Genomic DNA, 71,316 nt, shown 5'->3' on the forward strand with positions numbered 1-71,316 from the left:
GCTTTATAGTTTCCAAAATATTTTAATTTATCCTGTTTGATCCTTGCACCATTTTAAGGATGAAGAAGCAAGAGTCCAGAGATTTAAAACTAACTTGATTCATGTCAATGCATGGCAAAACCACTACAATATTGTAAAGTAATTAGCCTCCAATTAAAATAAATGAATTTATATTAAAAAAACTAACTCCTCAAGGAAACTTAGGAGGTAAAAGATGGAGTTGGCAAATAAACCTCACAACAGAGCTCTGTCCTCCACATGGAAAACAAAGAATTTTGAAAATAAAGCATAAACTAACATAAATATTCCTCTCTAAATGATTTTCAATATCACCTCCCTACAAGTTTTCAGGAAGTAAAGAAAGTTCTGGGATTATAACTCACTTTAAGTCAGACCTAGGTGTATAATCAATTTGATAATGTCACTATTTTTATTACTACATAGATAAAATAGCACATAAAATGAAATACATAGATAAAATGTTATTTTAACTCTCACTGGTAGTACAGTAGGTAAGAGCATAAACTCTGGAGACAGACCTCTGAGGTTCTAATCCCAGCTCTGTTGTTAATTAGTTGTATGACCTTGGGCAAGTTACTTAAACTCTCATCTCAGCATCCTTATTTATGAAAGAATATATAAAAACAAGGAGAAGGGGATGACAGAGGATGAGATGGTTGGATGCAATCACTGACTCGATGGACATGAGTTTGAGCAACTCCAGGAGTTGGAGATGCACCGGGGGACCTGGCATGCTGCATGGGGTTGCAAAGAGTTAGCATGACTGAGCGACTGAACTGAACTAAGAACAAGTACTTAATCAGAAAGTTTTTATGAGAACTAAATGAGTCAACAGATGTAACATGTTTAGAAGGGTGGCTGGCACACACAGTAGGCAGTATACATATATATGTGTGTGTAGATATATCACATATTATATCATTGTTATTACTAACGCCCTGAAGCCATTCAGCCTTCGGGCCAGGGACAGGTAGGACCTACAGGGGGCCTTGATTCAGATCAGGACTCCTAGGTGTCAAGGCTCAGTTTTCTGACTCAGAATTCTCAAAAACAAAATAGAATCCCTCCATCAATAAGACCAGTGAGGAGGCGACCTCAGAAAAGAATGTCAGGGAAGGGTTCGCAGAGCTCCAGGGACCCAGCCCTGGCCACGGAGGCAGGGAAAGCCACAGCCCCAGGTGGTGGCAGTGGGGTGCAGCAGGCCCCTGCCAGCCAGGAGGAGCAGGGGGTGGGAAGCGCTGGGGGTCCTGCGTGGCTGAGTCCCCAGATGGCTGGCATCACGCCCCTCCTGGATCTGTATACAAGGCCGCTCACCCATGTGGGGCTAAGTTACAGTGCCCTTCCAAGAAGCTGACACTGCAAACTAGACATCCAGTGACTACACAACACTGCGTCCAGGGACTGTACAACATTGCGTCCAGTGACTGCACAACACCACGTCCAGGGACTGTACAACACCGCTTCCAGGGACTGCACAACACCGTGACCAGTGACTGTACAGCACCGCATCCAGTGACTACACAACACCATGTCCAGGGACTACACAACACCGTGTCCAGTGAATAGACAACACCACATCCAGTGACTGTACAACACTGCATCCAGTGACTACACAACACTGCATCCAGGGACTGTACAACACCGCATCCAGTGACAGTATAACACCACGTCCAGTGACTACACAGTGCCATGTCCAGGGACTACACAATGCCGCATCCAGGGACTGCACAACACCACGTCCAGTGACTACAGTGCCCAGTCCAGTGAATAGAGTACCACACCCTGGCCTACCCCAAGGGCATCCCCGGGTCTGGGGCTGTGTGTGTGGTGGCCGTGGGGTGGGGATCGGGGGTGGGGGGAGGTAGGTTATTAATTCCAGGTGCTGGACTTCGGGAAGTTGCTTCCCAGGGTGGTTTGAACCCTGTGCACTCCCTCTGTCTGGGCTGTTTTTCTCAGTGTCGGTACTTGACTGACAAATCCTTGCTGTGGTCAGAGGCCCTCCTGCACAGCTTTCTTGCGTGTGGCTTTGCTAATGGTTGTGTGTGCTGCCCCCCTCAGTAAGCCCATGGACGTTCTGTTGTGGAATTAGGGACACAGTTCACCAAACAGTTCCTGGCCTCTGAGGCCTGATTCCCTCTTAGGAAGGGGTCCTCAGGGCAGGCGAGAATGATTCGATAAGAGTACCAGGAGGGAGACCTGCTGACCAGCACGATAAGATTTTCCCTAAAGAGTCTAATGACCATTGAGATTTTTGTGGGATCTAGAGGACCGATGTTCATGCCCAGTGTCTACAGAGCGCCCGGGACACTCACACACTTTGTATATGAAGGGTCAGCTCTAGTGCAGCCTCCTCTCACGAGAATGTTTAGACAACTGGTGGTGAAAACATGAAATCTATGTTCTTGTGGAATAATAAGCATTACTATTTATACAGGTTAATTTGTAAAGGAAATTCTATTTACACTCAGGCTGAATTTATAAAATCTCTCTCACTGAAACTGACTCAAAACATATGCAAAATGTAGCTGGATTTTAATTTGCGTTTTATGTAATAAAGTATCCTGTCAGCGGCAGTCCAATTATACTTTCAAGTTGTGAAAATCCCGCTATAATGCCATAATTGCTAAGGCAAAAGTATAAAACCTGATCACACTCAATTCCACAGAATACTGACTCACTGGGGAAAATAAATATATTCCTATCTAATACCATATGAATTGAAATAAATACATGCTGCCTTTTTGCACAATGATAATTTTAGAAAAATTAAACTGCCATTCATATTTAACATCCCAGTGAGCATTTTACAGGTCACTGAGTGAGATAAAATGGAAGCGATACTAAGAACAGAAATTTGGTAAAATGATATTTTTATATAATAAGATTTTCCTAGAAGAGCTTGGATTATTATTAAAATAATAAATCCTTTGACTTTTTAAAAATAGCCTTGAGTTCAGTCATGTCCTACTGTTTGCAACCCCATGGACTTGCCCACCAGGTTCCCCTGTCCACGGGATTTTCCAGACAAAAATACTGGAGTGGGCTGCCATTTCTTACTGCAGGGGATCTTTCTGACCCAGGGCTCGCACCTGTGTCTCTTGTGTCTCCTGCATTGGTAGCCAGATTCTGCACCATCTGGAACATCCCCCAGATAGCCTTATTGATACCCAATATGAATACACACCAAAAAATTTACATCCTGTAAAGTCCACCCATTTTTATAATGGAGTTTTAGTGAATGTATACAGTTGTATAACTATGACCACAATCTAATCTTAGAAATGCTTCCATCAACTAATTAAAGAAAAAATTTTCTGTTCACAATCCTTCCCCATTGCCAGCCCCTGCTCTAAGTAAGCATCATCTACTTTTTGCCTCCATACTGTTGTCATTTGGGGATGGTTCTTATAAATGGAAAAACAATATGTGTTCCTTTGTGACTGGCTTCTTTCACCGACCATCACGTTTCTGCAGGTCATGAGGCAGCGAACCAGCTCCCCTGCTACCTGCTCCTGGGTCCACCCTCTGGCAGCTCAGCCTCCCTGGCCCAGTGCCGGCTTGGGGCTCTCCCAACCTCCTGGCCACGCTGAATCCCTGCCGTCCTGCGTTTTCTTCTCCGACTCTGTCACATTCACCGTATGAATGTGTTTCTCAGTCTGGGTGTATACTTTCACTGATGCCACCTTTGGGAAAACACCTTTGGGCTTCCTTGGTGGCTCAGATGGTAGTCTCCTTGCATATGGGAGACCCGGGTTCCATCCCTGGGTCAGCAAGATCCCCTGGAGAAGGGAATGGCAACCCACTCCAGTATTCTTGCCTGGAGAATCCCATGGACAGAGGAGCCTGGAGGGCCACAGTCTGTGGGGTCACAGAGAGTTGGACACTTGGGAAAACAGGTGTCCCCCTCCGCGGTAGCCCCGCAAGCAGGCAAAGCTCCCATGGGAGCCCCCTGGCCACACCTGGGGAGTCAGCAAGAGGCGAGAGCCTGGCCTAGTCAAGTCTGGGGCGCGGCGCACCCCCTGCTGTAACTTGGCAGCCGCCTCTCCCCGGCTTGAGAGAGCAAGTGAGCTGGAGGCCAACTAGCAAAGGAGTAACTTCAAATCCATTCTAATCTGCAAACAATAAAGTCAGTGGCAACGTTTATGACTTACACTATTGCTAGTGTACAACACTCACCTACACCAGTGGATCCTGACATGATGGCTGAGTGTGAAAGGGGATACTAGAAGTTGTGAAAGGCCACCAGTCACAGCCTATAAAGGACAAAGGACACAGCAGAAATGTAGGGCGAGGGAGGGGGCTTCCCCGGGGGTACAGCGATAAAGAATCCGCCTGCCAGTGCAGGAGACACGGGTTCCATCTCTGGTCTGGGTGGATCCCACATGCCTCAGGGCAGTTCTTCTACTCATTAATTCTCATTATTCTGTTGCACTCCCTCATAGTGATCATTTAAAGATGCAATTATAATTACACATGGACCTGTTGTATGATGTCTGATTCTTACTGTGAGATTCATGTGAAAGTGAAAGTGAAGTTGCCCAGTTGTGTCTGACTCTTCGAAACCCCATGGACTGCAGCCCACCAGGCTCCTCCGTCCATGGGATTTTCCAGGCAAGAGTACTGGAGTGTGTTGCCATTGCCTTCTCCGGCCTGAGGTTAATCATGTTTTTATCACAAAATACAAATGGCGGCAATGGAGAGAGATTCAATTGCATGTCTAATTCATGAGGGGAAAAAAGTACTTGCAAAAATTTTTTCTATAGTTAGGTAGTTTTTGGTTTTTTATGGAGAATAAAAATTCAAATAAATGAAAAGTGTACACAGAGAATTTAAATAACTAACAAGCTTGATCTAAATTGATACATTCATATACACAACTTTATATCCATTAAAAAAAACCTGGCATACTATAGAATAAAATGAAAATATCTTGGTAGATCTTGATTTAAAGAGGAAATGAAATATACAATTTCAAAGTATTTAGATATGAGTGCATTACATGTTACCAAAACATTTGACCACGACAGTCATAAAAACCCATCAATCACGCACAGAAAGTTAAAGAAGTGATTAAGACTGGGGGTTCTAGTTCCTTGTGAACTTCCTGTTTTAGAGGCAGCAAGGTCAACCCAAGGTTATACATGTTTGATCGTTTAAGAATCCTTTGACAATTCTTATGATGAATATGGGCTTCCCAAGTGGCACTAGTGGTAAAGAACTCGCCTGCCAATTCAGGAGACCCAGGCTCTATCCCTGGGTCAGGAAGATGCCCTGGAGAAGAGAATGGCTACCCACTCCAATATTCTTGCCTGGAGAATCTCATAGACAGAGGAGCCTGGTGGACTATAGTCCATGGGGTCACAAGAGTAGGACACGACTGAGCAACTGAGTATGCGTGATGATTATACAGAATGTCACTTGCAATTATAGAGTCCATAACATGGTAATTAACACAAAAGTTTGGAGACCCAGCTATTACCCCTTTACAGACACTGAGCTTCCCTGTGATTTTTTTCATAAATAGTTTATAGACATTTCGTGCTTCTAATTCAGCAGGCATGCTACTGAGCACAGCAATTTGTTTCAACAAAAGATGCTAACCTCAGAGAGTTTCCCAAGTGGTTTAGAAAGATTCCTCCTAAAATTGTGACTCAGCATCTGTGGTCTCTGGTTAAGGACTGTCAGCTCCAAGAGAGCAGAGATGAGGGAAACATCTAGAAGACATGAAATCCTGCAGCAGAGCTCCTGCAGTTTATTCAGAGACCCCCATCTGAAAAGGCTTAGGTGTGTGCTTCATAGCCCACAACAAATTCTTAATGTGCATTAAGGAAATGCAGGTCCGAGGCTGGCCTCTCTGCAGGACGCAGGGACCAAGGCTCTCAGCCTTGAAGGTGCTGACATTGTAGAAGGTGGGATGTGCCAACGTCTACTTAAACGTATTAGGAGACAGAGAAAAATAAATGGCACAGAACAAGCATACAAGAAATGACAGGATCTGAAGAAGGGAGAAACTCACCCACTTGGGCGAAGGGAGGGTTCCGTGAGGACAGGGTGCTGGACTGGATTCCAGGCAGAGGGCAGGATGTGAATGGGCAGACACAGAAAACACAAGGAAGATAGGAGCAAATCATGGTTTGGCTGCTTGGCAGAGGAGGGTGAAGAGGGTTAAAGCTGTAAAGATGTTTGGTTTCAATTGACAGACAGATAAGAATATCCACATCAAGATGTCCCTGGTAGTCCAGTGCTTAAACATGCTGAGCTTCCACTGCAGGGGCATGGGTTTGATCCCCAGTTGGGGAACTAAGATCCCACATGCCTCATGGTGCAGCCTAAAGATAGAGAAATAAATAAATATACTCTTAAAATGGAAGGAAAAAGAAAGAAAATCTGCTTAAGAGTCATCCAAAGACAGGAAATGAAGCCCTGCAGGCCCCAGGGGACTGGAGTTGTCTTTATTCTGGGCAGCTATGTGCTCAGCTTTATTTTCTTGGGCTCCCAAATCACTGAAGATGATGACTGCAACTATGAAATTAAAAGACGCTTGCTCCTTGGAAGAAAAGCTATGACAAACCGAGACAGCATATTAAAAAGCAGAGACATTACTTTGTCAACAAAGGTCTGTCTAGTCAAAGCTATGGTTTTTCCAGTAGTCAGGTATGGATGTGAGAATTGGACTACAAAGAAAGCTGAATGCCGAAGAATTGATGCTTTTGAACTGTGGTGTTGGAGAAGACTCTTGAGAGTCCCTTGGACTACAAGGAGATCAAACCAGTCAATCCTACAGGAAACCAGCCCTGGAATATTCATTGGAAGGACTGATGCTGAAGCTCCAATACTTTGGTCACCCAATGCAAAGAGCCAGTTCATTGGAAAATACCTTGATGCTGAGAAAAATTGAGGGCAGGAGGAGAAGAGGATGACAGAGGATGAGATGGTTGGATGGCATCACTGACTCAATGGACAGGAGTTTGAGCAAGCTCTGGGAGAGAGTGAAGGACAGGGAAGCCTGGTGTGCTGCAGTCCATGGGGTCGAAAAGAGTTGGACGTGACTGAGCAACTGAACAACAACAAATGTGCTCAGCTAAAACCTGGGAGAGGATAATGGATATCCAATTAGTTTTTCTGCCTCAAGTACCCTCTGACACCCAGCAAATCTCCAGGTTGACCGCAAACTCTCATGGCGGATGGACCGTTCTGCTGTAGGTCCTGCCTTGGTCCAGTGAGCTGAGAACTGGAGAGGGTCTGGAGGATGGACGTTTGGACTATGAGGCTCCCCTCTCAGGGGTCATGTCCAGGAGCCAAGATGGAAAAAGGGGTCTGGGCAGAACAGACAAATTGACCAGCGTGTCGACTACAAAAGGCTAATGGGTCATCGCAGAGGGTGAGAAACCCTGCAGTGGAAACTCACAGTCCATTTCAGCAGGCAGGCCGTGCAAAATCACCAGCAGTGTCTCCAGCAAGGCACTGGTGTGAGCAGAGCTTTTTACTAAAACAAGATTACCCTGGCAGCAGTGTGTGGGCTGACTTGGAATAAGGTGGGATGGAGCAGCCCCTGCATAAGGCCAGACGAGATTGAACTTGACCTTGAGCAGAACTTTCAGTTCAGTCCAGTTCAGTCGCTCAGTCGTGTCCAACTCTTTGCGACCCAATGAATTGCAGCACGCCAGGCCTCCCTGTCCATCACCATCTCCCAGAGTTCACTCAGACTCACGTCCATCGAGTCCATGATGCCATCCAGCCATCTCATCCTCGGTCATCCCCTTCTCCTCCTGGGATTTCTTTGGAAGGAATGATGCTAAAGCTGAAGCTCCAGTACTTTGGCCACCTCATGCGAAGAGCTGACTCATTGGAAAAGACTCTGATGCTGGGAGGGATTGGGGGCAGGAGGAGGAGCAGAACTTTAGGAACTATTAAAGATGCAAAGGCACGTAGAGCAACAGCGGGTAGCTGGCAATATAATGGCAAGAGAGGAGTAAGAAAATCTATAAAAAGAAGAATCTCAAATTCAAAATCATGCCAGTTTGGGCATGCAGTGGCATTGATTATGATGGGAGTGTCATATATACCACCATATGGAGATGTGTAGTCATAGCAAGACTGCCTTTCTTTTTCATTATTATTTTAACCTTTTTGTTTTGTATGAGGGTATAGCTGATTAACAACGTTGTGACAGTTTCAGGTAGACAGTGAAGGGACTCAACCACACACAGACATGTATCCATTCTCCCACAAACTCCCTTCCCATCCAGGCTGCCACACAACATTAAGCAGAGTTCTCTGTGCTATACAGAAGGTCCTTGTTGGTCATCCATTTCAAATACAGCACTGTGTACATGTCCATCCCAAACTCCTTAACTATCCCTTCCCCCGGCAGCCATAAGTTCATTCCCTAAATCTTCAAGTCTCTTTTTTGTACATTCATTTGTATCAGTTCTTTTTAGATTCCACATATAAGAGATGTCATACAATATTTCTCCTTTTCTGACTTCACTCTGTATGACCGTCTCTAGGCCCAACCATGTTGCTGCAAATGGCATGATTTCATCCTTTTTTAATGGCTGAGGATACTCCCATTCTTGAACGCAATATTCATTATACCATGTGTCAGAAAGCAGTAAAGTCTGTAATAGATTCTATAAAACACTTTCAGTCAAAGTGTTAAGAAGTTTTGTGTTCACTTGAGAGGTACGCTTAGGTATCTGAAAGATAAACATCTCTTATACAAAGAATTTCATTCCCAAATAATAATTAAATGAGTCCTCACCAAACCTGAAATCATTATGCTGTCAAATACATGCATTTATTGTTGTTGCTCAGTTGCTTAGTCGTGTCTGACTCTTTGCAGCCTCATGGACTGCAGCATGCCTGCCTTCCCTGTCCTTCACCATCTCCTGGAGCTTGCTCAAACTCATGTCCATTGAGTCAGTGATGCCATCCAACCATTCTCATCTTCTCATCCCTTCTCTTCCTGCCTTCTATCTTTCCCAGCATCAGGGTCTTTTCCAATGAATCAGCTCTTTGCATCAAGTGGCCAAAGTATCGGAGCTTCAGCTTCAGAATCAGTCCTTCCAATGCATATTCCAGGGTTGATTTCCTTTAGAATTAACTGGTTTGGTCTCCTTGCAGTCCAAGGGACTCTCATGAGTCTTCTCCAGCACCACAGTTTGAAAGCATCAGTTCTTCAGTGCTCTGCCTTCTTTCTGGTCCAACTCTCGCATAAGTATACAACTACTGGAAAAACCATAGCTTTGACAATATGCACCTTTGTTGGCAAAATGATGTCTCTGCTTTTTAATATGCTGTCTAGTTTGGTCATAGCTTTTCTTCCAAGGAGCAAGTGTCTTTTAATTTCATGGCTGCATTTATAGGACAGCAGTTGGATGTACAGGTTACATTTACCCTGCTGAACATACAATAGAAACCATGGCTCTGTAGACCCAAGCTAAGCATTTTAAAACTCCAGCTAAATAAATGTATGAAACCCATTCCAAAGGAGTCAAGCCTCTTACATATGGTAGAAATGCAGCTAAATAATACACAAGGCCTTTGTGTGATACAGGACATTCAACATCAGCTCTGGGTAATCATACCTATTGAATGGTGTGGGTTTCCCATTGAGAAGCTAGAGTTTACATGACTCTCCTTTGAAAGACTAATTTCCACATTTCCATCCTTGAATAGAAAACTTGGACTAACAGAATGACGGGAACATAGAGCGCAAGTACAGAAATCTGTGGCCATCTCTTTTGCTCACACAGAGATACAATGAACAACACCATGCTCTAAATTTAAAGAAATACACATATGAAAAGATAAGGGGAGGCGTCTTTGGTAATTTTGAATAAAAACTGAGAAAACTATCCTAGAATGGCTGAAAGCAAAATACAAAGAAGCTTCTAGAAATCTGAGCCTCTGTATCTGACTGCCAAAGTAGTCCCCCATTTCCAAAAGAGATTTTTTTTTTAAACATCCCTTGCAGATTATTTTTGACTCAGCCAAGCAGGGAGTCTATTTTAAAGCTCCCGATTTGAAAGTCATGGAAGCTTTATAGAGTTCTCCACCTGCATCTCTTTTTAGGAACAGGCCTTTATCCTCTAAAAGGATGAAAACCTCTAGCATATAAAAACTTTGTTAAGCTGTCACTATCAATAGGATAAAAAAAAAATTAACGGTTGACAAAGAAGAAACAACTTGCATCTTCGAATCAGTTTTCTTAAAGCTGTTGTTAAAAGCTATAACCTCCAACGTTAACTAAATTTAAACCCCCTCTGACCTTCGTGGTGGCCCTTACCCTTTTCTTTCTTCTGCTTCCTGTGGTCGCTGCAGAAAACTGGCCCAGGCCTTGGAAAAGCGTTCTCTGCAACACACAAAGGCCCAGCTTTCCTGTTCCCCCCCCAGGAGGCCCCGGATCAACCAAGGGGTCAGCACCTGTGCGGAGAAGCAGGTGACAGTAGCCTAGAGCAAGCTGTAAGAGTGTCTGCCCTTCATAGATCACGCTGCAGCTTCAGGCATTCAAGCCACTGAAGTTCAGGTTTTCTTTGTGAACACAGACTTTAAACAAATTCATCTATTGCTGTTCAACTGACTGTAAAATTGGTAGTTTTACTGTTGCAAAAAAAAGAAAGAAAAGAAGAAAAACGGAGAGCTTTCATTTCCACTTTGCTAAGGTCATGGATACATCCCAGGCTGCCAGCAAACCACCCTTTAAAATCTTGGCAACTGAACAACTTGCAGGGGAGAAAGCAGCCGATGACAGAAACGTACAGTGGGACTGTGCGTGCTCCTCCCCACACAGTGAACAGATCAAACTCCACAGCCGAGGACTCTCCAAGATGGAATGATCCATTTTTAATTCCGTGTCCCTCAAAGATGGGAAGTGGCGGGAGCACAAGTTTGTTTCACCACTAACATTATATTTGCTGTTAGCCCTGACTTCCTTAAGCAGCCTTGTAACTAGAAGATCTCATGAGGGTGTTTAAACACATTAGTGGGTTTTATTACAGAGAATACTCATGACTTGGTCCTGCTTTAGGCTGACTTCACAGTACAAGACAACACACGTTTCCTAAGGTTTCCTGCACCAGCTCTTTGTGTTTCTACATGACGTCTCATTATGGTAACAGAAATTATTTTTATCAAGTGTTTCAAAATGACCAAAGTTAACTGACTCACTCCTGAATGGAACATCTTTGAAATGGAAGCATATGGCCCTGTTGTTTCTCCAAAGGAGAATTTTGAACCGATTTTCTGCTTTATTTGGTTGCATAATAGCCTTTCTCACAGACAATAAAAGGACCTTTCATATATAAACATGTTTTTACTTAGCAGACCTGTTGTTCAGTCTGACTCTGTTGTTCAGCAGACCTGTTCAGTCATGTCCGACTCTGCGACCCCATGGACTGCAGCACGCCAGGCTTCCCTGTCCTTCACCATCTTCTGGAGCTTGCTCAAACTCATGTCCATTGAGTCCGTAATGCCATCCAACCATCTCATCCATGTCTTGGCAGACATGACAACTTTTTTAAAAAAAAATTCATCACAATTTCATTCGACAACTTTGTTTTGGTCATTCCCAACCACTGTCATGTTTTAATTATTGGTGTTATCACTTTTTTTCCTTGGCCACATCACACAGCTTGTGGAATCTTAGTTCCTGGACCAGGGATTGAACCAGTGCCCTCTGCAGTGAAAGTGCAGAGTCTTAGTCACTGGATCACCAGGGAAGTCTGGTGCCATCACCTTTGGTAAGAGAAACGATTAATCTGGAATCTAATGTTATGGGAAACTTTTCACATGGTAAAGAAATTTATTCTGAATCTAATAATAGTGTGAGAGTATGTGAAGGGTTTTGACACAGACGTGGTCACCAGATGGTGCACCTCTTCTGAGGAACTAGCAGAAGTAGCTGCCGGATGGATTTAGGTTCGTAAAGGAGGAGTCCCTCAGCCCCTTAAACCACTGAGATGAGCTCCTGATGGAGGGCTGGGTCTCCTTGTCTGGGTTTTGGTGCTTTGTTTTAAGTGTCTAGCTGATTAAATGTTCAGAATGGATTCATCGCAGTCCTGCCTGGGGATAATGGTAGAGATGTCGTAAGAAGGCTTCCAGCTTTCAGGTGTTAAGGGCTGAGGTTTTGAAGTCACCCTCCATCAGTCAAAGTCCCGAGCACGCTGTGCTTTCTCTGCCCCTTTCCACAAGTTTGTAAACACGTGCTCAGAAGAGCAGAGCATGGCTCTTCTCCGTTACTAAATGGCTCCGAGATGAGAAAGCGGCTGACATTCAAGCCAACACTCCCTGGACTCAGTTGGCACGACACAGGCTCTTGCACGTAATAGACTCCCGTCCTTTCGCTTTAGCAAAACGGTCCTGATGGGAGTTTACAGTCTAATGGACGGTGGGAAGAGGGTATATAAACTACCTATAATCCATGAATAGCTACTTGTTGAAGAATAGGCTGAGTATTTGACCTCAGACAGGCTTTGCCACATCCACATAACTTCAAACTAAACACAGGACTATTATCAGATTAGCTTCTTAATTTGTTGCAGTCACTGGGGCATCATGAAGATACAGCCTAGAGTTAACAACTTTTGAAGAAATCACAGAGTAGACTCCTGAACCTCAAAGACCGGGGCTAAGCAACTGTCTCCCATGCCTCCCTCTGCACCACGGGGAAGAGAGGGGACTCTGAAAGCTAACAGGCAAGGAGAGGGACAGAACTGTTTCCTTTAACCCTTCCTCAGGGCAAAAACACCAATATCTGCACTGCGTGAGGAAATGTGCCATTCAGGGACTAACCAGGAAATAACCTGGAAATTACGCTGTGGTGGAAAATGTAGGAATTTTAGTCACCAGGATGTGAGTCATATTATGGAGTTTCAATTTTACATTCTGGGCTTTGCAGGGTTTTGTGTTTTTTGTTTTGTTTTGTTTTTTTTTTTTTGGTGAATTATAGGTAGAGACAATAACAACTGGGAAAGCTCTCTATACTGAGAATCCTCTTCCATGCACATATCAAATCAGACAGCTTCCAAGGGCTTTGTGGCGCAGTCACATAACATGCCCAAACCAAGGAGGGAGCCTTAGCAGGCAGAGGCCATAAATACAGGGAGGGGTCCTGAAAAAGCCAGCTGCCCGCTCTGCTTTCGTTAGTCAAGGGTCTTTAAAGTCAGCCCCCAGTGGGGCTGAGCCCAAAACTCTCAATGGTTCTTTGAAAGCTGTCTGGTCCCATTTCAGCTGAGGTCAAAGCAGAGTTCAGAAGAGATAAAAAGAGCCTGCTTCTCTCTGAGTGCACGTCTGTGACACCCACCCTTTCTGCTCATCTCCTTCCAGGAGCACTAACGTCTGTCTCTTGGAGTTGAGACACCTGATGCCAGCAGTCTAGGAAACTCCTCAAAGCATCCACTCTGCTACGCGTACTTCAGAGGGGCTGCGAAAGGGGCACTGACAGGAAGCTCCAGTTACTGATGATAGCTTGGTCATAATCTCACCAAACTGTTAAGTCCTGAGTTTGGGTATTAAACTCTTCATTCGGTTCCACACATTTCACTTAGTATCTTCACAGACTTGAACCCCACTGCTTCACTCTTTTCATAAGAGACATTCAGCATTGAGAAAACCAACTCTCACACTGGGCTGCCTGGGTGGATTTTTTTTTTTTAATTGAGTCTACTTGCTGCCAGACTTTGGGCAAACCATTAATACTTACCTTCTTCAGGCTTCGTTCCACCATCTGTGAAATGAGGTAATCAGCTTTTCCTGAGGATTAGACGACTTGATAGAAGGAAAGCGTGGAGCACAGTGGTCAGCACCCACTATTTCCCAAGTTTTGTGCTGGTCACTCTATTCCCAGACTTACACTAAGTAACCACGTTGTTATTAAAGAATATTCCTGGCAAAATGAAACTGAAACTTTAACTCTTCTTATTTAACTTCAAAAAGGTCAACATGCAAATACTAACCATCAGCCTTTGAGGCAGACAGTTTTTTCTGGGTTTACCACTTCATTGTTCATATTCAGCTTCTGGGCCGGACCCCGTGGATTTGATGAATAAACAAAAAATTGGCTCATTACTCTCAAGGAGCTATTTAAGACTGATCTAGTTTCCTCATCTGTGATCAAAGAGGTAACGCCTGAGGAGCTATTTAATGAGAATAAAGGGATGCGTCCTGCTGGATTGCAAGTACCCTGCAGGAGTCACAGGCTCTGAAATAAACCAGAGGATTCTCTACCTAGGTGGGCTCAGAGAGCCCCAGCCGGAGATTCCCACTGCCACTGAGGACTTTCCTATGGAGAAGAGGCCAGTGGGGCAGGCCTGGCCAAGCGGGCTGCAGATTTGCTGACCCCCAAAGCCAGCGAGGGAAGAGACCAGGTGCATGACCCCTCCAGGCTAGAGCTGTTCCTGGAGCCAGCACATGCCGTGCACCTGCCATGCGCGTGTCCCCTTGGTTGCACGCTGACCACTCTGAGCTCTCCTGGGTGGCAGGCCATGTGGGCCTTCCCCACCTGGCCCGGTGCTCTTGCAGGCAGCTAGCACCCCTAACCTGGGAACCAAGGGGAGCCTCTACTTCCTAACTCCTCTTGTCCACCTGAACTTTGAGGCAGGGCTCCCAAATGTACAGTAAGTATAAAGATGTTTACAAAATAGCTTGTTACCATCCTGCCACTGTCACTGACTGCAGCTATGAAATTAAAAGATGCTTGCTCCTTGGAAGAAAAGCTATGACCAACCTAAGTTTAGTTCAGCTCAGTCGCTCAGTCATGTCCGACTCTTTGCAACCCTATGAACCGCAGCACGCCAGGCCTCCCTCTCCATTACCAACTCCCAGAGTCCACCCAAACCCATGTACATTGAGTTGGTGATGCCATCCAACCATCTCATCCTGTTGTCCCCTTCTCTTCCCACCCTCAATTTTTCCCAGCTTCAGGGTCTTTTCAAATGAGTCAGCTCTTTGCATCAGGTGGCCAAAGTATTGGAGTTTCAGCTTCAAAATCAGTCCTATCAATGAACACCCAGGACTGATCTCCTTTAGGATGGACTGGTTGGATCTCCTTGCAGTACAAGGAACTCTCAAGAGTCTTCTCCAACACCATAGTTCAAAAGCATCAATTCTTCAGCACTCAGCTTTCTTTATAGTCCAGCTCTCACATCCATACATGACCACTGGAAAAACGATAGCCTTGACTAGATGGACCTTTGTTGCCAAAGTAATGTCTCTACTTTTTAATATGTTGTCTAGGTTGTTCATAACTTTTCTTCCAAGGAGTAAGCATCTTTTAATTTCATTGGCTGCAATCACCATCTGCAGTGATTTTGGAGTCCAGAGAAAGAAAGTCAGCCATTGTTTCCTCATCTATTTGCCATGAAGTGATGGGACCAGATGCCATGATCTTAGTTTTCTTAATGTTGAGCTTTAAGCCAACTTTTTTACTCTCCTCTTTCACTTTCATCAAGAGGCTCTTTAGTTCTTCTTCACTTTCTGCCATAAGGGTGGTGTCATCTGCCTATCTAAGGTTATTGATATTTCTCCGGGCAATATTGATTCCAGCTTGTGCTTCCTCCAGCCCAGCGTTTCTCATGATGTATTCTGCATATAACTTAAATAAGCAGTGACAACCTAGACAGCATATTAAAAAGCAGAGACATTATTTTGCCAACAAAGGTCTGTCTAGTCAAAGCTATGGTTTTTCTAGTAGTCATGTACGGATGTGAGAGCTGGTCTCTAAAGAAAGCTGAGCGCTGATGCTTTTGAACTGTGGTGTTGGAGAAGACTCTTGAGGGTCCCTTGGACAGCAAGGAGATCCAACCAGTCCATCCTAAAGGAAAGCAGTCCTGAATGTTCATTGGAAGGACTGAGTCGGAAGCTGAAACTCCAATACTTTGGCCACCTGATGAGAACTGACTCACTGGAAAAGACCGTGATGCTGGGAAAGATAGAAGGCAGAAGTGGATGACAGAGGATGAGATGGTTGGATGGTATCACCGAGTGGATGGACATGAGTTTGAGTAAACTCTGGGAGTTGGTGATGGACAGCGAGGCCTGGTGTGTTGCAGTCCATGGAGTCGCAAAGAGTAGGACACGACTGAACAACTGGACTGAACTGATTAACCATCTTATCAAAGTAATATTTTATTAAATAAGAAAGACGTATGCAAGCTGTAAGCCCACTGGGCACGCAACTACACTGAGGTCGGCGAAAACGTAAGGGATGGAAGGGTAGCGAGCCTCCGATCGCCGCACCACCTACGGCGGCTGGAGCCGGAGGAGCAGCAACGACGCGCCCTTTTCTGTCGGAGGACTTGAAGTCGCCAGCCGGAAACTCTCTCCTCCTAACGTCGCCTTCCCTTTAAAGCCGGGAGTCGACGCCCCGCCCACTACGGAGGGCGAAGAGGGTCTCACTCGGGAGCCCGCTTGCGGGCTGCTGCCGCCAAACCTCATCAATCGGCGGCTCGGTACAGGTAAAGCCAAAGTGGGTCGCTGCGCGAGTGAGGGGACCTGCGGCGGGAAGACGGGGTCGTAGGGGCAGGCCTGCGGCCTAGCGCTCAGCCGTGTCGTTGTCCTTGGAAGGCCAATGTCGCCCACCTGCTGGCGGACTGCAGACGCTGCCGCGCGGGCGGAGCACGGCCGGGGTGTAAAGTTGTCTTAGAGCCCGGGCTAGGCCGGGCGTCCGTCCTTCCGGCCCCTACCTCTTCCGTCCTGCCATCATGGCGCATGTACGGGGACACACGCAGGCCGGACGTCGTTACGCTCGGCTCCCGCCCGGGCGCGGCCATCGCAAGCGCACCTGATTGGTCCGTTCGGCGCGCGTAGCCCCGCCCCTCGACCCCTGGCTCAGCGCCTGGCAGGTGAGACAGCGCCGACACCTTGGTGTCTGCGGCCGCCCAGGGAGGTGTGCTGGAGGAAAGTCGCCGAGCCATCTGGGATTTCTTTTTCTTTTTTTACCCCCGTTCATCATTTACTGGGCTCCCCGGCATAAGGCTCCTTGAAAGAAGTAAAAACATTTTCTTACTGAATAGCCGCAGTTCCGAGCGCAAGCTGTGAGGTTTTACTGTGCCAGACGCGGTTCCGGGAAGGGTATGCCACGTGTGTTCCTTGCTTCACAGAACTCACCGTCTAGTGAAGCAGAGAATCAGTAATAGTCACAAAATTATAATCGTGGAAAGAGAGGCTATACTGTGGAAATACTTGACCGTTGACCTCGATAAACAAATACGGGGGGGTGGGGGCGCTTTCAGGGGAGATCTGGCTTAGTCTTGGACGTGATCAGAGGAATGCCCTGAGAAAGGCAGCGCTCGGCAGGAAAGGAGTTCCCTAAACCAAGGGGGAAGAGCATTCATGATCAGCAAGGCAGTGTGGTTTAGGCATAAAGGAAGTTTGGTGTGGAATGAGGCCGGAAGGGCCTTTTGGCTTCCTGAAAGCTATGGGTCTTTAGTCTGCAGGCAGTTTTAAGGTGGGCGGGCACTGCGTGGGGAGCCAGCACCTGCAGTGCAGAGGGGAGGAATTCAAGGTGCAAGAGCCTAGTTAGGAGACTGACGGTGGGAGGTGTCCCCAGGAGGGTGGTGGCGATGGACATGGAGAGAAGTAGGTGGATTTGATTGGTGTTTGGAAGTAACATTGTGAAGCCTTGGTGTTGGATTAGATGTGGGAGTGCGGGAGAGCAGACCTGGAAAAGATGCTGGTCTCTGAGATGGGGGTTCTGGAAGGTGAGATGACAGATTAGAGGAATAATATACAGGATTAAGTACATATTTTAGGATTGAGTCTTGAGCTCAGGATTTAAAAGCTTTTCTAAAAATGTTTTCTGGATGCTTATTTCAATAAAATAACTAAAAAATAAATTTAAATTCTTATGCCTAAAGAAATGTGGTTAAATAATTAGCCAAGATACTATGTTGGCTTTTTCCAGTGTTTTTAGTTACTATTCTAGCTCTTAAACAGCCCATCTTGGTATGGAGAATACTTCGTGCAAAACCAGAGCCAGCAGACAGCAATGTGCAGGCCTGGGGTCTGCAGTGCTCAGCCCCTACCAGAGCGGGCACATGGGACAGGGGGCAGGCCTGCAGGCAGAAGGACTTAGTGAAACTCCTTTGGAAGGCATGACAGAGGCTACTTAAAAGTCATCAGAATTGGAAAAATTAATTTCATAAATATTTTAGTCCACTAGAATCCATGTAACTTTTGTTCCAATCTCCCAGGAAATAATAGATATCAATATATAATATCAGCTATGTAGGAAAGAAAAACAGTGAGTGAACAAGTAAATAGAGGTTATCTTCATCTTGTCAGTTGATAGGAGTTTGGTTACAGAGGTGTTGTCAAATTATAAGCTTAAGACTTGTACATGTCATTGTTTGTAAATTTTGTCTCAAAATGAAAAGAGTTGTAAACGAATACTGAACTCTAGGTAATGATGTGCATGCTGAAGTATTGTATGCTGAAATGTAGCAGTGTCTGCAGCTTACTTTGAAATGTGGCAAAACATAATAAAATGGATGGAAAGAGAAATAAATATACATACACCAAGGAGAGCAACAGTGGAATCTAGGTGAATGAATATTGGGGTGTTGACTGTATATTTTAACTTTCCTGAATATTTAAGCATTTTCTTAATGAAAGTTGGGGAAAGTTGTCTTATAATAGGGAAGCACCTCTGTATTCCAGTTAATCATTAAAGAGATGTTGCCTGTAAGCTTAAATTACACAGTGGTCCGTCTTTAGAAACCCTACCTCCCAGGTGAAGCTCAAATACCTTTGTTCAGGTCGCAGAAAACACCTTGTCCAGTCCGACCTCTGAATGGCTGCAAGGAGGAAGAAATTAACATATCCCCTCTGGAGTCTGGCTGGAACCTGGACTTTACCCCTTTCCCTTTTCATATAAAAGAAGTCAGAATTCTAACTCAGGGAAGTTGGTTCTTTGGGACAGGAGTCCATCATCTTCTCAGTCTGCTGGCTTTCCAAACAACAACTCGTCTATTTGTTGGTCTGCCGTGTGGTGAGCAGTACAGGCTTGAACTTGGTAACAGTCCTCAAAGAATGTGATTCCTTTGAGACAACTGAAGACTGATGTGACAGTGTGAAGGACGCAGCCCTACACGCAGCACAAGGAAGTGCCGCACATTTCAGGACTGCCTGCTTTATGGCTTAATGTTTACATTCCAGTTCTTACGGAATATGTGGATCAAACACCAGAACTCCCCTGTTGTGTACATCTGGAATAATGTAACTTGACATTTTTTTCTTATATCATCTAGGACAGTCAGGGATGATGCAGAACAGCCCCGGGAAGTGGAGTGAGGACAGAAAGTAGCAGGAGCTGCAGAAGAGGAGCCACGACCAGAGCAGACGGGCTCTGGGGACGCCTGTCAGTCTGTCCTCCAGTGCTCAGAGGATGTGGAGTTTTTCAGTGATCCCGTCTCAAGTAAGTAAAGAACAACAACAAAAAAGAAGCCTTCTGTTTCTCTCTAGAATGTGGAGTTAGCTACTCAATTAAAACTACCAGTAGATGCAGCTGATACGGCACAGCATGATTTCAGTAAGGTCTGAATAAATACAAAATCAGAAATGGATATCTCATACTGTCAAATTGTGCATTTTAAGTAACTGGCTTTAAGGTAACTGGCTCTTAAAATATTTTTGGATGTCTCAGAAATGATAGTTGTGGGAGTGACCAAGTGTACCAGTATTGTCATAAGAACATAAGCATTTTCATTTTGATAGATCTGATTCATTCAGGCTATTATATGTTTGACAGAGACATCTCATCAGAGAAATGGGCCTCCTATTTTGCATCAGTCTTGAAAGGTTAAGGGGAGCCCAAGACATCTCAGCGTAAGTTACTTGGATCCACTTACACTGTAATGCTTTATTACTCACTTTCTTATGCCATCTTTTTTCTGAGGGTCCTAACCCAGGAGCTGTTAACTAGGAGAGGGGTGAGGACACATCGTGTGCTCTGAAAAAGCATCCCCAGATGATGCTGGTGGGCCTCCAGCTTCTGAGAGCCCTTCTTTAAAATACACATTAGCTTTTAGCTACTTTGGTTAGCAGAAAATTGTACACATTCTACCTTAAACTGAAATCATCACCATTTACCAGGTAAGGCACTTTTGGACTTGATCTGATGAAAACCAGATGGAGAAAGAAAGGCAATCTGCATTAAAAAAAAAAAGACCATTCAGTTTGTAAAGTTCCTTAGACATAGGCTCTGCTTTAACATAGACTTACAGCTAATGAAAGAAATATTTGTTAAGGATACATAAAGTCAGAGTGCCAGTTTATTAAATTACAGTAAATATATAATTACACAGACTGGAATAGTCATATTGGCATGACTAGTGAATTTTTTCCTCCCTATATGTTGTTGATTCTTTCTAAAATGAACTTTTTAATTATGAAAAAAAAATTTGAACATAGAAAAATTGAAAGACTAACAACTAAGCACTCATACAAGCATAATCGAGCTTCTGCAGATATTGCCATAATCACATTTATTTGCTGCTGAACCATTTCAGAGTAAGTAAGGAGATGTCATGACTAACTCCCTAAGATTTCCTAAGAATGCCATTTTCATGGCTGAGAAATAGTACTTTTCTGATAGAGTCGCATCCATCATGAATCTAGGCCATGTGCAGTTCTTCCTTCCTTATCCCCACGTGTCTTTTTAATTGCTTCTCTTTCAAACGTTGAATTTTATGATTATGTCTCCTTAGTCTTTTACTTCAAGTCGCCAGTGACACTGATTTTTTGTAAGGCTTGAAGCCAGCGGTCTTGTCCCATAGTCTGGATTTTGTCAGTGGTTTCCTTGTTGTGTCATCTGACTGGTTCCTCGCAGAGTCTGGCCCTTGTATCCTTGAAAACCAGGAGCTCAGTCTGGAGGCTTGATGCTGTTCCGGTTCAGCCTTTTTGGCAGGCCTGTTTCACAGAAGGATTACCTGTCCCACGAAAAGACAAGTGTTAGGGTGTCAGAGTGCTGAGTCTGGCCCGTTATGGGGTGACCACTGGAGCACGTGTTTCCTGCTTCCGTTTGGAAGTCTTCCTTGGGTCACCCTTTGGCACCCCATGAACTCCTTGTTTCCTCATCAGCCTTTTACCTAATGATGTTTGCATCCATCTAGGCCTGAACAAAGAGTCAGACACGACTTAGAAACTGAACAAGAAGCCTGAATCAGTGGTCTGATTGGAGCTGGGAAAATGGTGCTTTTCAATTAACTTTTACTTTTCTTCTCCAGATATTAGCTGCCGTTCTCCTCTAAAGAACACTTTTCTTCATCGACTGGGGATGATTATAGTTCTTCCTAAAAAGGTAGGATAAATACTTAGTTCTTTTTCTTTAATGACCAATTTCCAAAGTAAGGAGTCGGGTATTAGTCACATAGAGTTGTGGCAAACTGTCTTTTTTTTTCATGGATTTTTGCATGGTTGGTGTGTTGAAATTCATTTTAGTCACTGATGTGTAAATGATCACACATTTGGCCAGTGAGAGTCTCTTTGTGCAGTCAAGTTGTAAATGAAACATAAAACAGAATGGTAACTACCAGGGACATCTGAAGCCTGGATATTTGATGGTGTAGAGGAGTGATTATTAGTTGGGATGTGTTACTGTTGTTATTCAGAGGATAAGCAAGTCCTCAGCTCTTAGAGGTGATGTACTCAATTGTCTATTGATGAGACGGGATTTACTGTGAAGTCGTTCCTGGATGTTGGGGCCGGTGAGCAGCTGTTGGTGGAGAGGAAGCACGTTGGCTGATGTGCTGAGAGTCGGAGCTGAGCGATGGATGCTTCGGGCTTCCTTTTGCTCTTTCTTCTGTACGTGTTTGAGAATTTTCCTGATAAAAAGTTTCTCAATGACTTGAATTTGTTATTTGTCTCTCAAATTTAATATCACAGGGTTTTTTCCCCCTAACTCTGTATTTCATTGAGTTAGACAAGGCTGTGGTCCGTGTGACTAGATTGACTAGTTTTCTGTGATTATGGTTTGTGTGTCTGCCCTCTGATGCCTCTCACAACACCTACTGTCTTACTTGGGTTACTCTTACCTTGGACATGGGTTATCTCTTCACGGCTGCTCCAGCAAAGCCCAGCCACTGCTCCTTACCTTGGATGAGGGGTATCTCCTAACAGCTGCCCCTCCTGACCTTGAACGTGGAGTAGCTCCTCTCGGCCTCCTGTGCCCTTGCAGCCACCGCTCCTTGGACGTGGGGTTGCTCTTCTAGGTCGCTGCCCCTGACCTCAGGCATTGGGTAGCTCCTCCCGGCTGCCGCCCCTGACCTCGGACATCGGGTAGCTCCTCTCGGCCGCTTCTGCGGCCTATATACAGGTCAAGAAGCAACAGTTAGAACTAGTTATGCAACAACAGACTGGTTCCAAATAGGAAAAGGAGTACGTCAGGGCTGTATATTGTCACCCTGCTTATTTAACTTATATGCAGAGTACATCATGAGAAACGCTGGGCTGAAAGAAGCACAAGCTGGAATCAAGATTGCTGGGAGAAATATCAATAACCTCAGATATGCAGATGACACCACCCTTATGGCAGAAAGTGAAGAGGAACTAAAAAGCCTCTTGATGAAAGTAAAAGAGGAGCGTGAAAAAGTTGGCTTAAAGCTCAACATTCAGAAAACTTAAGATCATGGCATCTGGTCCCATCACTTCATGGGAAATAGATGGGGAAATAGTGGAAACAGTGCCAGACTTTATTTTTTGGGGCTCCAAAATCACTGCAGAAGGTGATTGCAGCCATGAAATTAAAAGACGCTTACTCCTTGGAAGGAAAGTTATGACCAACCTAGATAGCATATTCAAAAGCAGAGACATTACTTTGCCAACAAAGGTCAGTCTAGTCAAGGCTATGGTTTTTCCAGTGGTCATGTATGGATGTGAGAGTTGGGACTGTGAAGAAAGCTGAGCACCGAAGAATTGATGCTTTTGAACTATGGTGTTGGAGAAGACTCTTGAGAGTCCCTTGGACTGCAAGGAGATCCAACTGGTCCATTCTAAAGGAGATGAGTCTTGGGTGTTCTTTGGAAGGACTGATGCTAAAGCTGAAACTCCAATACTTTGGCCACCTCATGCGAAGAGTTGACTCATTGGAAAAGACTCTGATGCTGGGTGGGATTGGGGGCAGTAGGAAAAGGGAATGACAGAGGATGAGATGGCTGGATGGCGTCATTGACTCAATGGACGTGAGTCTGGGTGAACTCCGGGAGATGGTGATGGACAGGGAGGCCTGGCGTGCTGCGATTCATGGGGTTGCAAAGAGTCAGACACGACTGAGCGACTGAACTGAATGGAACTCTGTATATGTTTATCTATGTAAAATTTATTTTGAAGAAATATGTGTATCTTCAATTTTGCTGATCTAAAGTCAAAATTCAGCTAGTATTGAAGCATAACTGCTGTGTAAGTCAAGAAGGTTTAAATCCTTTTAAAATTTGAATAACGGTAAAGACGCTTAAAAAAAAATAAAGGCAAATGCCTTTTCCTCTTTTTGGAAAGTGTTTTTAAAGCTTTTAAAAAAAACTACGTTATCTTTCAGAAACAGTTTTTATTTTGTAAACACAAAGAATTTATTAGTATAAGAAATACTTCCTCCTTATAAAAATTAGAGAATGATAATTAGGAGAACGGGGGAAAGAAAATCATGTCTTCAGTCTTAGGAAAACTTCAGGGTTCTTCTGAAATCCATTTCTTCCTCTGCCTAGTTTATTTGCTCCCTTGTTCTGCGTAATGGATTGCTGATTCATCACACAGTGCACGTGTGCTCTTTCATGATAAATAGAAGTTTTCTCCCGCGTCTTCAGACTTTTCTGCTTCTTTTGCTTTTGTGGCTTCCTCCATGAGTAAGTGTCTGATTGTTTGCTGTTGAGCAGTAAGTAGCTCAGCTATTTATTTATTTAATTTTTCATAGTGGTATATATTTAATGGTGTTTTATGATTAGTTATAATTTTAAAAAATTGATTTAATTGGAGGCTAATTACTTTACAGTATTGTAGTGGATTTTGCCATACATCAACACGAATCAGCCACAGATGTACATGTGTCCCCCATCCTGAACCCCCCCACCCACACCTCACTTCCCATCCTGTCTCTCAGGGTTGTCCCAGTGCACTGGCTTTGAGTGGCTGCTTCATGCATCGAACTTGGACTGGTGATCTATTTCACATATGGTAATATACGTTTCAATGCTATTGTTTCAACTCATCTCACCCTTGCCTTCTCCCACAGAGTCCAAAAGTCTGTTCTTTACATCTGTGTCTCTTTTGCTGTCTTGCATATAGGGTTGTCGTTACCATCTTTCTAAATTCCATATATATGCGTTAATACACACTATTGGTGTTTTTCTGACTTATTTCACTCTGTATAATAGGCTCCAGTTTCATCCACCTCATTAGGACTGATTCAAATGCCTTCTTTTTAATGGCTGAGTAATACTCCATTGTGTATATGTACCACAGCTTTCTTATCCATTCGTCTGATGATGGACATCTAGGTTGCTTCCATGTCCTAGTTATTGTAAACATGAACATCGGGGTACACGTGTCTCTCTTATTTCTGGTTTCCTTGGTGTGTATGCCCAGTGGTGGGATTGCTGGGTCATAAGGCAGGTCTATTTCCAGTTGAGGAATCTCCACACTGTTCTCCATAGTGGCTGTACCCGTTTGCATTCCCACCAACAGTGTAAGAGGGTTCCCTTTTCTCCAGTCCCTCTCCAGCATTTATAGTTTGTAGACTTTTTGATGTGGCTCAGCTATTTAACCCAGTTTCAGTCCAGTCCTGGGGCCTCTGTGGCATCTGCAGGTGGGGTCCTTCTGCATGACTCCAGGCGCCTCATTCACCGTGGTGAAACATCACAGGTCTCATGGAGGGTGGTGGACATTTGAAATGGCAGCTAGGAACTGTCTTCTTCTTTGGTAAAGCATGGGTCGTTTTATTCAAGGCTTATTCATAAATCTGACAATATTTTCTCATGGTACTATAGAAGATCGTCAGAAGAAGCTGACGCAGTGATATGATCGAATACTCCTGGGAAAAAAGACCCTAGGTTTTGAAAAGAAGATATAGGGAGGAAAGTTGGGTTTCTAGAATAGACAGGTACCGCACTTAGCAGCCTTCTGTGTGGCGGGTGGGATGATGCACCTGAAGGCCCGGGATAAATGCCCGCGGACACCGCCTCCCCCCGACCGTCTCCTTTGACTCACACAGTCATTCAGCACATATGGCCAGTTCTCCACCAGTTCTGCATCCACGGATGCAGCCAACCATGACTGAAAATACTCAGGGAAAAAACCTCCAGAAAGTTCCCAAAAGCAAGACTGATTTGCTATGCCAGGCAGCTGTTGACATATCATTTCCACTGTTAGGTTTTGTAAGTAACCTAGAGACGATGTGGTATGTGGGAGGATGTACACAGGTTACATGCAAACACACAGCGTTTTACATGCAGGACTCGAGTGTCCATGGATTTGGGTGTCTCCGGGGGCCCTGGAATCGGCCCCAAGAGGATACTGAGGATGCTGCATGTACTGGGACAGACTCTAGGTGCTGGGTTAGAACCCAGTGGGTTCCTTGCCACACTCCTAACCCAGAGGACAGACATGTTTTCTCATGAAGCTTACATTCTACTGAGGGAAGATCACGAATGTTGTGTGCAGATAAATTTCAGCAGTGAATGCTTTTAAAGGGCAAAGTGATGGGTTTGCAAGAATGGGATGTGTCATTTACAGAGTGGACATAGCACAGGAAGGGCGTTGATGAGAACTGAACAAAGCTGCATTGTCTGAGGGAAGGGATCACATAGGGGTGGGGGTGTGTATAGTGTTTAAAAGAACAGCAAGGAGCCCACAAGCTTGGAAGAGTGAGTGGAGGAGGTGGGCTGGGTGCTGTGGGCAGAGTGGGGTGGGGTGGGGGAGGGCTCTGGAGTGAGGCAGGGGTCCCAGAGGGCTGTGAGCACAGTGGGGCCATGGTCTGATGTCTGTGCTTTAAGCATGGGTGATGGGTCATCAGGGGCAGGGCAGCTGTGGGAGGTGGTCAGGAGGCTGAGACCTGACCCAGGTGAGAGGTGATCACGGCACCCAGGGGAGGGTGATGGCAAGGGAGGGGATGGGGAGTGGTTGGGTCCTGGCGGCCTTTAGAGGTGGAACAACGGGATCTGCTGATGAACGGCTGAGGAAAAGAAGGGCCAAGGATCACTTAGCTGTTTGGGGATCACTTAGCTCTATATCACATGTGAAGTGCGTATGTGATACAGAGACAGGAGGCCTGAGCTAGGGGCTGGGGCAGGTGGAACTCAGTCCTGCACATGCTGACCCGAGGGTGCTGCCTGGGTGGAGGGCTTGGGTGGGCAGTTACTCTGCAGGGATGGGGCTGCAGGGATCCACCTGGGTACCTGAGGGGCAGGGCAGTGAGAGTGCGCACCTCCCATCACTTCCTGTGCTATGTACTGGTCAACAGTGGGTGTATGCGGTGGTGACAGGCAAGAGAGCTGGGGTACACAGCCCAGAAGGATCAGAGTTGGACCAGAGGGAGTCCCAGCCTTACACACCCTGGCAGTGTCCCCAGGAAGCGCTGTCGGAGGCACTGCGTCCTCTTGCTCACCTCTGACCAGCCGCCTCTGTGTACCACAGCACCAGCCCACGGGAATGAACGGCTGGGTTTGAATGATCTTTTTTCCCTGCTTTATAGGATGGCTGCTCTTTTCCTCAAGAAGTTAACATTACAAACCATAAAGACTGAAAATTGCTGCATTAGAAGATGTTTGAGCAAATACATCTTACAGGGGCCGGCCTCCCCAAGACCGCCCCGCCTCATTCACGCGAAAGCTTTCAGCACTGAAGACACCCAGGATGAGAGCACAAAGAAAAAAAAGAACGAGACGGCTTTCAGTAGCGTTGGGAGAAAAATCAACGAGCGCATCATTCACGTGCTGGACGAACAGGGCAACGACCTGGGCCACATGCACCGGGCAAACGTGATCAGGCTCATGACTGAGCGGGACCTGCGGCTAGTGAAGAGGGATGCCAGCGCAGAGCCCCCGCAGTACCAGCTCCTGACGGGTGCACAGATCCACCAGGAGCGGCTGCGGCTTCGAGAGGCAGAGAGGGCCGCGCCCAAGCCGGGTAGGTACCCTGCTCTCTGCTCCCATGTCCCTTGGGCCGGCAGATCTGTAGTTTAAATCGGGCACCTGCCAAGCGCCTGTAAGAACAGGCGGTGAGTAACTGGAATCCTGTTTTACTACTGGGTCCAGTGTGTGTTTTTCATCCACTTACTTGTGTCCCTTTCCTCCTTGCTACTCATCATCTCTTCCTTTACCCCTGTGCAAAACGAGAGACAGACAAGGCGACCACCACCAAAACAATGGGCGCTCTTTTCCCCTCTGACCGTGGTGGGGCCTCCCAGGGCCGGGACCGCAGAGCGCCGCATGGGGTGAGGTGTGGGAGAGGTGGGGACGAGTTCCTGGTCCTGTCCTGGCCTCTCGCCTGGCCTGGGTGCCCTCCTCCTCTCCCCCCATCTCTGAGGGGAGGCAGGCTGTTCATTACAGAGAAGCGCTTCCTAACTCTGAAGTCACCCCCAGAGCATCCCCCATGCCCACTGTGAGAGTCACAGTAGGAACACTCAACGTGTTTTACCAACTTGTCACTTAAACCTTACAGAAGCCATGAACTGAATTAAGTGAGGAGGTTTGCTTTCATGATGGCTAGTAACTGCTGATCACTGGAGGTCAGATTGTCTCGATTTCTCTACACACCACATTTAGCAACAGGGATGTTGACTAGAAAACCAAAAATATCCAGAAGAGGCCTGCTGCAGTGCCGGGGCATCAGAACGCGTCACATTTGAAAAAAGGTGAACAGCCTGAGAAGCTTGGTTCAGAGGTGGCGGAAGGGCTGACAGAGGACTCTAACCAGCTGGTAGGAGCTCTGAGAAGCAAGGAGGTGTTTCTTTAAGAAAAATTATTTTTATTTAAATTTAAAAAGGATAAAGAAAAAGTACAGGGAACACCTGTTATCCACCACCCAAAGATTCTCTTTAAAGGACCATTCCTTTGTTCTTTCATCAAACAATGGTAATGATAAACGGAAGCATTCCCTGTTCAGGTACTCTTACTTGGCAACTACAAAAGTGGTATTTCACCTTGTGTCTGTCTCCTCTATTTAACTGGAGAGTGAAACCATTAATACCAGGCAGACAGGAGGGCCTATAGCAGCGTAGACCTCAGGGCGCGTGTGTGATAAAACCCAGGCCTCACAGACTAGCCCCAGATGTCACTCTTTCAACCTAGGACCCACCCTGACCAAGGAACTGACTTTTTCTTCAAATATTGGACAACATGATCTGAACACAAAGAGTAAACAGATTCAGCAGTGGATCGAAAAAAAGTACAAAGTCCAGATTACAGTAAAGAAAGGGAAGAGTGCAGATGAGCCCGAGGACAAAATGGTAAGTGAAAACAGGCCTGAGCGACTGCTTGTTTTCTGAACGTATAAATACAGCTGTGGAAAACCTGGAAAACGTAAAGGCAGAGAAAAGTAATAATTCTGCCCGGTCTTAGTGGCAACTAATTGGGTTTTCAAAATGCAGAATGTACACACTCTCCACCGTAGCGTTAAGTACTTCGCCATGTGAGAACACTACTTACTCACTTAAGGGCTATATACTGTTCTACTTCACAGACTGTAGAGGGTCTAACATTTAAACAGGAAAACTAGAGACTGTATGGGTTCATCTTTTTAAGTCCGATTCCTCTTTATAAATGCCTCTGAGAAGCAGTCAAGTCAAACTCTTCTAGGAAGTGTTAGTTTACAGTCCCTGGATAAGTCTGTGGAGGATCTGTGGATTTCGCTTTTGGAGTTACACAGCAGTAGATAAAGGCAGCGTTTACTCCAGTGGTTTTCAGCCCTAGCTCCAGACTAGAATGACCAGGCCCTGGGCCCAGTCCAGCCCACCCAGAATCTCTAGAACCATGTGTCTTTTTCTAACCACCTCAGTGACTGTGAAGGACGGTTGGGAACAGCACCGAGCTGACAACCTAGGGGGATAAGGGGGCCCTGCCAGTGCCCAAACCCACCTCTTGGCACTTTTTGTGTGTGGGTGGTTTGGGCCAAACAGCCTCTCAGTGTCATGACGGGGGATTCAAAACTATCAAGCCTTTAGCGTGTTGGACTAGTTCCATGGAGTTTGTATAACCACCTGGTTATTGTACAGTTTTCGATCAGCTTAACCAGGTCTATACAATTTGACTTAGCAAATCCCTTATATAGCAATTCAAGAGTGTAGGCTTTTATGGGTATCAGATAAGCATGAACACTGGAAACAATCAGAGGTGCTGGTTTTATACTAGCCTTTTGTTTCCTCTTCTAGGAGGAGATGTGTAATCGAATAGTCCAGGCCGTGTCTGGAATTGCAACCTTCTCATCCCGGCCGCAGCCCATCAGAGGAGGCAAGGCTGTGATGTGTGTTCTTCGTCCCTTGAGCAAAAAGGAGGAGGCTGCATGGAGAGCAGCTCCGGGCACCCCAAGAGGAGACGCTCTGAACACGGGAGACGGGAAGGACGGAGCATCTGGTGTCCTGCCCCATTGACTTTAATAAACACATGCTTCCAGGGGAGAGAAACTGCATTGGCTGGTCTGTGGTCCTCCATACAGCGCAGGCGGATGTGCAGCTGCAGTCAGCATGGCGATGTGGAGAGCGCGTGGCCTTCCATGCAGCTCAGCGGCTCCCCATTCCTGGGCAAAGGCACAGCCTGGCCCTGTGTCCTCTTAGGAGGGAGGTACCCACTGAGCCGGGAGGCCAGGCTCCGCTTCCCACGAGACGGCCTTACCTTAGGGAATAAGGAAGACAGAGCCAGTCAGGCCTCATGTCTGCAGGTTCTGCAGCTGGGTCAACCAACAGCCCATCCAAAGTGTTTTTAAAAAAGGAAAAATTCAGAAAGTTCCCAAAGGCAAAGTTTGAATTTGCTGTGTGCTGACAACAATTTACACAGCATTTCCATTGTATTAGGTATCATAAGTAACGTAGAGATAATTCATGGTACACAGGAGGATGTGCAGAGGTTACATGCAAATACAGATGACCCTGGCACTCAGGGGTAGGAGGGCAGGGGGTTAGGCACATGGACACGAGCACAGTCGAAAATCTACGTATACTCAAGCACCTGCGGACTCCCCATGGATACCAAGGGATGACTAACTTTAATTCAAAATCAAAACTGTCAGAATCGTGTGCCTGTCGGGTATGCCACTACTGCAGCATACAGTAAAACTCGTAAATAAAGACGTGAACTCCACACAACTGCCTTCAATAGTCGTACAGACTCACACCAATAAGTAGTTGAAAATACGCCAAATAGCATATTTAGCATCTGGTTTAAGCAATTAATGTTTTAAAATTAACAGCATGCTAAGTCTCAACTTACTTTGATTTTCTTCATGTTGGGGTCATGCACAATGGCATGCCTGCTGAGGCTCTGCTGCAATGAAGGAGAGACAGTGAGTGTATTTACAGTGAGTAAAGTCCCTTGAGTTACTCAGATAAACCAACATCCTTCTTTCTGTTCTGTTCTGTGGAGGGATCCGACCTCTAGCGCTGGAGCACACTGCTCCCTCCCCCACTGAAATCCCTGCCTTCTCGGAGGACCCAGGTTAGGAGTGTGTATGCTCCCTGCCTGTAGAGCGGGAAGGGGTGGGAGGGGGCCAGGTCAGAATGGACTCTTCTGAGCTGAAGGAGGGAGACTCTTCTAATTGACCTGATGTCTATAGCACCCCCAACACCCCTGGACAATTTGGCCCAGGTCTGGTCTCCGCCCTGTCGCTGACCATGACCCTCACCCCCCACTGTCTGCTGTAGTTCAGCCACTGCCTGTGACAGCACCAACTGGGCACGGGTCCACAGAGTCAGGGTCCTGCTCTCAAAATCTGGACTAATATCCTGAAGCTCTCAGACCCCACCCAGTTCCCAATCCCCAGACCATTGCAGTTCAAAAGGACACCCAGGACATCAGGAGGCTCTCAATGAACAGTACGCATATGGTGCCACTGGCCACTGGGTCTCAAATTTAGTCACCTAAGAATCACCCCGGAAGCTGGTTAAAAAACAAATGAGTGGACCCGTCCCCCAGACTTCTGAGTCAGTGGGTCTAGAGCGGGGCCTGGACGTGCACTTCCGGCAGGTTCCAGCCATGCTGAGGGCAGGACTTCAGGGGGCAGGGGCCCGTCTGGTGTTTGCCCAGCTTGGTGGAGAACCACTCCCGCTGGAGCCAGAGTGATGGGCCAGACCCCCGCCCTCCAGCCCCCGTCCCCCCCATCATCTCCCGGGAGCCTGGCAGAAAAGATGCAGACCCCAAGGTGGCAGGGCTCACCTTCATGGCAAAGGTCTTGCCGCAGCCAGCATGCTCGCACACGAAGGGGCGCTGCTGCTCGTGGAAGGAGAGGATGTGGCTCTGGAGGTTGAAGGCGGTGGTGTAGGTGCGGCCGCAGCCTGCCCGTGGACACCGGCACACGTCCCGCTCGGGGGCGTGCATCCTCATGTGCTGCCGCAGGAAGTCCTTGCGCTTAAACGTTTTCTGGCACACGCCACACCTTATGTCCTCTGGGGGAGCAGAAGCAAGGGGAGCCCGCGTCCCCGGCGTTAACCACAGAGAAAAAGCTAACTGAATATATCAAGTAATGGGTTCGACGCCAGAAACCTGATGACAACACACCAATCAGAATTCGGGTGGAGGAAGCAAACTCCAGTGCTTGCTTCTTGAAGGTCTGCCTTAGCTCTCCTAAATGCCTATGTAATACACAGTCCCCGGCCCTCTGTTAAGCACAGGGCTTCTCTGCATGGGGCTGCGGGCAGCGGAGCAAGTTACTCAGACCCGTCTGTTCCCTTGTCCTCGGGCACAGAGGGCACGCTTCCCCAGCTGCCCCCACAGACTCCAGCCAGGGTCTCCCCACGTGCCGCCCCTGCTGGAGCCTTTAAGATGCCAGGTGAGCACAGGCCTGGAGACCCGGCCCACCTCCTCCTGAACCTGGGGCTACGGGTCTCTCTGATCATGAGAGGGACCCAGCGCTTAACAAGACATACTACAGAGGGTAATAGATAATAATCTATTACTTTCCCGAGCATGTGTAAAAGTTCACCCTCTAAAAGCACTCAATCAGTTCTACAGGAGCAGATATTACATTTCTATCACGTCCCCCATGCTGGCCTTACCTTTATGGGTTTCTCTCATGTGTTTTAGAAGCTCTGTCCATGTTTTTGCCACAAAAGAACATTCTTTTTGACATATATAGCCTATTAAAAAAACAGATTGGCATGTTGTCTTTTGTGAATATTCAGTATAAACCACAATCAAATTAGACTGATAGGAAAATGATTATTATCAAAAACAAGCTAGATCAGAGTATTACACACACTACGGCTGCTGTGCCTGTCAGGGTGGGCACCGGGACCTACCCTCATGCACCTTCCCATGCCGCTTCAGACTGCTGGGGGAGGCGAAGTGTTTTCCACATCCCTCGTGGGCACACCTGGGTTAACAACACGAGTGTCAGCCGATCAACCCACTGGCAGAACTAACTGTACTAAAATAAACAGCATGCTGTCCTACCCTGCCAGTCCCCTCTTCCCACAACTAAAGTAAAAGCGTTAGTCACTCAGTTGTTTCTGACTCTTTGTGACCCCATGGACTGTAGCCCACCAGGCTCCTTTGTCCAAGATTCTCCAGGCAAGAATACTGGAGTGGGTCACCATTGCTTTCTCCAGGTAGATATTTCCAACCCAGGGGTGGAACCCAGGTCTCCTGCATTGCAGGCAGATTCTTTACCGTCTGAACCCCTCTCAGGGAAGCCCCTCTCCTACAACCAAAGCGGTCATAAAATTGGGACTTCAAATTCAGACCTAGTTGCAGGTGAGATGCAAGTTACTTGATCAGCCTTGGGCATAGTAAACTGAGAAAAAAATCTTCTAGCTATTATTATTATAGCTAGTGTTTTTCTTTAATGCTTATGTGATCAAATTAAACACTGTTTCCATCTTTGTACTTTAGACAATACACCTCCTTTCCATGGCCACAGAAAGATGGCTGGGGTAAATACCCAAGCCATCCTGAATCATTGTCTGGTTCCCTTAATGCTGCTGCCGCAGGATGGTGTGAAAACAGGACTGTAGAAGCACTGGCTCGGGGAGCCGTAACGAGCACGCCACTTCTACAATCCGGCCACCAGCGGCACGAGAAGAGGCAGAAGGGCTCCCAGCGGGGACCGGCACTGCTGCTGCAATAAGTCCCAGGCCCAGGGCCCGTGAGCTGAGAGACAGGCGCAGGCAGCTCAGCTCAGCTCGCACACGGCCATCAGCCTGGGCTCTGCAGGGCGGCCGTCAGCAGGCGCCCTCTGCAAGTCTCTGCCAACGTGCCCAGTCCCCTCTTCTTCCTAAAGTCCCTTCTGATGCAGGCTAAGCTCAGTTACCTTTGTTCTACAGGAAAGGAATACTCAGCGTTCTCATAAGGACATTTCATATTATTCAACAGGCTCTATATAGATAGTTAAGCTTAACCACAACTGTACTAATCTCACAAATTATTCTGAAACACATTACTCTCTCTTTTGAAGAAACAAAAGCATATTCTGAAATGCCCCAGTATATACGTGGGCATAGACCGTATAACTCAACAGGAAACGTTGATTAAGAAACTGCTTCTGAGCATGTGCACGCCACCTGTGCATTTTAATCTTATCTCTGCCTGAGCATGAAGAGGTTTTTCACCCATGTGAAGTACCTACTTGAACAGTGGCTCGTTGGTGTGCTGGCACTGGTGGGTTTTCAGCTGCTGATGTTTCTTAAAGGTCTTCTTACAACCTTCAAAACTGCACTGTTTAGTAAAAGGTCTGTTAGTCTTGGAAAAAATCACAGTTCATAACACAATCCTTTCAAGATAAAAATACTGCAGAAATTATATTCTTGCTTCTTTCACCCATTTACTATAAAATTTAAGAAGCTTCAAAAAGTAGCACATTTGAAACAGCAAAAAATGTTTCATTTGGTAAAGGTCCATCTAGTCAAGACTATGGTTTTTCCAGTGGTCATGTATGGATGTGAGAGTTGGACTGTGAAGAAAGCTAAGCGCCGAAGAATTGATGCTTTTGAACTGTAGTGTTGGAGAAGACTCTCGAGAGTCCCTTGGATTGCAAGGAGATCCAACCAGTCCATCCTAAAGGAGCTCAGTCCTGGGTAGTCATTGGAAGGACTGATGCTGAAGCTGAAACTCCAATACTTTGGCCACCTCATGCAAAGAGTTGACTCATTGGAAAAGACTCTGATGCTGGGAGGGATTGGGAACAGGAGGAGAAGGGGACGACAGAGGATAAGATGGCTGGATGGCATCACCGACTCAACGGACATGAGTTTGAGTGAACTCTGGGAGTTGGTGATGGACAGGGAGGCCTGGCGTGCTGCAATTCATGGGGTCGCAAAGAGTCAGACACGACTAAGCGACTGAACTGAACTGAACTGAACCAATAATACAATTAGCAAAAAATGTCTGCTTTCAAAACGATACTAATACCAATATTATATTATTATTATTATAGCTAGTGTCAAACTAAGTTCAGATACTTGACAAAATTTAGCTGAACATTTCAGATACACAGGCAGCAAACATAAAATTTAGGGACTTTGAGCATATAAAATCACTCATACTTACTGCATATTGTTTCTGCTGGTTTTCATGTTTGCGTTCAAAATGTTTCTTCAAGTTTGATTTTGTGTTGAATTTCTGTTCACAGCCACTAGCTGTACAACTGTTAGGAAATTGTATAAACCAAAATATTAACAAACCAAGGGAAGAGAAATTTTAAGATGTTTACCTCCTCCCACTTTATAAAAGCTATCTACTCTGAAATATACTATAAAATATTCTTTAACAAATTCTGAAGTGGTAAGCCATACCATGTAGGCATCTCAGTTTGATTTCATGTAATGAAATGCATTTTCATGTAAGGCTTCTGAAATTAAGCACAGTGCAGCAGATGTTGTACAGTGGGCCGAGGAGAGGTGGAAACACTAGTTCTGAAAGCCCACAATCTTCTTACACTTAAATCACATTGAAACTGTTCTCAATTTAGAATTTGATCACTTTAATTTTGCTTGAAATGTTTCTACAAACTGCACTTCCAAAAAGACCTCAAAAACAACTGGTTCCAGCTTATCATTAGAGGCAAAAACCAGACACTTGAAGCGGAACCATAACTGTTCTGCCCTCTAGCATCTCACCACGCTAGGACAGGTCCCCTTAACAAGTGTTTCTATATCTTGACCCTGAATTATCTAAATTCTCTGTGAACTTTTTAAAAAATATGTGCTCTTATTGTGATGACTTTTCATAAATCTGATAGATGAAGCACGGCTTCCTTTACAAGCCCTAATCTTAGCCATCATTTCACTAATAAGTAAGAACCAAAAAGCATGAAAAGGGACACAAATGCATGAATTCTTTCACCCCTGCCTCCTACCCACCCAGGCCTCCCACTGCTCCCAAAACAAGCAAGAATATTTCAAGTTTTGTTCTATAACTTTTAGGATTTCTATACATAAACAGAAGTAAATACAAATAGAGTTCTTCCTGTTTACCCTCTGGGTTCTTTTTAACACACTAAAAGGTAGCCTAATAAATACCCTCTTCTGAACCTTGGTTTTTCAATTAATAAGCCCTGGAGATTTTCTTACCAGTTTCACAGGGTAAAGAGGAACTAAAGAGCCTCTTGATGAAAGTGAAAGAGAAGAGTGAAAAAGTTGGGTTAAAGCTCAACATTCAGAAAACGAAGATCATGGTATCTGGTCCCATCACTTCATGGGAAATAGATGGGGAAACAGTGGAAACAGTGTCAGACTGTTTTTTTGGGCTCCAAAATCACTGCAGAGGGTGACTGCAGCCATGAAATTAAAAGACGCTTATTCCTTGGAATGAAAGCTATGACCAAACTAGATAGCACATTCAAAAGCAGAGACATTACTTTGCCAACAAAAGTCCGTCTAGTCAAGGCTATGGTTTTTCCAGTGGTCATGAATGGAGGTGAGAGTTGGACTGTGAAGAAAGCTGAGTGCTGAAGAATTGATGCTTTTGAAGTGTGGTGTTGGAGAAGACTCTTGAGGGTCCCTTGGACTGCAAGGAGATCCAACCAGTCCATTCTGAAGGAGATCAGCCCTGGGATTTCTTTGGAAGGAATGATGCTAAAGCTGAAGCTCCAATACTCTGGCCACCTCATGCGAAGAGTTGACTCATTGGAAAAGACTCTGATGCTGGGAGGGATTGGGAGCAGGAGGAGAAGGGGACGACAGAGGATGAGATGGCTGGACGGCATCACTGACTCGATGGACGTGAGTCTGAGTGAACTCCGGGAGTTGGTGATGGACAGGGAGGCCTGGTGTGCTGCAATTCATGGGGTTGCAAAGAGTCGGACACAACTGAGCAACTGAACTGACTGAACTGACTGAGTATTCCACCATATAGATATACATATACTTTAACTGGAGAAGGCAATGGCACCTCACTCCAGTACTCATGCCTGGAAAATCCCATGGATGGAGGAGCCTAGTAGGCTGCAGTCCATGGGGTCGCTGAGTCGGACATGACTGAGCGACTTCACTTTCACTTTTCACTTTCATGCATTGGAGAAGGAAATGGCAACCCACTCCAGTGTTCTTGCCTGGAGAATCCCAGGGATGGGGGAGCCTGGTGGGCTGCCGTCTCTGGGGTAACAGAGTCGGACACGACTGAAGCGACTCAGCAACAGCAGCAGCATACTTTAACTGGTCCTTCCTCATGAGCAGGCAGGCTTCTTCTATCTTTTCAACAAGCCTTCCAGGTGATTCTGAGGCACCCCAAATTTTAGATCCACTGCTTTAAAGTAGCCGATTTAAAAGAAAAACAGTATATCCACCCTTTCAGAGATAAGGAGTAACTCTGAGTAGAATGAAATTAAGATTGGCATGGCAAGGAGCAGGGGCTTCTTTGAAAGAAACAGAAGATAAACTGTTACAGTTCTACTTTCTCATGCGTATGTCTGTTATCCCAGCAGCTGATTGGTTTGTAAAGGCCCTGAGGATGCAGAGCCCTCAATCTGCCAGGGAAGCATTTGAGAGGGTCAAACTCAAGAGACCTTCAGATGAACCCACACCTGAGACCTTCAGATGAACCCACCCCTGACGTTGTCACACACGATGACACACAAAACCCCGACTCTCCTCCACATATTCCAAACCGAGTCTCCTCTGAGGAGATGCAGAAGCTCCATGTTCTTGATCTCATGAGTCATCGATCAATTTCCTGTGCCAAACACGACCCACTTCAAAGGCCCAAAGACAGTTCCCCACTTACACAAAGGGCTTTTCTCCGGTGTGAATCACCGCGTGGCGGCTGAGATGGTAGTCCCTGACAAAGGCCTTGCCACACCGTTCATGGTCACAAACAAATGGTCTCTAGCAGGAAGGAAAGAAAAAGCATGTCAGTCCTGTCCCAGTCAGTAACTCTGGTGTTACTTAAAGCCTTAATCTGTGTGATGGGCAAAGCCGTGGACTCTGTCTGCAGAGGTGGTTTCCACCCAGTAAGTGCTGAGCACCTGCCGCCTGGGGTTACATGACCAAACTGCCACGGCTGCTCACAAGGTTGCTGCAACAGATTCTGACCTAGGAATAGCAACGTATGAGAAAGGCGGGCAGCCTCCACAGTAACACAGCAGCATCGTGAAGCTGCTCCTGACCTACACTGAGCTTCAGCAGTGGCTCCTTCAAAGGCTTCCTGGCTGCTATCAGCACAATCCATGTCCACTGGTCCTGCCTCCTCTCCCCAGCATCCTCTCATCTGCTCAGAGTCCAGAGCAGGCTCTGTGTCATCCTGGACAAGTCCATCATCTGCTAGGGGCATGCCTGGCACAGCTACAGAGGACTGTGTCACACCCAGAAAAGCTCACGGCCCAGCGTGTAACCACCACTCGGGACCCACAAGCTGGGAGGAAGGGCCCTCCACAGGAAAAGCAAAAATGTGTCCCCCACATAGCCAGTTTTGTGTACTGAACTATAGAAAACGTGCCCCACGACCATGCAGGAAGGAGGCACCGAGGCCTCAGATGACAGTACTGGTAGCAAAGCAGATGGACAGGAGGACAAGAACTGCGCTGCCAGGCAGGTACACAGGACTCCACACAGCCTGGCATGGAGAAGACTCGAAAACTGCTTGTCAAACTGACATGTGGGATGTGGGATGCTGTGGCTCCGAGTCTTCCAGCCGGCGTGAAGGAAGCTGGGAGTGCTAATATCCTAAACACAGTCCAGGAGTCTAAAAGGAAAGGTAAGTGCTAATCTGGCCTCCTGGTAACAGAGCCTAGAATTGGGGCGGGGACGGCAGAACTGACCAGAAGGACAGGGAGGCAGAGCATAAAGGATGTCATAAGTGAAGGCAGTTACAGGGTAAGAAGTCAGGAGAGAGGAGGGTGGGAGAGGGGCCAGGGGCCAGGGTCAGTGAGCTGGAGAAGGTCCCAGGGAGGTCAGCCTTCAAATGCTGCAAAGGGTAAGAGGATCTGAGTGTGAGGACACCCGGACGAGTGGCATGTAAGTTAGGGAGGTGCTAGGAGCAGAGGCAGGAGTGGCTGGGCCCTGGTTAAGGGCCTTCAGGTGAGGCTGTGAGAAGCTGGACTCTGCAAAAAACCCAGGAAACCGGACTGATTCCTAGGCCTCCATGAGATGTCCTTTCCTCCTCTGTGACCTCCCAAAGGCTTCCTACAGCCCTCAAAACAAAACCCAGGCTCTAAAGCCATCTGTACCCTGGTCTGCAAACGACCCTCCTGGCCTGCCCCTCAGGCTCCTCTAGGATGGTGCCCCCACCCAACCACACTGCCCAGAGTCTGCCCCCAGGACCACATGCTCCTTTGGCAGTTCTGCCTGCCCTGTTCTTCCCTCAAATGTCTGCAGGGCAGAAACCTTTCCTTCTCACTCAGGTCAAGAGAAAGGGCTTTCCCCACCGCCCTCCAGCAGCCCTCTCTTCACTGTGTTGCATTCCTACTTATTCCCCGGTCTGTCCGGATTAAACCTAAGGTCCGTGACACCAGAAGCCAGGTCTGTCGGGTCTGCAGCTCTCCGGGCTAGAATGGTGCAGAACCACGAATGAAGGAACACAGGCTGCTTGCAGACTTTTAGGACCCAGTTCTCCCCCCATTCCAGTGCCAGGAGGCGGGGCCTTTGAAGGCCAGTTGGGGAGGGGGTGGGGAGGTAAAAAGTGAAAAATAAGTGTCAGTCGACTCAGTCCTGTCCGACTCTTTGCGACCCCATGGACTATAGCCCACCAAGGCTCCTCTGTCCAAGGGATACTCCAGGTAAGAATACTGGAGTGGGTTGCCATGCCCTCCTCCAGGGCATCTTCCCGATCTAGGGATTGAACCCGGGTCTCCCGCATTGTAAGCGAATTACTGATCGTCTGAGCCACCAGAGGGGTGAGGGTGGGAGAGGGTATTCCAACCTTGCAAGTATTTTCAAGTTCTGGGGAGGCGGTGGCTGGCCATCACTCAAGATCAAACATTAAAGCGTTGCTTAGTGAGCCCTGGACCCACGACAAGGGTATCTCTCGGTCCTAGAATGGCCTGCGTCCTCGGTCCTCCCCTGACCTAAGGAGTGGGCGGCGGCCTCGGCGGCCCCAGGTCGGAGGCCCTCACGCCACGCCCCCGGCGGCCGCCGCCCGGTTACCTCCCCCGTGTGCCGGCACAGGTGCGCGTCCAGCTTCCAGGCCTTGTTGTAAGCGGCGCTGCAGCTGGGGAAGGAGCAGATGAACCTCCGAGGGAGCGCCTGGGGCGGCGGGGCGGCGCCCTCTCCTGCTGCAACGAATGCATCGGCGATAGTCAGGGACGACACCGCCTCGGCCACCGAGGCCGGCGGCTCCAGGTTGCCCCAGGCCAAGCGCTCGGGCACGTGCCGACCCACGTGCCGCGGAACCGCTGACCACCTACCGCTCCCCCGGACCCGACACGTGGGCCCACGGCACTTCCGGGAGCGTGACCCCGGAGGGGCGGGGTTGGAGCGCCGGCGGGGCGCTCGCGCATGCTCCGAGAAACCCCGCGCGGGCCCTCGTTTGCGCATGCTCCGGGGAGCCCTGTCGGCTGCCTGCGCCCCTACCCGTCCCGGTGAAGAGCGAAGGGGCGGAATGAAGGGCTCTGGGCTTCGTCCTATCCCAGCAAAAGGCGCCCGCGAGTCATGGGTCCTCCATGGACCCCTAAGCACTGCTTGTATTTATTTTCCATCTGCCACCACCCTTTGCAGAGTACTAACCTTGCATGATCCAAACTATCCAGTTCTTACTATTAAATTTTGGGTTTGCCTTCTTTATGGATTAATTTCCTGCAAGCTCTTACAACTTTCCTCCGCAATCTCCGGGGTAGTGCCTCCTTCCTAAACTTGGTTAAAATCACGTGGAGATATTTTAAAACTTCCTAGCCCAGAACATATCCCGGACCAATTAAATCACAGTTTTTGGCGGTGGAAAACGGGAATCCACAGTCTGGAAATTCCCCACGTGATTCCAACGTGCAGACAAATTTGGGACCACTGCTCTATGGCTTGGTCGCACGAGAGTGTGGTCTTTGGAGTTAGTAGCATCATTAGAAATCGGAACCTCGGACCTTCTGGTATCCGAGAGATCTATAGGTGATTTGATACAAATTGGAATTTGAGCAGCTCTGTTCAGAGGCTTGAATGGTATGGGTATCTTGGTTCCTGGGGGACCACATATTTAAAGAACATCCTTGGAGGAGAATAACAATGACAGGATGGTGTGATGTTCTGCCAGGTGTGTATTTTTTCACAAACTTCATCACTCTGAATCATTCAGCAAGCCCTGTCTGAAGGTGATGAACTCTGCAAAGAAGTGCAGGTTTGAAAGCGAGCCAGGGCTTCCATGAGGATAATAGCCTGTCCTGTCAGGTGTCTGGAGGACTGGGAGAGGGTGTCTGGGACATGCGTTCACATGCTGCTTTTCTCCTCTGCTGACCCAGCCCCTCTTCAGGGACAAGTCCACACACATCCTTCCTAAGACTGTGAACATCCTACATGGTATCCCCCAGTGGTGGTTCTGGCTGTCTCATGTTCCACTGCACCCTGGAAGTGGTGAGGTGTATGGTAAACCTCTTCCACATCCTCCCTCCTCTCGTTCTGACCCATGCCAAGCCCCACGCTCTGCTTCTGCCTTCCTGCTGCCTCCCATCCCTATAACCATCTGCTCTTCCCACGTGCTTCTCCATACCCAAGTTTTCATGCTCAGTCCCCTGATGGGAGGTACTATAGTGAGAGAGCACTGGCTTTTCCCAGTTGGCTGTGATCCCACTAGAAAAGAGGTGTCCAGGGATCAATCCTCCCCAGACTTCTCTAGACCTCAGTTCTCCCCATTATCCAGCAAGCCTTATACCTTCTAACACTGGAACTGAAGGAAAAGAGTGTCTATAGTAGGATTAGAAGAGAAAGTCCTGGAGTCAGGAACACTGAGAGGCTACTGTTGTCAGCAGAATAGGAGGTCCAGCCTGTAGGGGGTGACCACAGGACCAGCAAGAAGGAGGCAGGTGGGAGACTTTCAAGTGCACAGGTAAAAAGGCAACTCAGTGAAGGTGGTAGTTAAAAGAATGGGCTTGGTAGTTTGGCAGACCTAACTCTGCTTGCTGGCTCTAGCATTTACTGTTTGACCTCACGATAGTTATTTAATTCCTCTGAACTTTGCGTTATCTGTGCAATGAGGATAGCGATATCTATGCCAGAGCATTGTTGTGAGGTTTATATGAGACAGTCAGTTCATGTGAAGTTGGCTCAGAGCTCAACTTAAAAAGTAATTTAAAAAAAATCAAGCTTCCCTGGTCCAGGGGTTAAGAACCTGTCTTGCCATGCAAGGGACACTTGTTTGATCCCTGGTCTGGGAAGAGCCCACATGTCATGGAGTAGCTAAGCCCAGGCACCACAACCGCTGAGTCCATACGCTGCAGCTACTGAAGCCCGCAAGCCTAGAGCCTGTGTGCTCTGTAGCAGGAGAAGCCACCAGTGAGAAGCCCGTGCATCACAACAAAGAGTAGCCCCCGCTTGCCTCAACTAGACAAAGCCCACATCCAGCAATGAAGACCCACCACAGCCAAATAAATAGATAAATAAATCTTTATAGAAAAAAATTCGAAAATATTTTCCCCCACCTTGTGCTGGCTTATGCCTTCTATCCTTACCCGTGCCCTGTGGTTGACAGGCTTCTGTGATGGCCCCCCGTGATCCTGGTATCCCATCCTTGTGTAATCAGCCCCTCCATGGGGTAGACTGGACCCCGTGAATTGTTTCCAACTAATAGAATAAGGGAAAGGTAATGGGATGTGGTTAGGTTTGCAAAATATTGGGATTTCATCTTCCTCACAGACCTTCATTCCCTTCTGGGCTTGTGCACTCTGACAAAACAGCTACCATGCTGGAGACACCCACAAGGCAAAGAACTGAGGCTGGTCTTCCAGCCAATAGGGAACGGAGGCTGTTGCTCCAGCAGCCGTGAAGGAGCCGGATCCTGCTGACAACCGTGCAGGCTTAGAAGCAGATTCTGCCCCAGCCAGACCCTGGAATATGACCCTAACCTGGCTGCCTCCTTCTTTGCAGCCTGGAAGAGACCATGAAGCAGAGAACCAGGGTAAGCCACACCCAGACTCCTGACCTGCAGAAATGGTAAGATAATAGGTGTGTGTTGGTTTATGCCACTAAATTTTGAGGTGGTTTGTTACCCAGCATTGACTAACACACAGTCAGTCTTTCATCACACGAAATTACTCCAGTAGTCCTGAATTCACCCTAAGGAGACAGCAGCTGAACAAAGAGGGTTCTGACAAGAGGGGAACTCTGACCCAGCATCCAATCACCACACAACCGTCTTCCTATCCAAAAGTCAGATACACAGCATGAAAGAATGCACGTAGTTATGGTGATAACTGGACAAAACAGCTCGAATATGGACTTCCCTGCAGTATACTGTCCCTTAATCCCAACTGTATTCTTTCCTTCTAATGGTTAGTTCTCCCGTGTCGGTCCAGCACAGCCAAGACAGTCAGCCAGGGCCACTGTCCTTGCAGATCAAGCAAGGCACCAGGGCATCATCCCCGAAGCCCATGTTTAACTTAAAGCTCTGAACCTTTTTTTATTGATTGATTTTTTTGACTACGCCTTGTGGCTTGCAGGATCTTAGTTCCTTGACCAAAGATTGGACCTGGGCCCTTGGCAGTGAGAGTGAAGAGTCCTAACCACTGGATCACCAGGGAATTCTCTGCTCCCTCTTTTATAGGCATGGGGAAGAAAGACCTTTGGATTCAACCCCAGTTGCGACTAACTACTTGCGTATGACTTTGGGCAACTCTTCCCAACTTGCTCTTCCTTCTCTCCTCACACAGTTGTTCTGGGGATCACCTGGGAACTTGGTCAATTGACTGACCTCTCTGAACCTTGGTTTCTTCATCAGCCCATTGAGGATAGTAATACCTACATCGGAGATAGTGAAGATTAACAAGAAAATACATGTAAAGCACCTTTGCCAACCATGAAGCACTGTTGTTGATCAGTCACTCAGTCGTGTCTGACTCTTCACAACTCTGTGGACTGCAGCACGCCAGGCTGCCCTGTCCATCTCCAACTCCTGGAGCTTGCTCAAAACCTCATGTCCATCAAGTCAGTGATGCCATCCAACCATCTCATCCTCTGTCGTCCCCTTCTCCTCCTGTCTTCAGTCTTTCCCAGCATCAGGGCCTTTTCCAATGAGTTGGCTCTTTGCATCAGGTGGCCAAAGTATCAGAGCGTCAGCATTAGTCCTTCCAAGGAATATTAGATTGATTTCCTTTAGGATTGACTGGTTTGATCTCCTTGCAATCCAAGGGACTCTAAAGAGTCTTCCCCAACACCACAGTTCAAAAGCATCAATTCTTCAGCGCTCAGCCTTCTTTATGATCCAACTCTCATATCCATACCTGACTACTGGAAAAGCCATAGTTTTGACAATATGAACCTTTGTTGGCAAAGTAATGTCTCTGCTTTTTATGTAAACTGTTATGACGCTAGGTTCTCAAACACTGGCTCAAACAAAAAATGAGTGAAGAGTTGAACCAAGGTCAGCCCAAGGACGACCAAGGTAGGATTGAGCAAGAGAGATTCTGCCCATCGGCCACATTCCCCGATACTGCCATCTCCCTCATCTGTCAGGGAGCCTCCGGGATCACTGATCATCTAAGTAGTCAAGAGAGGTCCCCAGGCGTCATCTGCTCTTTTGTCCTTGCTCCCAGCTGTCCTCTGTCAGCAGAGTCCTCGCCCTCTGGAAACATCTGTTCTTTGACCGTCCCTTCCCCCCCACGACTTCCCCATCAGTGACCAGCAGAAGATCCAAGATCACCCCACTTGGTTGCCTGCTCACCACGCAGTTCCAGCCTGGCTGCTCCAATTAGCCCTCCTCTGGCTTTAGCCTGATTGCAGTGTTCTCCTGCGGCTGTAATTGCTGGGCCGGGGTAGGGCCAGCGCTTAGTCACCCCTCACCCGCTTCAGATCCATCTAAGCCGGAAGCAGCCAGATTCCATCTAGTGAGCAGGGCCTGATTGTTCTCTGATTACTCACAGGGTCAGGTGCTTGAGTGCTCAGTTTCTATCTGCAGCCCATGCAAGATGTTCGTGTTCGATAATTTCCTCCATCAGCTTTTCTCACCGAGCCCACAGAGGTGCCGCCCCGCCTCCTGGCAGAGGTGAGCAGAAGCATTCGCCCCATTTTTGGATGGCTTTCCTTAGGGGTGGAAGCCATCCATCTTTCTTCACCCCCACTGTCTGCATCTCCTTCCGCTATCGTCTCACCTGATCTCCACATGCATCCTGCAGCCAGCTCCTGCTCTGTAGTCCTTTCTCCACACCACTGCTAAGGGATCCTTCCCCAGTGCCGGGGATTTCAGTGGCATCCCAGAGCTTTTAGGATAAAGATCCGACTCCTTGCTGTAGCCCTACACTCAGCCTCACTGTGCATCCCTCCACTCTGGTCCAGGTCTACTGGGCTTCCTTCCTTACTCACATCCAGCAGTCATCCACTCTCCCGACATGCTCTTTTCTCAGTTGTATCACTCTTTCTTCTTGACTGAGTCCAGAGTTTTCCCAACACTGCCACGAAGAAATAGGAACCATCTCTCTCCAGACAGAGGAAGAGACGGGAAGGGCAGAGGTCTCCTGGATCTTTGGGAACATCTGGAAAATGGAAGTATTAGTCACTCAGTAATATCCAACTCTGCGACCACATGGACCCGCCAGGCTCCATGTGGAGAATCCATGGGATTCTCCAGGGAAAAATACAGGAGTGGTAGCCATTCCTTTCTCCAGGGGGTTTCCCCGAGCCGGGGATCGAACCCAGGTCTCCTGCATTGCAGACAGACTCTTTACCATCTAAGCCACCTGGGAAGCCGTGGGACATCTGGGGCCATGTTCAGAACTTGCAGAATGTATCCTGGAGAACCACTGCTCTAATGTCTAGGATAATATCAACACAAACTTGCCTAAGAATCTTAAAAGGACCTCTATTAATAGTCATTTACCTGTGGAGAAGAGAAAATAGCTGATCTCAAGTATTAATCTTCTAGAAATAGGAATGTGAGCACATGTTGAAACAGCTGCTGCCTCTCCTGGGTAGGTTGCTGCCCCTTTATAAAAAGAGGAAATGCCATCATCTATTTGCAACTGGAGAGCATTGAAATGGTTCTGTTCTGGTTTTCTCTTTTCCAGGCCTTTTCTCATTCCTTTAGCCAGTGGAAATAGGGTCAAAGAGACTGGTTTATGTGAGTATTTCCTCTACCAAATGTAGCAAAAATTTATACTCCTCTGCACACCACAAACTCTCTGTCAGCCTTAGAGCCCATCATTACAACTGGTGTTGTGGGGAGGTCATCCCCAGGGTCCCTCCCTCATAAAAAACCCACATGCATCTCCACAAACAAGGACTGCATACAGTTTCATGCGATGTGGACTCAGGTTAAGAATTCCTGCTTCAAATCTAAATGCCCATTGACAAAGGAATGGATAAAGAAAATGGTACATATAGACAATGGAATATTACTCAGCCATAAAAAGAGAATGAAATAATACCATTTGTGGCAACATAGATGGACCTAGAGAGTGTCACGGAGAAGGCAATGGCACCCCACTCCAATACTCTTGCCTGGAAAATCCCATGGGTGGAGGAGCCTGGTAGGCTGCAGTCCATGGGGTTGCTAGGAGTTGGACACGACTGAGCGACTTCACTTTCACTTTCCTGCATTGGAGAAGAAAATGGCAACCCACTCCAGTGTTCTTGCCTGGAGAATCCTAGGGACAGGGGAGCCTGGTGGGCTGTCATCTATGGGGTCGCACAGAGTCGGACACGACTGGAGCGACTTAGCAGCAGCAGCAGCAGCAGAGGGTGTCACAGTGGGTGAAGTAAGTCAGACAGAGGAGAAAGATCATATGACATCCTTTCTGTGTGGAATCTAAAAAGAACGGATACAAATGCACTTATTTACCAAACAGAAAGAGACTCACAGGCTTAGAAAATGAACTTATGGTTGCCAGGGAGAAGGGATAGTTAGGGACTCTGGGAAGGTCATGTACACACTGCTATATTTAAAATGGATAACCAACAAAGACCTATAGCGCATGGAACTCTGCTCAATGCTACATGCCAGCCTGGATGGGAGGGTGGCTTGGGGGAGAATGGACACATGTATATGTATGGCTGAGTCCCTTTGCTGTTTACCTGAAACTACCACAACATCGTTAATCGGCTCTGTGTGTGTGTGTGTGTGTGTGTGTGTGTGCTTAGTCACTCAGTCATGTCCAACTCTTTGTAACTCCATGGACTGTAGCCCACCAGGCTCCTCTGTCCATGGGGGTTCCCCAGGCAAGAATACTGGAGTGGTTTCCCATTTCCTCCTCCAGGGGATCTTCCCAACCCAGGGATCGAACCCAGGTCTCCCATATTATAGGTGGTTTCTTTACCATCCAAGCCACCAGTTAATAGGCTATACACAATGTTTTGGTGTTTAAAAAAATTAAAAAAATGTTTTTAAAGAAAAAAGAATTCCTGCTTCAGACAGTGAGGAGAAAACGCTTTTTCAAAAGTAACACTTGGGGCAGCTGAGACTGATGGAGCCAGCACCCTGGTTGGAATTCTACATCTTAGGTTGCTTTTTGTGGTATAATTTTAAGTCCTGAGGCGCGTGGCTTTTCCCAGTGGGGCTTGTCTCCAGCTCAGGGGGCTCCTCCAGAATCCCACAGGGCAGGGGGCTGCAGAGGGGCAGTACTGTCCTCTAGAAGGAAGTGTGTTCTCCTTGGGATGGTGTGTGACAGCGGATCTCAGCCACAAACAAGTAACTGACGTCCTCGCCTCCCACAGAGACGTGACATTTATGATGCTCTGTGTGATGAACGACAAAGGGAGGAGGATCTGTACAGAATGGGCCAAGGTTGGGACTTGCAGGTATTTATTGGGGATCTCTATATGAGATGCTGGGCCAGACCAACCTGGTGCTCAGGGGTGCACCCCAGAGTCTCCGCGGTGACACCTCATGGACACCTGGACCAGTGCTGCGCTAGTGGTTCAAAATGTTAGAAACAGAGTGAAATTGCCCGCTTATTGACAGCAAGGTTGGTGAAGAAAGACTATGTGTTTATGAAGAAAGGCTTTATGTTATTCATGGCATCACATACAAGGTCTGTAAAGCTACTGAGCAATACAAGAAAGTATGTGAATCTGGGAGAAAACTAAAAGAACTGGTTTGTCTTGCAAAATTACTTCAATAATGAATCATTTGTTGCTGGTTGTATTTGTAAGAGTGCTGTTTGAATATTACAATTGGATTAAAATTTGTATATTTATAAAATTTATACAATTTATTTCATTGCATGGGGGAGGGGGACAATAAGTAATGAGCATGCATTTCCTGAGTGGCAGTCACCCAGCTTCAAGCCCCCTGTGGAAGGGGGGGGCTGTCTGTGCCCCCGTAATTTCAGGGGTTCAGGAAGAACTTGGCCCTGAAATGGTCCTTTGCTTCCTGCTTTAAAGTACACACTGAGCTATTTGGGTACTTGAAAAGAAACTGGCAAATCTTCCCGGGAAGGCAGCTGTGAAGCCTCCAGGAGCCCCCCGGGGGAATGGGCTGAGTTGGGTTTATTGCTGTACACGTCTGGGAGCGTCTGGCTCTGAGATGCAAATTGAGGAGTTTTGAACTAGATTTTTAGGACCTGTAGCGACTTAAAGGCCACCTCCCAGATAATTTTACATTTCTGAGTCCTATCACCAGCCTTCTGGGCGCCAGCATCCAGCACTTTCCGGAGGGCCCTCCCCAGGGCTGCAGGAGCCCCCACCTGTGGGCCATTGGGTGATGGCCTTAGCCAGGGGGATGGGAGAGGCAGCTGGCAACTCTGCCTGCGGGGGCAGGAGGCTGGGCCTTGCCTCCCTCCCCCATGTCCCCTGTCCCACTGGTTCCCCTCCAGTACTTCCTTCATGCCCACAAATCCTGTCCCAGGGTCTGCTCTGGCAAACCAAGATTCAAATCATTTTATAAGATTTATTCCAAAAAACAACAGGCCTCTGCCAGCTCCACCCAGACTCTCTCCAACCTCTTGTTCTCCAGAAGCAACAATTTTACCCTCATCTCAGACTTTTTCTTATTTTTTTTTTTGAGGGGGGTACATTATGTTTCTTTATATTTATATTTCTAATAACATTTTCATAGTGCTACTTCTTGATTTTTAAGTTTTAGGCATTTTCTATTGATTTTCTCTTATGGAATATGAAGATTAACACACACACACACACTTTCTCCATTCTCCTAAACCGTTATAAAGTAACAGTACTAACTATGCTATATATATATATATTTTTTTAATTATATTTCTGTATCTCAAGTTCATGTTAAAAAAGAAACCAAAACCTGAATGTGTTACATAACAGTGTTTTATTTATTTCTTTTTGGCTGCTGTGGGTCTTCATTGCTCTGCATGGGGTTTTTCAGTTGCGGTGCGGGCTTCTCTTTGCAGTGGCTTCTCTTGTGGAGCACAGGCTCTAGAGCATGTGAGAGTGTGTGCTCAGTTGCTTAGTCATATACAACTCTTTCCCAACCCCGTGGACTGTAGCCTGCCAGGATCCTCTGTCCATGGAATTTTCCAGGCAAGAAATACTGGAGTGGGGTGCCATTTCCTCCTCCAGCGGATCTTCCTGACCCAGGGATCAACCCTGCGTCTCCTGCATTGGCAGGCAGGTTCTTCACCCTGAGCCACCTGGTCCAGCAATGAAGACCCCAGGGTGTGTGGGCTCCAGTGATTTCGGCACAGTGGGCGCAGTAGTTGTGGCTTGCAGGCTTGGTTTCCCCGCAGCACATGGGATCTTCCTGGGCAGGGGTGGAACCCGTGTCCCCTGCATTGGCAGGTGGATTCTTAACCACTGGAGCACCAGGGAAATCCTAGGTTTACTCTTGTATAGAATTTGCCACAGGTTAGGCATTGTTCCAAGCCTTTCCTATGTATTGATTCATTCACTCTTCCCCCAAGCCCTGTGGAATAGGTTTGGTTATGATCTTCAATTTACGGATAAGGACATTGAGTCAGAGTGACGGGCCGGCCCACCAACACAGCTCATAATCGGATTATTATGACCTGGTGCAGGTTTGAGCCTGGGCGGGCTGGCCTTAGGGTCTGTGCTCTTAGTCACCACATAGACGGCTGGGATTATGACACAGCTTTTGTTAGACCACCTTCAGTGTGTTTACTAATGCGATTATATCAGTGCTAGCCACAGCTGATCCAGACAGTAAACTGTGACGTCTCTTTCCTTCCTGCAAAACTTTTAAATTTACCAAGTTTAAAAACTGTCTGGGTTTTGTTGCTGTTTTCACCTGGTCTTTTGTGCTTTTTGTACTTATCTCTAATTCAACCTATCTCCTGCCAGTTGTGTTCCCTCAGTATGCTCCAGCACATCAGGTGTTCTATGAGCTTTACCTTCTTGGAGAAATTACTGCTGGAGCATGTCTGACCTCTCCTCACCTGGACTGGCTGCTCCAGGACCTGCTAGGAAACTGGAAACTCTGAGGATCCTCTCCATCTCGCGGTGTTCTGACATTTCACAAGGATGCACAGAGCCTGTTTTCACCACTGGGGCAAGCACAAAGTGGGCTGTCAAAGCCTGGAAAGCCATGTCCGGCATCTTTGGAGGGTTCCTTGGCTTACTTCTTCAGTGATGCTCCTAATCCTCTAATGTTTTCACCTATTCGTTCTTATTTTTCTTATTGATCTATTTCCTGGAAGATTGGCCAAGCTTTATCTTCGAAGCTTTCTACTGAGTTTTTAAAATATTGTATACTGGACTTCCCAGTGGTTAAGCACCTGCCTGTCAATGCAGGGGACACAAGTTTGATTCCTGGTTCTGGAAAATCCCGCATGCCACAGAGTGACTAACCCTGTGTGCCACAACTACTGAGCCCAGGCGCCCTAGAGCCCGTGCTTTGCAAAAGAGAAGTCACTTCAATGAGAAACCCACACACCACAACTAGAGAGTAGCCCCCACTCTCTACAACTAGAGAAAGCCTGCTGCAGCAATCAAGACCCTGTGCAGCCAAAAGTGTTTTTTTTTAAAGAGAGGAAGATAGCGACTGATTCTGTAGGCTGTTAGAACTATCCACACTGAGTATGAAGAAAGGATATCTAATACCAGGAGTTTTAAAAATAAATAAAACATTATATACTATTTTTATGTTTTTATATTTTCTGCCATCATGTTTAAATTTTTTAAGTTGCTGTTGGATTTTTTTAAACATATATGGTTTTTAATTATCAATTTTTATCTGTCTTTCATTGTATCCTATGCTCTGGCTTTTGCCCTTAACACTCTTATGAAACATTTGCTTGAGTCTGTTTCTTTCTTTATTATTGAGCTATAGTTGATTTACAGCATAACACAAGTTTCAGTGATCGACAATTTTTAAAGATTATACTCCATTTACAGTTATTATAGAATCCTAGCTATATTCCTTGGGCTGTACAATATGTATCCCTAAAGTTTATTTTATACATAGTAGCTTAATCACCTACCCCTACCTCCCTCTCCCTACTGGTAACCACCAGTTTTTCTTTATCTGTGAGTCTGTTTCCTTTTTTTCATATTCACTAGCTTGCTTATTTTTTAGATTCCACATACAAGTGATATCATACAGTATTGTCTTTCTCTAATTTCACTAAGCATAATATCCTCTAGGTCCATCCACATTGCTGCAAATGGAAGTATTTCATTCTTTTTTTGTGGCAGAGCAGTAATGCATTGGGAAAGATGCTGGGAAAGACTGAAGGCAGGAGGAGAAGGAGGCAACAGAGGATGAGATGGTTAGATGGCAACACTTACTCAGTGGATATGAGTTTGAGTAGACTCTGGGAGATAGTGAAGGACAGGGAGTCTGGTGTGCTGCAGTTCACGGGGTCGTCAGGACTCAGTGACTGAACAGCAATAATGCACTGTTTGAAGGAAATGGCAACCTACTCCAGTACTCTTGCCTGGAGAATCCCATGGATTGAGGAGCCTGGTGGGCTACAGTCCATGGGGTCGCAAAGAGTCGGACATGACTGAGCGACTTCACTTCACTTGTATATACTACATCTTCTTTATCCATTCATCAGTCGATGGATACTTGGTTGCTTCCACATTCTGGCTGTTGTAAATAACTCTGCTAGGAACACTGGGGTGCATGTATCTTTTCAAAATAGGGTTTTTGGGTTTTTCTGGGTATATACCCAGGAGTGGAATTGTTGGATCACTAATTATTAGAGAAATGCAAATTAAAACCACGATGAGCTATCACCATTGAGAGTGGCCATCACCAAAAAGTCTACAAACAACAAATGTTGGCAAGGATGTGGAGAAAGGGGAACTCTGATACACTGTTGATGGGGATATAAATTGGTCCAGCCACTACGGAGAACAGGACGAAGATTCCTTTAAAAACTGACTGTCCAGTTTGGACAATACCATTGCCCAGGGCTTGCTGCTGCTTCACAAACACAGATTTCCCACACGAGCCCATATTTCTTCTGAGAAGAAACCATACAGAGCCATCTTGTGGTGGAAAAACAACACACAGGTTTCAGCCTAAAGTTTGCATCAGATTTTATACTTCACTGGCAGGTGTCAACGCATCTGCAAACTCTTGTACCCTTGATTATCCCACACGGCCGGGCAGTGTTTTAAAGTGGTCAGCAAATGTTGACAACAAACCGCACTTGTCTCACTAACACGTTTACCACAGGTAATTAACTTAACTACCTGATAAAAATGTTATTGGCATGCTATAATGCTTGCTGTTGTCAGAAGAGATTTTGACAGACAGTTACTCAGTCTGGGTCCTGGGTTACCTTTATAGGCACATAATCAAATCAAAATTCAGTTTTTGATCCACTCATCAGTTTGTGAGTGGATCAAAGTAAATAACCACATCGGATAATAAGGATCCATTCCCCAAAATTTGTTATTTGCCCCAACTATATGGTTTGGATTTTTATGTCGTGAAAAATGGGCTTGCCAGGTGGCTCAATGGCGAAGAACCCTCCTGCCAATGCAGGAGACCCAGGAGACATGGATTCAATCCCTGGGTTGGGAAGATCACCTGGAGAGAAATGGCAACCCACCTTAGTGTTTTTGCCTGGAAAATCCCATGGACAGAGGAGCCTGGCGGGTTGCAGTCCATGGGGTCACAAAGAGTCGGACATGACTTAGCAACTGAGCGCCAGCACCATGGTGAAAAATAGTAATACACTGGATTGCTCTCCAAGGCTGTCAAAGCCGTGCAGTCACACTGTGTCCGATTCACCGGAGATGATGTGAGATGGAGAATGTCCATCTGTAGGCGCCAAGGACTCATGCTGTGGCTCCTGGGAGCATCGACCATCTCATGGCCAACTTTCATCTGTGTAAACATGAGTGTGCCGCCTTCTCCAGGCCTGCAGAGAGAACCCCCGGGGCACTGGGGGCGACTTCCAGAGTGTGGCTGCCACCTGGGCTCAGGCTGTCTGCTCCTCCAAGCCCCCACGTGACCTGCGTGTGCGGGGCTTTTGTACACAGCTTTGCCGGCGTGTATCAGCTGTGACTGGCGATGCTGCGTGCTTTCCTGCATGCAAGCTTCAGCCTCAGGTAAGTGAGCCTAAGCTCCCTGCTGAATACTCATACAAGAGACATTTCTAAGAATGTGATGGCTGATGCGGGTTTCTCTCACTGCCTAGAGATACAGTTCCTTCAGACGTCTTCACGGATGTGGCTCCTTCTCCCACAGGAGGCTTTCTGGGCTGTGTTAGGAAAGCCACGCCTTAGGACCACAGCCCTTGGGACTGTGAGAGCCTGGGATGGGGTAGATGTTCCCAGGCACCAAGGGACATCAGCTCAGATCAGGGGATGGTCTGCCATGGATGGCTTCGGCCATACTCTTGAAGGCAGCTAAGAATTCAGTTTGATTTTTACAACAAGCTGTCTTCCTGGTGTCCACAGGGCAGGCTGGACTGTGCTTCCTTCTCCAACTGATGCACTCCCATGTGGGCCAGCTTGATCTTTGCCTGGAAGACGAAGAGGCGCCTGCTGGGCCTCAGCCCTGGGCCCACGAGCGTCTCTGAACCCATTGACTTCCTGCCGAGGCTCACAGGGGTCAGCTTCCAGCTCTGCTGGCCTGGTTCAGTTGTCTCACTGTTTCTCATGGGCCAGGCAATAGCCACGTCCCCTCAGAAGTGATGGGAAGTGGCATGAAGGCAATGGGCAGCCAGTGAGGAAGAGGTGAAAAGTGTCAGTTGCTTAGTCGTGTCTGATGGTTTGCAACCCCATAGACTGAAGCCCGCTAAGCTTCTCTGCCCATGGGATTCTCCAGACAAGGATACTGGAGTGGGTTGCCATGCCCTCCTCCAGGGGATCTTTCCAACTCAGGGATCGAACCTGGGTCTCCCACATTAGAAGGCAGATTCTTTCCTGTCTGAGCCACCAGTGAAGCCCCAAGGAAGAGGTAATAGGATTCAATTTTGGGTTTAACAGATACTCACTATGTGTCAGGCACTGCTCCAAGCATGGAAACATGTCCATGAACAAAGAAATGCCATCACACTGTAGATGTCAAATTTGGGCCCAGGGTCACCCAGGAGCCTGGGGGCTGGAGACAGGAATAAACTGTGTCTCTGCTGATGAAAGTGCCCTAATTTCTTGGGTACCACAGGATGTATGTTTGCAAGTGAGGTATAAAGTCTAGGCTGTGGTCCTGGAGAAGACTCCTAACAGTCCCTTGGACAGCAAGGAGATCAAACCAGTCAAATCAAATCAACCCTGTATATTCATTGGAAGGACTGATGCTGAAGCTCCAATACTTTGGCCACCTGTTGTGAAGAACTGACTCACTGGAAAAGACTCTGATGCTGGGAAAGACTAAGAGCAGGAGGAGAAGGAGATGACAGAGGATGAGATGGTTGGATGGCATCACCAACACAATGGACATGAGTTTGAGCAAACTGTGGGAGATAGTGAAGGACAGGGAAGGCTGGAGTGCTGCAGTCTGTGGGATCATGAAGAGTAGGGCAAGACTTGGCCACTGAACAACAACAACACTGAGCTCTAGAAGCCCATGAGGCTCCTGGCATCTGAGACACTCCAGTCTCTGGTCCAGCGGGTCTCACAGAACATGCAGCATCTGTCCAGTTTGGGTGCTGATGAAGAGCAGGTCGGGGAGAGGACCAGGCTGTTTCCGGCTGCCTGATAACACCTGGCGGTGCTCACCTGACACAGCGGCCCAGAGGCGGCAGGAGGTGAGGGAGGTTGTTTGTGTGGCGGATTTCAATTACCCTCAGCAAATACTGTCCACGTTGTAGAACAAACAGGATCACCCAGTCAGCTCATGGGGCAAGAGGGAAAGAACTTTACCCATCATTAATGTTTGACTGCCTGTCTCAAAAATTGTAGCCTTTAACCCCCAAGTCAACTCTCAGTTGAGGCTGCTGGGTCAGTTCTGGTGCTGGTTTGTCCATGGGCCAAAGCGGTTTCGATCAGGAGAAACAAACAAACAGAAAGATAAGCTCTCTAAAGCACCCACGAAGCAGACACAGGATTTCCCTAGCAGAGATAACTGGCTGCTTAGCCCTTGTTTGGGCTTCCCTGGTGGCTCAGCTGGTAAAGACTCTGCCTGCAATGTGGGAGACCTGGGTTTGATCCCTGGATTGGGAAGATCCCCTGGAGAAGGGCATGGCTACCTACTCCAGTATTCTGGCCTGGAGAATTCCACTGATTGTACAGTCCTTGGGGTCGCAAAGAGTCAGACACGACTGAGCAACTTTTACTTCACTTAGCCCTCATTGGGAGGATAGAGTCCTGGCTGCTCAAGTGTCCCCGAACCTGGGGTGGAGCTAGGCCTTTGCAGTGACAGGTGATCAGAGAAGGCCTTCCACCTGGGGCAGGGCAGCCAGGTGCTGCCTGAGATGTGCTGTGATTGACTTGGACCCCGAGATGCCGTGAAGACCGGAAGCATTTGATCTTCCACGAAGATGCCACCCTGACTGTTCAGGAGCCACCACCAGACCTTAATGAAATAAGGACTCCACGTCTGAGTCTGACCTGGGGGACAGAGCATTTACGTGTGAGACAGTCAGGGTCCACAGAGTCCCAGGACCTGTGAGGCAGGGGCCTCTGTGACCGCAGTCCACCTGGGAAAGGAGGCAAATTTCCCTCCTCTTGCATTATGAATGACAGGCCATTCCAGACACTTTCAGCTTTACAGATGACTCACGCCTTAATTATTTGTGACCTGACAGTGAGCCATTAGGAGTTAGTGTATTATTCACAAACTAAACTTAGCGCAAGACTGGATGCACCCAGTGCCCCTCTCAGCCACCCCCACCCAGAAATCCAGCTATCATGAGGCTTGGCTCCAGGTCCCTGCAGCATAGCTGGGATTCCTTCAGTTCGGGGGGAGGAAAACTGTCACCTGTCTGTCTTGAGCTGGTCATGTGTCATGATTGCCGCTTTTCTGGCTTTTAAATTATAACCTACTGTGGGGTTAACGACTTCACTTTCATTTTTCACTTTCATGCATTGGAGAAGGAAATGGCAACCCACTTCAGTGTTCTTGCCTGGAGAATCCCAGAGATGGGGGAGCCTGGTGGGCTGCCGTCTATGGGGTTGCGCAGAGTCGGATACGACTGAAGCGACTTAGCAGCAGCAGCAGTGGGGTTAGCTTTGGTACCGCCCACTTAGATTGGGGCGAGTTGTCTGGTTAGCTCTGCAGTGTGTAGGGGTATGTTAGCATCTGTTTAAACTCTTCTGGTTTAAACACAGCATCGCTCCAAAGCAAACCACCACCCACACACCTATTGCAAAGTTAAAAGTGAGCATAATTCTGCTGAATGTATCTGAGAGGCTCTTTCTCTGTGTCATATGGAAACGGATGGAGGGAGGTAGACCAGAAGGGTTTCAGCTTGTCACGTCTGCCTATGGTCTGAGTTCTGCAAGTCTGGCATTACATTGCACCAGTGTGTACAGTCGTAGGCAATAGGTATTAAGCAACCAGTTCTCAGGGGTAAAAATGTGTGTGTGTGTGTGTGTGTGTGTGTATAATGTACTTAATATATAGGTTTATTATCCATTATTATTGCATAATTATTATACATTGTATAATAATATATAGGTTTATTATACTTTATAGGTGTGTATATAATAGATGCATAGATATGTGATACAATTTACAAATTTTAAAAAAAGTATGTAATTTTTTAAAACTTTAAGCTTTTTATTTTGTATTGGGGTGTTGTTGTTCAATCACTAAGTCATGTCAGACTCTGAGACCCCAGGGACTGCAGCACTCCAGGCCTCCCTGTCCCTCACTGTCGGGGGATATAGCCGATTAACAAGGTTGTGAGTTCCAGGTGAACAGCAAATGGACTCAGCCATACATATGTATGTATCCATTCTCCCCGAAACCCTGCTCCCATCCAGCCTGGCACATAACATTGAGCAGAGTTCCATGTGTTATACAATAGGTCTTTGTTGGTTATCCAATTTAAATATAGCAGTGTGAGCAGGACCCTCCAAAGTCCCTAACTATTCCTTCCCCCCAAAAAATATGTAATACTATTGACTGTAAATTCCATTCATCTAGTTGAGTCTCACAGAATGCTGTCAGTTAATTTTTGTTGCACACTTGAGTCCACAGCCAACCTAGAGGTGCCACTGATGAACAAACGCAGTTCTAACATAACTGTTAGTTGCTATTTTTGCTTAAGTGTAAAAGTAAAACAGCAAAAACTATATCAAAACTTCAGTTATTTATCAGTGATGTGAGTGTATTCTTTACCACCTCAGATAATATTTTCATATACTGGAAGGATACAATTTGAATTTTCCACATACTCGCAATTTAACAGTTATACACATAATATACTTTCTCAGTTTAATGTGCAGTATTAACATTTCCTCCATCACTATCTGAAGTCTAGACAATCAGCAAAACAATAAATCAAGCCCTGATGCGTAATCAAGTCCTGAGTGATTTAACAGTATATCAAGTGTTTTGCCAGTTCCTATGGTGCACGCACTCTCACCAAGGCTGGTTTCCACCAACTGAGGTAACATCACTGAATGTGGTGTTGATAAGAGATGCCCAGTAACGCGATCTTATAGGGTTTCCACAATAATCCAATGACCTCAAGAATAGAGATAAATAGTAAAATGCAGTAAAAGACAAGTAGTGAGTGATCAACTTTGAATAACCACCTTCTCTTGTTACACAATTTATTGTTCAGAATGGCTCTTTAGGGGACATCCCTGGTGGTCCAATGGTTAAAAATCTGCCTTGCAATGCAGGGGACACGAGGTCAATCCCTGATCTGGGAACTAGGATCCCACATGCCGCAGAGCAACTAAGCCCGCACACTGCAACTTAGAGAGCCTGCGCAGCGAAAAGTTCTGCACGCTGCAATGAAAAGAACCCACAGGCCACAGCTAAGACCCAAGACAGCCTAATAAGTAAATATTTTTAGAAAAGAATGGCTGTGTTTAATAACTGACTTGGAAGGTACTGGGAGGTTCTCAGGTGCCTGTACCAGCTGGCCCGGCACACCTTCGGGTCTGCGGCAGTGAAGGTACCTGTGATTTCAGAGAGGCCCTTTATTCTTTCAGACACGGTGACTGTGTCCCGTTCTGACTTCTCTCAGCTTACAGTTTGGCCGCCTCTAGGCCTGGCCCACTCTCTTTAGTATTAGCCCTCACCCCTCATCACTGTCCCAGGTCCAGTGCTCACCCCATGACCAGGACCGACGTGCTGTGGCCACAGAGCCTGTCTACACAGGCTGAACGGGCAGGTCTGCACTTGCAGCCCCTGCAGGAAGCACAGGCCCTGCCATAAAGAGGAAATGCTAGCAGCAACGTGAAAACGAGGATGCGAGTGCCAGCCAGTGACTAAAACCCTAGCGCGACCATAAAAACCTGCCCCGGGTTACGTCTTGAGAAACAAGGTGTTGGCTTTTAAAGTGTTTAATTTTCTCTCCCTTAAAAACTTAACCCAGAACTTTAATTACAGGCAGATCATAAAACTCAGATTCCAATATCAAAGGACACGTCCAAGGATATGTGGGGATGATTCATGCCTCTTGCAATGTTTCATCAGAGGACTAAACATGTCGTTTTTCGCCCTGTGTAATCGCACTGGCCCTTTTATTGGTCAAGTGTGGAGTTTATGGTTTTAAGTTTTATATTTTATAATAGCTCATTCTTTTTTAAAAAACCAACATTCAATCACCTTTTTGGCTGCGCTGGGTCTCTGTTGCTGCACAGGCATCTCTCTAGTTGCGGGGTGCGGGCTTCTCCTTGCGATGGCTCCCCCTGTTGCAGAGCACGGGCTCTAGAGTGCTCAGGCTTCAGCAGCTGTGGCCCTTGGGCTCCGTCGTTGTGGCTCCCAGACTCTGGAGCACGGGCTCAGTAGTTGTGGTGCTCAGGCTTAGTTGCTCTGAAGCATGTGAGATCTTCCCAGGTCAGGGATTGAACCTATGTCTCCTGCAGAGGTAGCCAGATTCTTTACCACTGAGCCACCAGGGAAGCCCATATCTAATTCTTCATGAGGTCTTAACATTTTTTTTTTTCAAGAAGGGCCCATCCATGTGAAAATATAACCAGACAGAAATTTTTTCTCCATCTCCCTCTTCCGCTTTCTTGTTGGATTGAGCCAGGATCCTGCAGAGGAGGGCCTGACATCTTCCTGCCACCCCTATCCCATCCATCCAGATTCTTCCAGACTTGCCCCTGGCCTCTGTTTCCACCACGTGGTGTTTCAGGAAGGAAGTACCATAGACTTTGAAACTATTCTATTCTCAGAAGAACCCTCACCTCTGATCTTCTTGGAAGAAAGTGTTTTTAAAAATCGATAAGCAAATCGTTAATTTGGAGGCCATAACTTTGCTGACAAAGGTCCAGCTAGTAAAAACTATGGTCTTTCTGGTAGTCATGTACAGATGTGAGAGTTGGACCAGAAATAAGGCTGACTGCTGAAGAAGTGATGCTTTCAAACCGTGGTGCTGTAGAAGACTCTTTAGAGTCCCTTGGACAGCAAGATCAAACCAGCCAATCCTAAAGGAAATCAACCCTGAATATTCATTAGAAGAGCTGATGCTGAAGCTGAAGCTCCAATACTTTGGCCACCTGATGTAAAGAGCAGACTCATTGGAGTCTTGACCTAAGAAGCCTGAAAATAGTAGGGAGCCTCAGAGCTTTCCGTCTCATAGGCAGGGGAAAATGCAGCCTTGAGATGCAGCAATCTGGTTTCCAGGAGGAACTGGAGAGGTAAGGGTGCAGGTAGCACTGGCTGAAACACAACTCTCACCCACAGCCTGAACAACCTGAATGCTGACAGCATTTACGTGCATTCAAATGGACCCTTTTCTTTGTGGCCAGATGGCGTATTGACATAACTGCCTTCATGAAAAGGTCTTTTGAGGACAAAGGCATTTTAGTTTTTGGAAGAGGGGGCGTTTCTTGTTGGGCATAATTGATAAGGTTTAAATGTCCCCTTTCTTCTGGTAAATCCAGCTCTCAACTCATCTCACGTGGGGAATCTCAGGGTGTGGGGAGTGGTGGACTGAGAGCCTGGTTTTGAAGGTTGTCCTCATCTCCTAGGGGCTCCCGAATCACCCCTCTGGGGTCTCCTCCCTCTGGGTCCCCCACCTGCTCATCCATGTGATGGGTATCCTAACATAGCAATGGCTTCCATCTGGTTCCTGGAGAGGTGGTCAGTCCAGCAAGACAAGCTGAGTGTGTGTGTGCCTTAGCTGGAATTGCTGCTGCCTCAGCCCAGTGAGGGTGGGGTTTCCACAATTGGCCAAGAATGTAAAACTGGTTGTTTGAACCGTGGATGCTTTTATGAGCTTATGCAGGTGTCCGGTGTTGGACCACAGTCTGTATATTTATCTGTAAATACCAGAAGCCCAAGTTCCCTTCTGAGGCTGGTGGATGAGGAGGAAGAGGGGTGAAGCTGGGCTTCCTCCCAAGAATGAGGAACTGAGCGAATCAGTCTATTAGCAGCACCTTGTGGGGACCAGCCATGAGTCCTAGGATGTTATTCACTCACAAGAGATTGTGGACTGAGTAATACTTAACCTAAAGTAGAAAATAATCCTCTGATATATGCCCCAAATAATTATAGATGAATGGCTAAAGCAGTTACCCACTCCAGTATTCTTGCCTGGAGAATCCCATGGATGGAGGAGCTTGGTGGGCTACAGTCCACCGGTTGCAAAGAGTCGGACACGACTGAGCGACTTCACTTTCACTTTCACTAAAGCAGTTGGAATGAAATTCTTATTAAAATGTTTCCATCTATATTTTGGTCAGATTTCACTTCTGAGAATAAATGTATATATTATGGAAATGACAGTCTAAATTAATAAGAACACAGGAAAAAAACTGTAATAGAAACTGGAAATTTCTGTAACTTCTGCCCAATCCAGAAATTTGGGAGATGTTAGATGAGACATCGCCTATAGGACCAGGAATTGAGAGCATTTCCTAGGTATTAGTAATAGGTTTGGTTAAATAGGATTGCAGCTTCTGGTCACCATTTTCAAAGATAAAGAATCACTCTGACTACAGGGACTAACACACAACCTAAATGGACATTTAACAAATAAACATGTTTGATGCTTATGATAACAATAAGTGCTTTACATATTTGTGTCAGCATGGTAAAATACCTGTAGGTCTGTATCAGCCATGAGATCACAGGTCTAAGGTTCAAAGAAAAATAATACTTCATATCAGTGTGTTTACATGTTAGATGTAATCAGGGCTCTCACTCTCTCCACATATATCAGCATATGTCATATTTTGTGCTTGTATTTTGTTGGATTTTTTTTCCCTTTTTTTTGGCTGCACCACATGGCAGTTTGGGATTAGCAGATGCAAACTGTTGAATATTATATGTGAAGTGAAAGTCGCTTAGTTGTGTCCGACTCTTTGAGACCCCAAAGACTATAGAGACCATGGAATTCTTCAGGTCAGAATACTGGAGTGGGTAGCCTTTCCCTTCTCCAGGGGATCTTCCAAACCCAGGGGTTGAACCCAGGTCTCCAGCATTGCAGGAGGATTCTCTACCAGCTGAGCCACAGGGAAGCTTGAATATTAGAGAAGAGATAAACAGCAAGGTCCTACTGTATAGCACAGGGGACTGTATTCAATAGCCTGTGATATGCCACGATGGAAAGGATATGGAGAAGAATGACAGTGAGAGTTTCAGTCACTCAGTCACGTCTGATTCTTTGTGACCCCATGGACCGCACACAGTCCGCTAGGCTTCTCTGTCCATTGGGTTCTCTAGGCAAGAATAGTGGAGTGGGTTGCCATGCCTTTCTCCAAGAGATCTTCCCAACCCAGAGATCGAATTCCCATCTCTTACATCTCCTGCATTGGCAGGCAGGTTCTTTACCACTAATGCCACCTGGAAAGCCCCTTAAAAAGAATATGTGTGTGTGTGTGTGTGTGTGTGTGTGTGTGTGTGTGTCTGCTAAGTTGCTTCATTTGTGTCAACTCTTTGACCCCATGGACTGCTGCCTGCCAGACTCCTCTGTCCATGGAATTCTTCAGGCAAGAATACTGGAGTGAGTTGCCATTTTCTCCTCCAGGAGATCTTCTTGACCCAAGGATTGAACCAAGGGCTCCTGCATTGCAGGCAGATTCTTTACCATTGAGCCACCAGGGAAGCCCAGTGACATCTTGGTGGAACTAAAGTCAGCCAGGGCAGGACTGTTTACATCACAAGCATCACAAGCACTACAAACCAGAGTTCATCTTCTCCACAAAGAGCTGGTTGTTAAACGTCTACCAGCAGACCATTGGACACGCCTAACTGAGATGAGGACTGAAAAAGAGCATTTTCAGATGGAGGGTGCCAAGGACTTCACAGATGAGAAGATACTTGAACTGGGCCTAGCATGCAGAGGAATAATGTCTGGGTTTGGAAGCATCTCTTCGCGGACTCTGCTGTCTTTTGCCACTTTTTAAATAAGTTGGGGATTCATTTCTCTGCTCCGAGTTTTGGAAGAAAAATGACAGTGGGAACAGGTCCGTGAGGCACTCAGTATCCTCCTGCGTGTCCTCTGAAATCATAGCGGAAGCACACAGTGGCTCCCCTGTGCACAGGGGTCAAACCAAGTGAGTTCAGCTCTTAGCAGAGGATTTTTAAGGTGAGAGGAGCACAGCAAGAAGCTGATCAGGGACTTCCCTGGTTGTCCGGTGGCTAAGACTCTGGGCTCCTAATACAGGGGTTCCGGGTTCAATCCCTGGTCAGGGAACTAGATCCCATATGCCTCAACTAAAGATCCCACATGCCACAGCTAAGCCCTGGTGCAGCCAAATGAATAAATAAATAGACATTTTAAAATAAATATAGAAGAAGCTGATCAGCACCGCAGATAGAATTCTCCAATCCTGGATATTTTCCTGTTCAGCTCAACCGAAACTACCCAAATGACCAGAACAAATCTTATCCATCAGTTCAGCTCAGTTCAGTTGCTCAGTCGTGTCCGACTCTTTGTGACCCCATGAATCGCAGCACACCAGGCCTCCCTGTCCATCACCAACTCCCAGAGTTCACTCCAACTCACATCCATCAAGTTGGTGATGCCATTCAGCCATCTCATCCTCTGTCATCCCCTTCTCCTCCTGCCCCCAATCTCTCCCAGAATCAGAGTCTTTTCCAATGAGTCAACTCTTCGCATGAGGTGGCCAAAGTACTGGAGTTTCAGCTTTAGCATCATTCCTTCCAAAGAAATCCCAGGGCTGATCTCCTTCAGAATGGACTGGTTGGATCTCCTTGCAGTCCAAGGGACTCTCAAGAGTCTTCTCCAACACCACAGTTTAAAAGCATCAATTCTCCAGGGCTCAGCTTTCTTCACAGTCCAACTCTCACATCCATACATGACCACAGGAAAAACCATAGCCTTAACTAGACGGACCTTAGTCGGCAAAGTAATGTCTCAGCTTTTGAATATGCTATCTAGATTGGTCATAGCTTTCCTTCCAAAGAGTAAGTGTCTTTTAATTTCATGGCTGCAATCACCATCTGCAGTGATTTTGGAGCCCAAAAAACAAAGTCTGACACTGTTTCCACTGCTTCCCCATCTATTTCCCATGAAGTGATGGGACCAGATGCCATGATCTTCGTTTCCTGAATGTTGAGCTTTAAGCCAACTTTTTCACTCTCCTCTTTCACTTTCATCAAGAGGGTCTTTAGTTCCTCTTCACTTTTTGCCATAAGGGTGGTGTCATCTGCATATCTGAGGTTATTGATATTTCTCCCAGCAATCTTGATTCCAGCTTGTGCTTCTTCCAGCCCAGCGTTTCTCATGATATACTCTGCATATAAGTTAAATAAGCAGGGTGACAATATACAGCCTTGACGTACTCCTTTTCCTATTTGGAACCAGTCTGTTGTTCCATGACCAGTTCTAACTGTTGCTTCCTGACCTGCATATGGGTTTCTCAAGAGGCAGGTCAGGTGGTCTGGTATTTCCATCTCTTTCAGAATTCCCTCTTATCAAATGTATTAATTTGCGTTAAAAGAAAAGAAGTTTCGGGGCAACGTAGGGGTAGGGGGCAACGTAGGGGTAGGGGGCAACGTAGGGGTAGGGGAGTAAGAAGTACAGACTATTAGATAAAAAAATGAGCTACAAGGATATATGGTACAGCACAGGGAATATAGGGAACATTTATAGTAACTATAAATAGAGTATAGCCTATAAAAATTGTGAATCACTATACTGTATACCTGAAACCAATATAATATTGTACACCAACTATACTTTAATTTTTAGAAAATAATAAAATTTTTTAACTAATAAATTTTTTTATTAAAGGATAATTGCTTTACAGAATTTTGTTGTTTTCTGTCAAACCTCAACACGAATCAGCCATAGGTATACATATATCCCCTCCCTTTTAAACTTCCCTCCCATCTCCCTCCCCATCCCCCCCTAGGTTGATACAGAGCCCCTGTTCGAGTTTCCTGAGCCATACAGCACATTTCCATTGGCTATCTATTAGAAAATAATACCAATTTTTAAAAAGAAAAGTTTCTTCAAAATCATGTGGCTATAAAAATCAAATGAGCTAATTCCACATCAAAAAGTTTTTTTCAACTTTAAAGTTCTATATTCAGAAACATAGAAACATTAAAATATTTGTTAAAAATTTCATAGGAGGGTCTACGTTCTCCATTCATTTTATTTTCTTTATGTTCTAATTACTTAAATTGCCTTTAAAACAATTATTGAACCATTGAATGTTTATGAAGGACTCTTGCCCAAATAAGATGCTATGGATTCTTGTATGTACATGAACAGTCAAACATAAATACTAAGATCAATGTTGCATCCATGAAACAGGAAAGGGAGGCAGGCTCTTTTGTACACCCTCTGACAGAGGATTTCTAGGCAGCTGGAGCATCCGGGGAGATTACTAAAACTACCTATATTTGACTTTGGCACCTTTTTAAAAGTCAGAAGAGGCCTTTGCAGAGAGCTGTAAAACGTCATTACATATGCAGAACAATTGAGGCTCGTCAGCATCTGGGGACCCACATCTGTCTCTGTTCCTTTTCCGACTGTCTCCTTGAATGGACTTTTATGGAGGTGGGGGAGGTAGGCGGGTATCGTAAATATCCTGTCCTATTGGAATCCCAGCACTCACAATGGCCCTGTGATTATAAACACTGAGATGCTGTTTAGGAAAGAGGTGCACTCAACTAAGCAGAGATCTTTGTGTCAGTGGCCTCAGTGTGGGCCACAGGCCAGCTAATCACATTACCGCAAAAGCCAAGAGGTGGCCCGCAAGAGAGGGGAATAAAGAGGAGGGGAAAGCAAGACTAATCTCGTTACAAGGAAAGCTAAGAGAGACACTGTGGTTCCAGAGCTGCTGGAAACGCCCCGTTTTCCCAGGGCTGGGTCACCTGTGCGTCGGGGCGCTAGGGCTGGGCCAGGGACCTTGTTCAGCCCCCCAGCACTGGCCCTCGTGGGCTCACTGAGACCTTGTCTTCAGGGTATGATTTTTAAGAAAAAAACAGACCCTACCCCTCTCCATCAAAAGCCTCTGGAGATGCTGTTTTTCTTCATCATCCTATTTTCAGTTTGCACGCATGTGTGCTAAGTTGCTTCAGTTGCGTCCAGCTCTTTGCGACCCCATGGACTGTAGCCCACCAGTCTCCTCTGTCTGTGAGGTTCTCCAGGCAAGAATACTGGAGGGGGTTGCCATTTCCTCCTCCAGGGAATCTTTCCAACCCAAGGATCAAACCCATATCTCTTACGTCTCCTGAACTGGCAGGTGGATTCTTTACCACTGGTGCCCCCTGGAAAGTACTATTCCCTAAGCTGACTAAAAGGACTAAGTCCTCCAAAAACGTGAACAGAAAGCCAAGCTTTTTGTGTCTTCTGCAACCTTGAAGAAAGAAGACAAGTGAAATCTGAGGAAATCCACCAGGTCAGTGTGGATTTACAGATCTCAGACTCAGTGGTCCACAGATCTCCGGGGGGCCCAAGACATTTCCAAGGGGTCACCCAGATCTCTCTGTATTAACTGCATACCTGTGGGAGGCTGGCCTTTCTTATATGCTTCACCTCAACCAAAACACTGCACCAAATTGAAGCAAATATGAGAACCCAGCTGTTAAAGGGATCTGCAAACTAGAAAGCAAGACATGAAAGAGGTCTGCAAAAATGGAAAAGAATGATACCCTTCTCACTGTTTTGTTGTATAAGAAAATACAATTATTTTAAGTAAAATATCTATGTCAACACACGGAGGATTTATTTACTGTTACTTTTAGGTGAATTAATAAAACTTTTAAAATGTCTGGGTGTTTGTTTCAAATATAGTATATATGAAGTAGATTTAACCCATATAAACAAAAGCTCTTTGGGATCCTCAAGAACTTTCCGGAATTTAAAGAGGTCCTGAGATTCAAAAGTTTCAGAATTGCTGCACTAGGAAGACATGAAAATACTAAATTGTAAACATTGCTCATTACTCTAAACCTTAATTTTGAAGATTGCAGGCTAACTTAAACACTTAGACAACAATAGGGATTTTCTTCAAACTGTTCTTGAGACCGTCTAATGCCAAAGCCTCACAGGTCAGCCTTTGATTGAAGACAATCGACGTACCAAGAATGAAGTATAAGACTCCCCTCAGGATAAGTCATTCACCCAAGAAGACGAATCTGGAGGCCCATCCGAGCTGTGCTGTGCTCCTGCCTCCATCAGTTCCACTCTTCACTGGCTGAAGGACATCGAAGTTGGTGGCAATTTGGGACTGTTACAAACGAACATTCGTTTATAGGGTTTTGTGTGAATGTCAGGTCTTTATTGCTCTGGAATAAACGTCCAGCAGCATAACTGTTGAGTTGTGTGTTTCATGTGTGTTTAGTTTCTCAGGCAGCTGCCAAGCTGGTTCCAGAGTGGCACCATCTTATGTTTCTCTGCGACTTCACCAGCACCTGGTGCTGGCCTGCCTTTTTATTTTTGCCGTCCTGGTCAGTGCAGAGTGTGATCTCGCTGTGGTTCTAACTCACATTTCCCTAATGGCTAATGATGTGAAGCACATTTTCATGTACGCTCATTTCCCATCTGTGTACCTTCTTCAGTGAAATGACTTTTGCCTATATTTTAATGAGAGTGCCCGATTTTTTTTACAGTTGAGTTTTAGGAGTCCTTTATATTCTAGATAGCAGGGTTTTGCTGCCTATATGGTTTATAAATATTTTCTCCCACTCTGGAGTTTGTCTTTTCATCCTCTTTATGGAGTCTGTTGCTGAGCAGAAGTTTTAAATTTTGAAGTCAGGCTTATCAATTTGTCCTTTTATGGACCATGCTTGTGGGGTCAAGCCTAAGAATTTTGCTTAATCCTAGATCCTCTCCCATGTTTTTCCTAAAAGTTTCAGAGTTTTACATTTATACCTATTATCCATTTGAAGTTTGTTTTGGGGTCAGATGTGAGAATCAGGTCAAGGCCTCTGTTTTGTTTTGTTTTTTGCCTATGCACTTGTAATTGCTCCAGCACCATGTTTTGAAAAGGCTATTCTTCCTCCATTAAATTACTTTTACAACTTTTTCAAAAATTAATTGTTTGTGTGTGGGTCTACCTCTGGGTTCACTGTTTCATTTCTATTGATCTGCATATCTGTCCTTCCACCAATACCACACTCTCGTGGTTATTATAGCTATATAATAAGTCCTGAAGTCAGGAAGACTTCACAATGGGTCACATTTTGAATTTATTTAAGCTGAGTGCTTAGACTTCACATATAGTAAGTATATTGTAGAAAGCGTCTGAGCTTTCTTTCTTTTTTTTTTTAGTTTGCTGCACTAGGTCTTACTTGAGTCATGTGAAATCTTTCATTGTGGTGCACAAACTCTCTAGTTGTGGCTCTGAGGCTTCCAAGAGCACAGGCTTGGCAGCTGCGGCCCTTGGCTTGATTGTACAATGGCACGTGGGATCTTAGTTCCCCAACCAGAGACGGAACCTGCGTCTCCTGCACTGCAAGGCAGACTTCTAACCACTGGGCCACCAGGGAAGTCCTTGCATTTTCTTAATATCTTGTCTATGACAGCAATTTAAGTTTTTCTTGAAATTCACACTTTTCCCAGATGCTGCCATTTACTCTGTGCAGGTGAGTTTATTGCTCTGAATCCCAGTGTCCTCATCTGTGAAACAGGGGAGAACAGTCCATCATCCTTGGGGGTTTGTTCCTGCTTTGCAGGAAGCCCTGCTGGTACGATTACTTGAGATTACCTGTGAAATAGGCTGGCACAGTCCCAGGTGTGCAGTAAAGATCAGATGCTCCCTCCTTGTTTCTCTTTGCTCAGAGTAATTCCGTAACTTCCGCTGATTACACGTCAAATTGTTCATTGTATTTCTGTAACTGGCTCTTGTTTCTCAAACCCAGTGCCATGTGAAGTATCAATAGAACACAGTTCTTTTATAATAATCCCTAATGCAGGGGATATACATGTACTATATTAAAAAGACTCTTGCTCCTTGGAAGAAAAGCTGTGACAAACCTAGACAGTGTATTGAAAAGCAGAGACATCACTTTGTCGGCAAAGGTCTATATAGTCAAAGCTATAGTTTTCCCAGTAGTCATGTACAGATATGAGAGTTCAATCAGAAAGAAGGTTGAACACCAAAGAATGGATGCCTTCAAACTGTGGTGCGGGAGGAGACTCCTGAGAGTCCCTTGGACTGAAAGGAGATCAAACCAGTCAATTCTAAAGAGACTCAACCCTGAATATTCATTGGAAGGACTGATGCTGAAACTGAAACTTCAATACTTTGGCCACTTGATACAATGAGCTGACTCACTGGAAAAGACCCTGATGCTGGAGGGATTGGGGGCAGGAGGAGAAGGGGGCGACAGAGGATGAGATGGTTGGATGGCATCACTGACTCAATGGACATGAGTTTGAGCAAGCTCTGGGAGTTAGAGAAGGACAGGGAAGCCTGGAGAGCTGCAGTCCATGGGGTCGCTCGCAAAGAGTTGGACACGACTGAGCAACTAAACAACAACAACGTATTAACCAATGTCCAAATCTAGAAAGGCAGGCTAACCTGAGTTTCTGACTGGCTGACAGCTGTGATGATCTGATTTTCGAGAGGACTCTGCCTCCCACGTGGCAAATCATAAGGGCCTCCAGAGGCTGCACTTGCAATAACAGTAAAATCACTTCCCTTACCACTCTGTCTCCTCCTCCGGGCCCTACAAACACACATCAAGTGTGAGACAGGAGTGTTATTCTAAGTACAAAAAAATCAATATACTTAGAGTTTGCTGTTTTTTAAACAGCTGCATCTTCTGCTGTGAGCTACAGCTTTCTCTGTTTTATGTTTTCTCTTTACAAAGCATTATTTAACCTGGACTCACAGATGTGTATTTGCACACTGTTAATTCAGCAAAAATCACTGCTGTTGACATATTTAGATATTTTATTCCCTTACATATCTCTAGTTTCTCCAATATTCTTTACATAAGTATGAGTTATATGGTCCAGCAATTCAGTGACATTACAATTGTACCCACGATGGCTGTTATAAGAGTGATATATAGATTTTTATAGACAATACGAACGAAATTGTTTCCCATAAACATTTAAAAGCCCTTTAATTAACTTTTTATTGTAACCTTTTAAATTGAAAAATATGAAACCTATCCAGCAAGGTATATACATGAATATCCAGTTTAGTAAATAATCATACATTGTATATCTGTACATTCGCCAATCAGGCTGGTAAACAGGACATTTCCAGAACCCCAGATATCTTTATGTGTCTCTTCTCATTCATTTCCCCTTCTCACCAAGATAACTCCCAGCCCGTCTTCTATTCCACTGCAGCTGTGCTCAGTCATGTCTGGGTCTTTGCGACTCCATGGACTCTAGTCCACCAGGCTCCCCTGTCCATGGGATTCTCCAGGCAAGAATATTGGAGTGGGTTGCTATTTCCTCCTCCAGGGGATCTTCCCAACTCAGGGATCAAACCCAGATCTCCTGCGTCTCCTGCATTGGCAGGTGGATTCTTTACCCTTGAGCCATCAGGGAAGCCCCCACCTTCTAAGATGATTCAACAACTGATTGTTGAGTTTAGCACATGTATGCTTGTCACTCTTCCTATTGTTTTCTTTATTTTAACATTTACGTGTGCGTCCTTTAGCAACCGTTTATAAAGAGTGTGTATGCATTCTTGTTACTCTTTAAATAGCACTCTTTTGTAATATTCATCCATGTTACTGAATGTAACCCATGGATACTTCCTCTTCACGGCTGTATATTTACCTAGTCTATCAATGCTCAACTACCTACTGCTTCTAAACACCTGTATTGTTTCCAGTGCTTCATTGTTGGGAACAATCTTGTTGGCACATTCACTCATACTTGTGTCCAGAGACCCATGTGCACGAATATCTCTGAAGCTCGATTTGTGGGTCGTGGCATTTGTATGTATCTTTACCTTCAGTCAGAGCAGGACTATTTTTCCAAGTAGTTATTTCTATTAATGTTTGACAGGTAATATAGGTAGCCAGTACTGAATTTTAAAGAAATAAAAGGGATGTATTTGTTTTCCTCCTTCCTTACATCAAGAACCCATTTCTATCTGTATTTTTTCTTCCACAATCTCTTAAGTTTTAAAACAGACTGCAAACATGATAACTTCTGGAGAGCAGTGTTCAGATACTCAGTCAAGAGAGGTGGTCAAGCTGCAGGATTGAGAGCTAGTTTTAAACTCTGAATGAAATTCACCTCTCAAGTGTTGAAGTGTGGAAAGGGCAACTTAGAGGGTCTGTGGTGTGCATTCTACAGCATTTCTTTATTTCTAAAATATACATTGCTTGTAAATAAAAGGGGTTGCATAAAAGTGACATTTATGATATCTTTTTCAATTTGTCCTTCTGAAACACTTCGGAATTTCAAAGACCCCAAACTCTGAGCAACGTGGTAGGCAACCAGTTAGAAAATAGAGAATTTAAAACCAACTTTTCGGGAACTCATCTGGTCTGTAAATCAGGGCACACCTATCTATATTGGATCTTTATGTCCCAGAAAAAGGATATAGTTCAGTTACAGGTAAATGTTTAATGGAGAAAAGGATTAGTTCATGCACCTGGCCCTGGGCTGAGTCAGTCGTGTAACCAACACAAACATTGTCTCCCTACTTCCGTCCTCGGCATCCTGGCTTCTGACTGCAAATTTCCTTAT

The 71,316-nt window shown here is 46.2% G+C and overlaps 2 protein-coding genes across 6 annotated transcripts; one reads left to right on the forward strand and one right to left on the reverse strand.

Annotated features, from left to right (window-relative positions):
* Positions 1–16,035: 16,035 nt before the first annotated feature.
* MTIF3 (mitochondrial translational initiation factor 3) lies at positions 16,036–30,302 on the forward strand. 5 transcript variants are annotated; one of them, XM_069601671.1, is made up of 6 exons: positions 16,036–16,478; positions 19,272–19,438; positions 21,249–21,322; positions 26,702–27,135; positions 28,299–28,456; positions 29,378–30,302. In XM_069601671.1, exons 4-6 carry the CDS (start codon positions 26,703–26,705, stop codon positions 29,594–29,596), a joined length of 810 nt encoding a protein of 269 aa, XP_069457772.1. In that variant the 5' UTR covers positions 16,036–16,478; positions 19,272–19,438; positions 21,249–21,322; position 26,702; the 3' UTR covers positions 29,597–30,302. The 5 variants fall into 5 exon arrangements, with proteins under 5 accessions (XP_069457772.1, XP_069457774.1, XP_069457773.1 ...); XM_069601673.1 differs by having other exon boundaries at positions 16,399–16,865; XM_069601672.1 differs by lacking the exon at positions 16,036–16,478 and adding an exon at positions 16,849–17,094.
* On the reverse strand, positions 27,955–40,120 carry GTF3A (general transcription factor IIIA). Its single transcript, XM_069602122.1, has 9 exons — positions 39,731–40,120; positions 37,374–37,474; positions 34,701–34,797; positions 33,781–33,869; positions 32,456–32,529; positions 32,213–32,293; positions 31,374–31,603; positions 30,432–30,485; positions 27,955–29,837 (listed from the first exon to the last, which is right to left on the reverse strand). Exons 1-9 carry the CDS (start codon positions 40,118–40,120, stop codon positions 29,685–29,687), a joined length of 1,269 nt encoding a protein of 422 aa, XP_069458223.1. The 3' UTR covers positions 27,955–29,684.
* Positions 40,121–71,316: the final 31,196 nt, after the last annotated feature.

This window comes from Ovis canadensis, chromosome 10 (assembly GCF_042477335.2).
Source record: "Ovis canadensis isolate MfBH-ARS-UI-01 breed Bighorn chromosome 10, ARS-UI_OviCan_v2, whole genome shotgun sequence".
In the NCBI taxonomy this organism is placed as follows: Eukaryota; Metazoa; Chordata; class Mammalia; order Artiodactyla; family Bovidae; genus Ovis; species Ovis canadensis.

Bases quoted from the DNA above. Each gene is read 5' to 3' on its own strand.
- GTF3A (XM_069602122.1), bottom strand. From the start codon at position 40,120: ATGCGCAAACGAGGGCCCGCGCGGGGTTTCTCGGAGCATGCGCGAGCG. The intron at 34,798-37,373 runs GTAAGTGGGGAA...ATTTCCTAACAG, and splicing joins ACCGGAGAAAAGCCCTTTGT to TTGTACAGCTAGTGGCTGTG. The intron at 31,604-32,212 runs GTAAGGCCAGCA...CTGCTCCCCCAG, and splicing joins CATGAGAGAAACCCATAAAG to AGGACATAAGGTGTGGCGTG.
- MTIF3 (XM_069601671.1), top strand. From the start codon at position 26,703: ATGGCTGCTCTTTTCCTCAAGAAGTTAACATTACAAACCATAAAGACT. The intron at 27,136-28,298 runs GTAGGTACCCTG...CTTTCAACCTAG, and splicing joins GAGGGCCGCGCCCAAGCCGG to GACCCACCCTGACCAAGGAA. The intron at 28,457-29,377 runs GTAAGTGAAAAC...TTCCTCTTCTAG, and splicing joins ATGAGCCCGAGGACAAAATG to GAGGAGATGTGTAATCGAAT.